The sequence below is a fragment of the Pseudophryne corroboree genome, chromosome 5 (assembly GCF_028390025.1).
Source record: "Pseudophryne corroboree isolate aPseCor3 chromosome 5, aPseCor3.hap2, whole genome shotgun sequence".
NCBI classification, from domain to species: Eukaryota; Metazoa; Chordata; class Amphibia; order Anura; family Myobatrachidae; genus Pseudophryne; species Pseudophryne corroboree.
The window spans coordinates 284911807-284983895 of NC_086448.1; the positions used below are offsets into that span (position 1 = coordinate 284911807).

Here is a 72089-nt window from a genome sequence, read left to right on the forward strand (position 1 = left end):
TGAATATAAGCTATGCACATGTGAATGAGTGTTTTTCTTACCTACAGATGGAGCCATGCTAATCGTGGCTCCATCTGCGACTAGGTGCGCCCCGCCGGGAACAAATGGAACGTACATGTATCGTAGAAGCCTGTGTACGCTCGGCGGCATCTGTGTATGCTCAGCGGCAGGCCAAGGCGCAGGTGCAACTAGGCACACCACTCGCCCCCGCCTGTGATGCAGCCACGCTCAATGAGTGGCTGCATCTGTAGTAACAGAAGTTTTGGGACAGGGCAAAATGTGAGTTTTCCTGATCAAATTATTTTAAATTCAGTTCCAGCAAATTCAAGTATCTTTGGATTCAATCTGGTCTTACCCATTCATCCGAAGACTCCTCAGGTTCCAGCTGATTTAAGCTTGTCCGGACTCAATCTGGTCCCATCTGTTTGTCTGGGTCAGTCTCCTTCAGTTCCAGCTGATCCAAAATCTCTGGACGCAATCCAGTTCCGTCGATAGGTCCAAAACCTTCTCCAGTTCCAGCCGGTTCAAGCTCTTCCGGACTCAATCTTGATCCGTCCAGTTGTCCGGATCAGTCTCCTTCAGTTCCAGCCGATTCAAGTGACTCCGACTCCGCCTCAGAATTGTCCTTTTTGGTCTTAACCGATTCAAGTGTTACTAAACCTGGTCTGGTTTTAACAGCTGACCCAAATGAGGAACTTCAGTCTGCCAACTCTAAAAGGGAATCTGAGTCTGCTTCTCAGTCCATGTGCCCTAAGTCCTCACAGAGGTGGTAACCTCCCAACAGAGGATTCTCAAATTCATTATTTTCCAGTATGTAGCCTGCAAGCTTCAATTAACTTATCTGTTACTTCAATTACTCCGGTTTCAGCTTGTCCCAAGATTCCTTCTCCAGAAGGAATTCCTGATTCTGCTGTGTTACCTGAGGTAAAAAAGAGTTTGTAAATTTGCAATTCAAGACTGGCTCAAGTGCATCAATCTGCAATCACATCAGTTGCATCAGTTCCATCGTGTCCTGCACTGTCTTCAGTTGCATCGCATGACATTTAGCCCTAGATGGTGATCTAGCTTAATATCAAGCACTAGTTAATATCTCCTTATTATGGAGTCTGATCCATCATCTGGATTTACCCCTGCCAATATTGTCAAATATCTTTTCCTAGCCTTCAGAGGTGAAGCTTTCGATTGGGCAATCCACTCTATGGGGTATATTCAATTACAGTCGAAACTGCCGTCTTGTCGGAAAGATGGCAGTTTTCGACTTTTTAAGGTCAGAAGGGGTTACGACCTATTCAATCCCCCCTCAGCTTTCCGACAAGTCGAGAAATTCGACTTGTCAGAAAACACATGGATCGGCGTGCTTCTGTCGGAAACGGGGCCAAATCCGACAGGTTTTGGCCCCCTTTCCGACAATCTCAATCCGACTTTAGAAAAAAGTTGGATTGGGGAAGGGGGACGGCTGAGAGGAGGAGACGGGTCATCGCAGCGGGGGGAGAGCAGAGAACCCTGCGGCTGAGAGTAGGAGATGGGTCATCGCAGCAGGGGAGAGCAGGGAACCCTGCGGCTGAGAGTAGGAGTCGGGTCATCACACAGGGGTAGAGCAGGGAACCCTGCAGCTGCAGCAGCGTAGCAGGAGGATGGGGCGCTGCCGCTCATGGCAGCGTCCACCCGGCTCCAGCAAGCGAGGTCCCGCTTGCTGGAGCAAGGTGGACGCTGCCATGAGGTCTGGCGGCGGTGCCTCATCCTCCTACTATGCTGCTGCAGCCGCAGGGTTCCTGCACTCCCCGCTGCGATGACCTACTCCGGGAGGGTGCCTGTCTGTCCTTTCCGACAATAATGTCAATCCGACTTTAAAAAAAAGTCGGATTGGCATTGTTGAATAGTACATTGTTGGATCCGACTTGAATTGAATATACCCCTATGAGTATAACAAGATTCCACTCTCTACAGTTGATAAACGTTGCGTAAAAGAGGAAGAATCGTCGAAGATCTTGACTTCAGTTAAAGTTTTGTGCTACTAAATTCCGTGCTACTAAATGTTGCAGCATGATTGACAAAATTTCACACCGTCACTGCGTATAATAACACAGCTGCTGTACTATAGCGTCCACCTCTGAATCAGCTCCTCTGTGCACTGTTATGTATGATTAAACCAGGAATTCCACTATCCCAAATAACCTTACCTGTTTAGATTGTGATAAATACAAAATGGATTTGGGCTGACATCCTTTTAAAATACAGATGTGTCCTCATACATCTTTGCTGCAGTCATGCCAAATAGCCCCTCTTGGCTATTCCAGGTCCCGTGAGACTCTGCTAGCATCAGTAGTCTTTCTTGTGTATTTTTTTCTGAAAATGTGTCTTAGTCGAAACATGACTAAGACACACGAGGAGACTGCTGATTAATTTGATATGTGACATTTATATATCTGTGTGCGACTGAGTCTCCGAATCTGTATGTGAATCTGCTACATTGCAGCTGACACATTTTTTTTCCATGCCAAGTTCCTTTGTGCTTCATATACAGACTCAGTTGCACACAGATATACAAGTGTCACATCAAAGTAATCAGCACAGTGTCCTGGTGCATCCTTGTCGTATTGCATTGTCTAAGACTAAGGGGGTCATTCCGACCCGATCGCTCACTGCAGTTTATCGCAGCACAGCGATCGGGTGGGAACAACGCATGTGCCAGTGCCGCAGTGCGCCGGCGCATGCTGGACGGTCGAAGGCCGTCGTTCCCTAGCGATCGCCTCTGCCTGATTGACAGGCAGAGGCAGTCGCTGGACGGGAGGGGGTGGCATTTGGCCGCCATTTTGGGGGTGCGGTCCGGGCAACGCAGGCGTGGCCGGACCATGCGGTGGGCGGGCCGCTGCGGCTGCGTGACATCACACGCAGCCGCTGTGACCAGGGGCAGCGACAAGCAACTCCCGGCCAGCCGCATGAGCTGTGCTGGCCGGGAGTTACTCGACAAGTACAAAAGCATCGCCGCTGTGCGATGCTTTTGTACTTGTGCAGGGGGGCGAACAGACATGCGGGGTGGGCTAGCCCTGTGCTGGGCGTCCCCCCACATGTCTGGGAACATGATCGTAGCTGTGCTAAATTTAGCTCGGAATGACCCCCTAAGGGCCTAATTCAGAACTGATTGCAGCAGCAAATTTGTTAGCAGTTGGCCAAAACAAAGTGCACTGCAGGGGTGGGGGGGCAGATATAATATGTGCAGAGAGAGTTGAATAAGGGTGGGGTGTGTTCAATCTGAAATCTAAATTGCAGTGTAAAAATAAAGCAGGCAGTATTTACCCTGCCCAGAAACAAAATAACCCACCCACATCTAACTCTCTCTGCAAATGTTATATCTGCACCAGGGACGTGCAGTCAGGGGAGGCAGTGCCTCCCCTGTCATTAATGATTAAGATTATACAAAGAAGATGCATATGACACATATTCTGTGTCATATGTATCTTCTTAATATTATTCTTAGCATTGCTCCCCTCTGTATGTGTTTGGGAGGCACCGATCGTGGTGCCTCCCGTTGTCTCTGGAGAAAGGTATGGGAGCGGGGGGCGGGCACGGGCGGGGACAAGCCATGGGCAGTAAATGCCCATTGAAAATATATGGGAAAGCGGCACCATTAGAGGTGCCGCTTTCATACAGAGACGTGCTTTCAACCTATGAAAGCACGTCCCTGTCAGTGAGGCCACAGTGATTGGCCAGCGGATCCGTCACTGGATCCGCTGTCAATCACTGTGTGTGCGACGCTGGCGGAGGAGGTGCGGGCGGCTGGATGCGGCGTTGTTGCAGGCGGCGGGATGCGGCGGTGGTGCGGGCGGCGGCGGGTTGCGGCGGCGGTGCGGGCGGCGGAGATTTACCTTTATCTTGCAGAGTTTGGCAGCGGAGCGGTACCAGTTTAAAAAATGGCGCCTCAGCGTCATTTTTGGAACTCAAGATGGCCGCCGCGAGCCAATCACGGCTCGCCGCGTCATCGCCCTGCCCCCTCCGGCTGACTTATATAAGTCAGCGCGAGGAGGAGGAGCGTCAGTCCGACGGCGGAGGAGGAGCTGTGAAGAGCTCCTGAAGAAAGAAGACGCCGGAAGTCCTGGCTGGGCGGCGGCTATGCAAAAGAGCTTAGCAGCCGCCGCCCATCAGGTGAAGACGCTGGAAGCCCTGGGGAGGTGGCGCCTCCCCCAAGTGAAGACGCCGGAAGCCCTGGGAAGGCGGCGGCCACGCAAAAGAACTTAAAGGCCGCCGCCCCCAGGTGAAGATCCAGTTTAATAAAGCTTCTTTTTAAGACGTGTGGTGTTTTATTTTAATATTTTCTTTACAGGTGGACTACAGGTGCCAGCGGGCCCTTTATGTCCGGGCATGCTGGCACTTGTGGTTCTCCAAGTGCCAGCATGCTGGGGCAGGCTTGCTGGGACCTGTAGGCCACCTGTAAAGAACAATATTAACACACAATGAACCCCGCACCCACCGCCACCAGGGGTGCGGGGCATAGCATTGGGCTATCAGCCCAGTGCTGGTTATTGCTCGGGAGGGGGGACCCCATTTCTATTTTTTGGGGTTCCCACTTTCCGAGGAATTCCAACCCTGGGCTGACTGGCTGGGGGGATGATTAATGGTATGGCAGGGGGACCCCACACTGAGTGTCTCCCCTGCTATGGCATTACTCCTCCCGGCTAGTTCTGCCTAGTGCTGGTTTTACTGATGTGTCGGGGGACCACATTTTTTCGGGGGGGGGAGAGCTTGTTATCTGCCAGTGCCTCCCCAACCAGTGACCTCACCGCACGACACTGATCTGCACCCCCCCCCCCCCCCCTGCAGCGCACATGGGGCCTAATTCTGAGTTGATCGCAGCATCAAATTTGTTAGCGGTTGGGCAAAACCATGTGCACTGCAGGTGGGGCAGATGTAACATGTGCAGAGAGAGTTAGATTTGGGTGTGGCGTGTTCAAAATTAAATCTAAATTGCAGTGTAAAAATAAAGCAGACAGTATTTACCCTGCACAGAAACAAAATAGCCCACCCAAATCTAACTCTCTCTGCAAATGTTATATCCCCCCCCCCCCCCCCCCTGCAATGCACACGGTTCTGCCCAGGGGCGGATTGGGAACAAAAAGCGGCCCTGGAAAAATTTGTACTAGTGGCCCCACATGGGCAGCACCAGAGGTGTAAGGTCTAGCCATGGGCCAAGGCAGCAGCACACTCCCCCCAAGACTTTCCAGATAGTGGGCATGTCCAGCATCAAGGGGGAAGTTAAAAGGAATAAAATTAAATGTTATGAGCACATTATATGATACACCTTCAGAATTTAGGAAACTATATCATTCTTTAGAAAGATATATTTTCTTGCTTATTACACCAACCGTATCCCAATCACTATTCACTCGATCTAAAGGTGTGTACACACGGTGAGATTCGGACTTAACCGATTCTCACTGTGCGATGGGGGGCCGGGTCGGCACTTAGCCAGTATCGCAAGCACATAATGAGTGTGCTTGCGATCCTGGTACTGTGCGATTTTGGCTAAGTGTCAATCTTGACTATCTCTTCTATAGAGATAGTGAAGATTGACTTGCCTGCAGGGGCGTCAGAACGTTTTTAGGTTGGGGGGGGCAAGATATAATCTCATTTTGGCGCCCCTAAATTGCTGAATCGCTAAAGGCCAGATCCACATAAAATACATTGAGAAGGCCAGATCCACACTAAATTCCCACACCCAGAAAAGCATACAATTTTTTGGCTGCCTCATGTACAGATGTAACCACGCTCATCATCACGACATGGATGGCGTGGCTAGTATTCCCGCATCTATGGCATGCACGCCATAGACTTCAATGGTGCAATCACCAGCTGTGACTAGTGGCAGCACGGCGTACGCTGCAGCTTGCCGCGATGCATATGCCCATGCATATGTATCGTGGCAACATCTGTAATTAGAGACCAGAATCTCTGATTGTATGATGTCACTTCAGCTCTCCCATGTCCCTCTAGTTTCCCACCATGTGCCCCATGTAGCAGGGATAGTAGATCAAACATTAGCAGTGACCAGTGCAGTGCTGGTCCCGAGGTGACCGATAGTAGTGGCCGTGGGAGTTAGAGGGAGGACGAGGGCAGGGATGCTGAGGGGGAGTTACAGGGAGGGTGAGGGCAGGGATGTTGAGGTGGAGTTACAGGGAGGGTGAGGGCAGGGATGCTGAGGGGGGGACTTACAGGGAGGGTGAGGGCAGGGATGCTGACAGGGAGCTAGATGGAGTGTGAGGAGCACTGAGGGGGGAATTACAGGGAGGGTGAGGGAAGGGGCACTGGGGGGGGGGGATGGGGAGGAGTTACAGGTAGGGTGAGGGTGAGGCCAGGAACGCTGACAGGGGAGTTAGAGGGAGGGAAAAATTGGTGGTTGCTCCCAGCGCACTACCCAACAGGAATAAAATATAGTACTCAGTTTTGGTAAATTCAAAGAGGTTTATTACTTGACAAATATTACTTAAAAACAGCTGTGATGATATAGCATGTGCCCGTTCTACTGGAATGGCCATGGGGGGCTATGGAAGTGATATATGAATGGGTGGATCCTATATAAGTATATAGGGAATAGGAATTATAGTGTACAATCCTAGTACCGGTACACTTGACAAACAAACATATATTGTCAGAGACAAAGACAGAACACAAACATATACAAACAACCTACGTGAATGGCAGTGTGAAGCGCTATGCTGCGTCTTACTCTCATCTGCCGTAGTAATAGGTAAAGCTTTACTGAACCGCTTAGGTGATGTCCCTAGATTACCCAATGTGTGGGATTAGCCCATGTATAAACTGCGTCCTTAATTAGGCAAAAGTCCCGTGTGGCAATTGGTATGATGTGTGGGTATATTACTCGTATAGCTGCTCCATATACAGTGAGGTGGGGATGAATTCCTTACCTCCTCCGTGGTGCGTGGTGCGTTCCGAATGCCCGGATGTCCCTTGATGGTGATCGTCCTTCTCTGGGGGAAATGGTGATGTCTGCCGGCAGACTTCCTCACAGCGGAACGTCTGACCTGATCGCACGCTGCAACTTTTTGCTGCCCGTGCGATCAAGTAGACACCGCCTATGAGGGAGTGGATTTTTGCATACAAGGCTGCGATCGCTTGAGCAGCCCTGCTATGCAAGAAAAGTTTTGTGCAGAACTAAACTAGGGTAAGACTTACTTACCCTGTGCGATCACTTCAGCGTTGCAGGTTCCGGAATTGACGTCAGACATCCGCCTTCCAAACGCCTCGACACACCTGCGTTCAGATCTCCACGTCCCGAAAACGGTGAGTTGATGGATCCGCCTTCCTCCTGTCAATCTTCTTGTGGTCACCGCTGCAACAGCTTTCTTTGTTGGAGGCGTCGCTGCGCAGTTCCGACCCGATCGCACGGCTGCGAAGAAGCTCAGCGTGCGATTGGGACGGAATGACCCCCATCGTCTGTAAGTTCATAGGATATTGCTAATATAAAGAGATCCTTAAATGTCCATAAAATGAGTTTCGCAATTCATAAGGTGAATTCCCGTTTCCACAAGTTTCCACAACAGGAAAAGAAAGACCAGCAGTGCAGATAACTAAAAGGTAATTGGACAAATTTAATGTACATAGCACTCACATTTCATCTATTATACACAAGCATGTAAAAAACACCCGACTGGCGATGGTTCATCTCAGAACCCAACTGGACCTAATGGTAATCGGTAGGAAAAGAAAGTGCCCGGACACTCCAGCAACCCAAACGTGGTATCCAAGCTCAGGTATCCCCTATAACTCAGTTAGTCAGTGTTAGAAGCCACTCACGAAAAAGTTTTAACCAAGGTTAAAATCAGGCGCAAATTGGGATAATGTGCTAATTTAGCTGCTGCTATAACAACAGGATTAGTCAGTCCTGTAAATATGGGAACAAAAAAAGAAGTAGAGGATAGCAGCGCTTCAATGAAGAATTTGATACAAATATGTATGGGAAATTTTCTAACAGAGCTAACGAAGATGAATGGATTGAGGGTAAAAAAGCTACTCACGCTTAATGCGTTTCAAACCTTGCGGTTCTTCCTCAGAAGCGTCTGGTGGCTAGTGACATTGATCAAGGTTTTATACCTTTTCTAATGAGGAGCAGGTGCTCATGCTTAAAACATTGGCCCTCATTCCGAGTTGATCGCTAAGAGTCATCGCATCGCAAATGTCCGAAATGTAAGTATCTGCGCATGCGCAAATGCGTGATTACGCATGCGCGACGACATACGTACGACAACTGTGCAAAATTACTTTGGAAAAAAAAACCGTAACTGCCAAACGAAAACGAGGAGTGGCGTGGGCGTGGCGGAGGCGAGACTTCGCAATGCTCCGACATGGGCGTGAAAGTGGGCGTACTGTGTGGGAGTATGCAACTAGCATTGGGCGTTGTTTTCGCAAATAAACATTGTCGCTGTTAAAACTAACATAGGAAACCGTAGCACCATTCACGCAGCAGCAGAGTAGGTCTGCAGTTACTCTACATTTGCGAAGTACTGGTACAAGTGTGTATGCAGTAATTAGCAGTTAATTGGAGAGCACATTCATCTGATGTCCAATTACTTGTTAATTACTGAGCACATGAAAGTTACCAACCACCAATTGACTGAACACACATTACATGTTTATTCTACTCACATATTAATCTCACACACTGTCAAATAAGGTTGTTATTTGTGTTTACCTTGGTGTGTAAGCATTTTGTTGAAATGTTTTAATGTGTGTTAGACTACTAAATACAAACAAGTTACATTTTTAGATAAAGTTATAGAATTCTGCTACATTCTTATCAATTAACCAACACCCACATAATGCAGCATACACTATGATTTAGTTTTAAAAGTCACACTAATATATGTTTATAATATCTGACAATGTTTTCAATGATGTCATGTTGACCAAAGATATTTAATCAAGTTGTCGTGTCTGTTTTATTAATATGGACATTAAAGTGTGGTGCAAAGCATACCTTTTTTTTTAAATTATTTTGAATTTTAAGGAGAATTAGCAGATTGGTCACCAAGTGTCTATATGTTGACCTAATCTTTTGTTAACTAAGATTTTGCTAATGCATTACCTTCAAGAAATTGCACACATTTGTAATATGTTTTTTTTATTACGGGAAGAATATTACACAACATTTAAACATGGCTCCACATGAGTCTCACAGGCAGAGATAGACCAAGCACCAAGCAGATGGCACTGACAATAATTAGATAGCAGAACTCAGTACTCTGCAAATTTCTGCTTCTGACAAAAGTATCTTTTAAATGCATAAATTAAACATATTACACACCCTGCCACACACAAATTTGATACCAAATGAAAAAGAATTAGTATCCACCACACAAACACAACAATACACAGCACACTAGTGAGAGGAAGATGGCTCTGTTGTTTGTTAAAAGAAACTCACAGGCTACAATTCCTCCAAACAGAAAAAAGACATTTCACTAAGAGGGAGTGATCCATTCTGGCCACACAAGCCAACTCCAAAATAACATAGAGGCAACTACAAAAACATGGGTGCTGCCCATCTGGAGAGACATCACTTTCTTCTTTTTCTCCCCGCCTGAGGCTGATCTTCTTTGCTTGGTCTGCGGAGTGACCTTCGTTGGGCCTGCCCAGTGGCCTGTTCTTCCTGGGCAGGGGCAGGGGAGGGAGCCGATGTGGTTGGCTCTCTGCCACTGTGGGCAAGGGAGACAGCGATGGCCTGGAGCCCTTGCAAGATGTTATTTGCAAGGGTTTGGTTTGAGGAGGCCAGTTGTTCTTGGGCCTGCCTGATCTCTGCCAGACCTTGGCAGAGTTGAGCAACACCTTGCTCAACACAGGTTCGGATCTCAGTGAGCCGGACAGCTATCTGGCTTACCTCCCGGATGACCCCGTCTTGAAATGTGTTTAGGCTCTCACCATACCTAGCAATTTCAAGCAGGATCTCCGGGATAGCAGAGGGTTGGGTGGGGGGGCCAGTAGGAACCTGCATAGGTGGGTTTTGTTGGCCCACACTGCCAGACCCACTAGGTCCCTCCACCTCAGCCTCAACCACATAACCGGCCTGTGACTCAAACTGTTCACCCCCCTGTGCTGTGTTTTGTGCCAAGCAAATAGAAGAATGTGTGGGGAAAAAGTTGGAGTATAAATTAGTAAAAGATTCTAAATACAGTTCAAATTACAGACAAATAAATGTGTAAACTTACCTTCCAAGTCATGTCCCGTCAGAATCTCAGGCAGGTCCGTGTCCATATGAGACACCCCTTGGCCCTCCTCATAACTGACACAGTCCATCGCCATCTCCTCCAAGTCAGTATACTCCACAGCGACAGGTGGTCCACCCCCTGTAGCCCTTGAGGCATTCCACTCCGCAGCCCTCTTTGCCTTCAGGCGGGATTTGAAGTCAGCCCACCTACATATGTATTGTGAAAGAGGGACAAAGTTGAGTATTATTATTGGTTGTAGAAAATATATAGCACACATGTTCTGCTTGTGTTTGCTAGACAGAACATGATATGTAACTATATTTTTTGAACAACTTAGCACAGAAAATGGATTGTCAAGATGCACTTACCGTCGTCTCACTTCCTGTGATGTTCTGACGACAGAGCCAACTTCATTCACAGATTTTGTGATGTCTCTCCATATGCGTTCTTTTGAAGCAGCACCCATGTTTTTTGGCCCTCTATGTATTTTGGCCATGGCCTGCGTGACCAAGACACGCAACTCCCTCTTAGTGAATGCAGGCTGTCTTTTTTTCCGTCTGGAGGTAGCCTGTGAGGTTTCTTCTTGTTGTTCATCTCCATCTTCCTCCTCACTAGCAGCTTCTGTCTGCTGTGTTTGTGTGGCTAAAGTCAATTCTCCCTCAGTTGGCTCACTATGTGTGTGTGGCAGGGTATCCACACTCAATTGTTGAGGTTCAGAAGCAGAAATTTGCAGAGTACTAGGTCCTGCCTCCACATCCGCAGAGGCGGATTCTAACAAGCGCCTTTGCCACTCTAAGCGTTGTTTCTGCAATGCCATCTGCTGCTCTGCAATGCGGTCTAGCTCTGCTGCGATTTGCTCACGAGAAGCCATGTTTGTGATGACGTGTACGCCGAGGTGTGTGCGCTTATATACCTACGTGCGAATAGTTAATTCACACAGGTGTACACTATTAATCTGGTGAATGATTGCACTGCTTATTTAAGGGCCGAGTTTGCACGCTGTGAGTGTAGGTAGTTTGGAGTTTCATTTGTTTGTTGGCTTGTGCGTGAAGGTGCTAGTGGAATTTGCAGAGTGAGTAATTGTCAAGCATACCTTTGTCCTTTCGTTTGCGTTTGGAATATAGACAGTGTTGCATTGTTTATGCAATTTTTGGTTTGTGAGTATTGTGGAAATGTTATTGTTAATTTTTGGAAGTCAAAGTGTTTTATTAATGTTTTTTTGTTTAATTATTTAATCCTATATATATTTGGCAAGTCCATTTGTGAAAATAAACATGTGCTTATTATTTGTGACTATCATTTGTGTTCTCTTGTAGGTGCTTGTTTTTGGGTCATATAACCCTTTGCTATTTATTTGGATTGGTGTGCTAGGGAACACCAAGTTTTCATTTCTTTTGGAGCAGGTAAGTGTCCTTGGCCTGTATTGGTGGCTGTTTGTTTTAATGTTCTGTATGTTATTTGTGACTATCATTTGTGTTCTCTTGTAGGTGCTTGTTTTTGGGTCATATAACCCTTTGCTATTTATTTGGATTGGTGTGCTAGGGAACACCAAGTTTTCCTTTCTTTTGGAGCAGGTAAGTGTCCTTGGCCTGTATTGGTGGCTGTTTGTTTTAATGTTCTGTATGTTATTTGTGACTATCATTTGTGTTCTCTTGTAGGTGCTTGTTTTTGGGTCATATAACCCTTTGCTATTTATTTGGATTGGTGTGCTAGGGAACACCAAGTTTTCCTTTCTTTTGGAGCAGGTAAGTGTCCTTGGCCTGTGTTGGTGCCTGTTTGTGTTTTGTAAAATATTTTTTGTTTTGTTTTTTTGGCCTTTTGGCTAAACCAATTTTTTTTTTACCAGGATTGATCTGCAAAGTAGTGTTTGTCTTTCCTGGTCTAGCTACTAAATGCCTATTTTTTTTTGTTTGTGGTTTTTTATTGGTGTTAGTGAAGTTTTTTATGCAGAGAAATGTACCCATATTTTTTTTTTGGAAATTGTAAAAATAACATATGTATTTTTAATTAAATTTGTTCTTTATTTGTTATTTGCCAATTTTTTTTACATTTTGGACATGAATTCAACACAGAAAAAATGTACGCTCCTGCAGTAAGTTGACACCACATTTGTCAAACCATTTTATTGTAGTATATTTGTCAAACTTTAGTTTTGTATTCTTCATCTTTGTTTTTTTTTTGTTTTTTTAAAAGTGTGTGATGTCAATATATATTGCAGCAGAAGCCCTACCTCCCCAACCCACGCCAGCACTCCCACCCCAACCGCAAGCCCCACAACCACAGCCGGCTCCTCATCAACCAAGGCAACGGAGGCGTGCTAGGCCACCAATTTTCCGAACCCGTGTCCTACTTTTTGGGATGCCAGATGATGTGGTGGTGCGTAGATACCGGCTGCCACCACATCTAATCCTAGACACTCTCTCCATAATAGAGAGTGATCTGGAGTCTGAAATTCGGTATCCTACAGCAATACCACCATTGACACAATTCCTTGCAGTGTTACATTTTTTGGCTACAGCCTCATATCAGCATGTTGTGGGAGACCTGGTTGGCATGTCGCAGGGCCAGTTCAGTAAGGTCCTGCGGCGTGTCTGCCAGGCTTTCCTAAAGCGGGTGAAGCAGTTCATTGATATGCCTTTGGATGTTGGTGCCCTAGATGTGGTGAAGCGGCAATTTGCGGAAGGTGGTAGTCGCTTCCCACATGTTATTGGGGTTGTGGATGGCACACATGTTGCTATTCAGCCACCAAGACATAATGAAGAAATTTTTAGAAACAGGAAACTGTTTCATTCTCTGAATGTAATGGTTGTTTGTGGGCCATCCCTCCAGATCCTTTCCCTGAATGCAAAGTTTACTGGAAGTTCCCATGATGCATATGTCATTAGACAATCAGGGATATGGCAGAGATTAAGATCAAGTCAACGAGCAGACATGTGGTTATTGGGTGAGTTTTTGCTTTAATTTTTGAAACAAACAAAAATAACTTGACAAATATACTATTTTGAAATATTGGATTATCTACCAACAGGAGACCGTGGATATCCTTGCACCCCCTGGCTCATGACTCCTTACCGTAATCCCAGGCCAGGACCACAGATGGCATTTAACTCCGCGCTTACTGCCACTAGGCAGCTGGTGGAGCGCACAATTGGTGTCCTTAAAGGGCGGTTTCGTGTGCTCCACCGCACTGGTGGCGACATCATGTATTCGCCGGAGATGGCAAGTAAAATAGTGGTCCTGTGCGCAATACTACATAATATCGCGGTAAGGAGTAGTGTAGAGCTTCCTCAGGCAGAGGAATTGCCTGATGAGGAGCCAGGGGTTGGTCCACGCTTCGGTGGGGGGAGTGTGACACGGAGGGGGAGCCAAGTGAGGGCAAGAATTGTTGCAGAATATTTCAGGTATAGTGTTTTTATATTTTATATTTGCAGAAATAATACAACACAGTATGCTTATGTTTTTTAAACCATGATTGCATTTTGTATGATCTTGTAAAGTGATTGGGTAAGGCTTTTGTTGTGTTGGAATGGGTAATTGTTTTTTTTATCAAAAACCAAAAACACGTAAAGCTTACAATGTTTTTTTAGTAATTTAAATACTGTAATGTTAATAAATAGTGTACTTATTTATTTTATATCCTCAAATCCTGATTCTGGAACCAAACACACAAACAAATGATACTCAATGTTTCACACTTTGTGACTGTCCAGCTGAATGATCACACGAACTGTGGTGAGTACACAGATATGTATAGTAATTTTATCTAAAGTCTGTGTCTCTGTGTGTGTTTTGTTTTCTTAAATTTGTGTTCAAAACATTTTCGCTTCTGCTAATGCGAATTTCCGCTCGTGCCAAATAACACTCTGCTCTTCACAGCATTGCTTAGAGCAATAAAGTTATTAGAAATGACAACATAGATTTTTGACCAATCACATGCTAACAGACACTATAAATATATGCCCAAATAAGGAAAACGCCATTGCCATGATGCGTGCAGCACCGTTCACCAGGCGGGAGCTCCGCGTGCTGGTTGCGGTGATGGACCGCCGCGTAGGCCGCGTTGGGCGCTTCATCCCCAATCGGGTGAAGCGCGAGGCCTACGCGGAGGTCCGCCGCCTGCTGCGGACTCGCGTCCGCAGCAGGCGGACAATCATCCAGCTAGAAAGGAGGTGGAGTGATCTCCGTAGGAGGACTCCAGATTTGTTGGCGGAGATCCGCCAGCAAATTCGGGCTCTGCATACACGAAGTAAGTTACCTTACATAATGTTTTGGTTCAAAATTGTGCTACTGTGTTTTTTTCCAAGTTTAGGGCTTCCGGAATTTATGGTTCCATTGTTCAATACAATGTGCACTGCAGGGGAAGCATATGTAACATGTGCAGAGAGAGTAATTTTTGGGTGGGGTATGTTAAATCTGCATATAAATTTGCATTGTTAAAATAAAGCAGCATGTATTTACCCTGCCCATAATTACTCAAACCAACAAAATCTAACTCTCTCTGCACATGTTATATCTGCCACCCCTGCAGTGCACATGCTTTTGGCCAATTGCAAACGAAATTCCTGCTGTAATCCCCTTGGAATTTCAATCATTTTACAGTAAATGGTAGGCTAATTGCAACCTGCTGTGTCCTTTTTTGGAAATTATGACACTGTGTGTGGTTAGGGAAAACAGTACTGACTGTAGCAAAGTAACACCAAACAAGTGCATGTTTCAAAAAAATAAGAAGCAGGCAGGAAAAAGAACCAAAAAACTTGATCAGTGCTGGCTATATAATAAGGTTCCTGGAATAGTAATCTGGTGATGTTGCCTAGACCAATCACTATGACTCAATTGACTAGATGAAGGAATGAGCTTCAAAGTAAAAATTTGGACTCATTTTGTTTGCTGTGGCCAACATGAAGAGGATCTTAACATGTTTGCTTTGCTATTACAAAAAAAAACACATTTAACATTGAACAGAACATTGAGAAAAGAAATTGATTACTAAGTAATTTCTCATGTTTACAAAATTTGTACACAATTATCATTCTAGGACAACAACGGCAAAACTCACCACCCCCTTCCCCTTCCCACTCCCCCTCACCTTCACACTCCCCCTCCCCTTCTCACTCCCCCTCCCCTTCTCACTCCCCCTCCCCTTCACAGTCCCCCTCAGCTTCCCAGTCCACCTCATCTTCCCAGTCCACCTCAGCTTCCCAGGCCCCATCAGCTTCCCTGGCCCACTCCACTTTCCATTCCCCTTCTCACCACACCTCTCCATCTCTTTCTGGGACCCCTTCTCCTCCTTCCCATACCCCTTCTCCTTCTAATTCTACATCCCAATCTGAACCCCCCACACCCTCTATTGCCTTAACTTTCTCTCTGCCCCCCTCGCCCTCTCAATCAGACCCCCCCTCTGAAATTGGCAACCAAATCCAGCCTCCTTCCCCCATCCAGCCTCCTGCCCCAATCCCTCCTCCTTCCCCAATCCCTCCTCCTTCCCCAATCCCTCCTCCTTCCCCCATCCAGCCACCTTCCCCCATCCAGCCAACATCCCCACCCAGTGAATGGGCAGAGGAAGCCCCTGCAGACCGGTCCGGGAGTCTTGAGGTTGCCGTGGAAAGTAAGTTTTGTTTTATAATGAAAAAAATGATTACCCACTTACACTTACAATGTCAAAACATGCAGTGTTGTACTGTTAGAATTCTTGGACCCTGGTCAAATATTTGAAAATTTCATCATGGTGTACATGTTGCCTTGACATATTTGTGAGTGTCATTATATGTACAGTGTGTATGTGTGCAATGTTTTGTGTGTCCACTCTAGGTTGACACTCATTAGGTAGCCAGGGTTGCCAGGAGAACAGGGTTTATATGTGTTAGTTTTTCTGGTAAACAGTTAGACCTGAGTGGAGTTTAGTATGTTGTTTGCCTTTTACACTTGGGCCTGTGTAGTCTGAATATTTACACTTACAAATCACATGCTTCACTTTGTTATGCAGCCTAATGACACACTGTTTTTTTGTGTGAAAGTTACATTCTCAAAATTACTAATTGTTCTACTCAAACCTGTTTGCACTTATTTAGTAAGGGCAGCTTTCAGGGAGTGTGGGAATGCTATGATATGTTGGCCTTCTGAAGATGTGGATATGCAGTGTGATGATGCAGGACCAACCCCCTAAAAATAAAATACAAATAAAACAACAAATGGGAATGAATGCCAACATGGTGTAACATTGACGAAGATGGTAGTTATCTTTAACATGGGATGTCGGACATAGCAACCAATAAGATTATACTTTAAAAATTGGGATCCACTTCTACAATATAATAATCATATTTTTGCTTGATTGCTATGGGCAACGTTCCATCTTAAATATAACTCACATAGTAGTAAATTTAACACATGGTCTGGAACACTTTAAAATCTGATAAAAAGGCTGAGCAGGCTTGTGTGTTCTGCTAATGATTGTACCATAAAACAGGCAGGATGTAGTAACTTTGCCATTAAAGCAGGCCTGTCCAAACTGCGGCACTCCAACTGTTGAGAAACTACACATCCCAGCATGCCCTGACACAGCTTTGCCATTCCCTGACCACAAAACTGTGTAAAGGCATGCTGGTATATGTAGTTTCACAACAGCTGGAGTCCAGCAGTTTGGACATGCCAGCATTTAAGTGTGCTTTGCGCCTTGCTTGGATAATAATTAATGTAATTAAGTTATTAATGTTTGTGTTGCATCTTAATTTCAGATGTTGCAGTTGGAGATCCTACAAGTTTATCCGGGATTCTTTACACCATGCGCCTACACCTGCAAGGAATAATGACTTGTGTTGACCAATTGCAAAAATTTGCTTGATTTTGATTATTTGTTTTAAAAATAAAAAAAATATTAACCAAAAAAAAATAAAAAAGTTGATTAAAGTTAACCGGGTGTTGTGTTTATTAATGCAAAAAAGGATCAGCAGATTGGCAGGCAGAATTTGTTTGCCAAAAAAATTACACACATCTAACGTTACATTTTTAACAAAAAATACAGGAGATTATTGTGTTAAGAAACATGTAAAAACCTTCATTCACAAACAACACCTTTTAAAAAAAAAAAAAAGTGAAAAAAAAAAAAAAACTATTTTACACTTTTACATGTTGATGGGCAATTATGGCAACAAAGTGTTAATCTGGTTTTTTTTACAGACTTAATTGTTTAGGAACATTATCAATCATTACACTAATTGGGTTCGTAATTGAAAAGGGCTTGTGGACTTTAAAAGGAAAGGTGTAATTTCACTTAATAGCCAAAAAAAACTTTTTGGTGCGTTTTACCTTAAAAGTGTGCAATTTTACGGTAAAATGTGTAAATCTACTCAAACTTAGTATTTTTACGATTAAATATGTGTTATTGCGATGGTTTCGCAATGCTGCGATGGTTTCGCATTACTGCGATGTCATTTGGCGTACGCCCACTTTGTGTAATGCTGCGTGCGAATTTGCTAAAATACGTTGAGGGCGGAGGTTCGCAAATTTACTACATTAACGCAACTTTGCGAATATGTTGTGCGACCGAAAAACTTAGCGATCAACTCGGAATGAGGGCCATTATAAAGTGTTAAGCAATGCAGAATGTCCGATCGCCTCTGGTGTCTGAATGCGCTTTGCGTTCCAGCATGCGTTCCACCTATGTGCGTATAACCGGAAGTCAAGTCTTTACATTGGTATGATAAGGAACCTGGAAAGACTTAACTTCCGGTTATGCGCACATAGGTGGAACGCACGCTGGAACACAAAGCACATTCAGACACTGGAGCCAATTACCTTGAGATATCTGCAATGCTGGTCTTTCTTTCTCTTTTATGAGAATCACTATATGTTGTGGAAATGTGAATTCACCTTATGAATTGCAGAACATAAGAGATTGAAGGATCTCTCTATGGGGGTCATTCCGAGTTGATCGCTCGCTAGCTGTTTTTAGCAGCCGTGCAAACGCATACTCGCTGCCCACGGGGGAGTGTATTTTCGCTATGCAAGTGTGCGATCGCATGTGCAGCCGAGCGCAGCAAAAACATTTTATGCAGTTTCTGAGTAGGTCTGAACTTACTCAGCTGCTGCGATCACTTCAACCTGTCTGGTGCCGGAATTGACGTCAGACACCCGCCCGGCAAACGCCTGTACACGGCTGCTTTTAACAACCACTCCCAGAAAACGGTCATTTGCCACCCACAAACGCCCTCTTCCTGTCAATCTCCTTGCAATCGGCTGTGCGAATGGATTCTTCGTTAAATCCATCGCTCAGCAACGATCCGCTTTGTACCCGTACAAAGCACCTATTCATTGCGGTGCATACGCATGTGCAGTAGTGACCTGAACGCTGCGCTGCGATCAGGTCGGAATGACCCCCTATATTGGCAACATCCTATGAACTTACAGACAATATGAGGAAATGACAACATATTTACAAGGGTGATTACATGTTTTTTAGATGCATTTTAATAAGTGAGAACGTGTGGTAAGAGATGATTGCGCTATTTTCTATTACTCCTTTTTTTCTATTGGTTAATTGTTGTTGGAACCAAGGTGAAGGTTCCGTGGAATAGAAAGATGCTGCATTAGATTTCTGTTACATATGCGCAGTGACCCAGTTTCTTTTGTTCATTAGCAATCCGTAATATGACCCCCCTCCCTCCCCAGCACGCATTAATATGATACTACCCCCCTCCCCAGCACACATTAATATAACACTACCACCCTCCCCAGCACACATTAATATGACACTACCCCTTCCCCAACACGCATTAATATGACACTACCCCCTCCCAAACACAAATTTATATGACACTACACCCCCTCCCTTGCACACATTAATATGACACTACCCCCCTCCCCAGCATGCATTAATATCACACTACCCCGCTTCCCAGCACACATTATTATGACACCCCCTCCCCTCCCCAGCACACATTATTATGACACCCCCTCCCCAGCACACATTATTATGATACCCCCCCTTCCCAGCACACATCAATATGACACCTCCTTTCCCAGCATGCATTAATATGACACTACCCCCCAGCACGCATTATTAAAACACCCCCCCCACTCCCCAGCACACATTATTATGACACTCCCCCCTCCCCAGCACACATTATTATGACACCCCCTTTCCCCAGCACACATTATTATGACACCCCCCTCCCCAGCACATATTATTATGACACCCCTTTCCCCAGCATACATTACTATGACACCCCCTTTCCCCAGCACACATTATTATGACACCCCTTTCCCCAGCATACATTATTATGACACCCCCTTTCCCCAGCACACATTATTATGACACCCCCTTTCCCCAGCACACATTATTATGACACCCCCCTCCCCAGCACACATTATTATGACACCCCCCTTCCCAGCACACATTATTATGACACCCCCTTTCCCCAGCACACATTATTATGACACCCCCTTTCCCCAGCACACATTATTATGACACCCCCTTTCCCCAGCACACATTATTATGACCCCCCTCCCCAGCACACATTATTATGACACCCCCTTTCCCCAGCACACATTATTATGACACCCCCCTCCCCAGCACACATTATTATGACACCCCCTTTCCCAGCACACATTATTATGACACCCCCTTTCCCCAGCACACATTATTATGACACCCCCTTTCCCCAGCACACATTATTATGACACCCCCCTCCCCAGCACACATTATTATGACACCCCCTTTCCCCAGCACACATTATGACCCCCCTCCCCAGCACACATTATTATGACACCCCCTTTCCCCAGCACACATTATTATGACACCCCCCTCCCCAGCACACATTATTATGACACCCCCTTTCCCCAGCACACATTATTATGACATCCCCCTCCCCAGCACACATTATTATGACACCACCTTTCCCCAGCACACATTATTATGACCCCCCCCTTTCCCCAGCACACATTATTATGACCCCCCTCCCCAGCACACATTATTATGACACCCCCTTTCCCCAGCACACATTATTATGACACCCCCCTCCCCAGCACACATTATTATGACACCCCCCTCCCCAGCACACATTATTATGACACCCCCTTTCCCCAGCACACATTATTATGACCCCCCTCCCCAGCACACATTATTATGACCCCCCTCCCCTCAGCACACAATATGACACCCCTCCCCCAGCACACATTATAACACCCCTCCCCCCAGCACACATTATTATGACACCCCCCTCCCCCCAACACACATTAATGTGATAGTTTCTCTCCTCCCCCCTCTCCCCTTAATTAGGCAGCACTACAGTACCTGAGCCTCTGCAGAGTCTTCGTCCCTCTGTGTGGCTGGCTGCTCCTCTTCCTGTCGCTGCTGGCTCCTCCAGTCAGTGCACAGTCAGGTGTACATCACATGACTTCCTGTCTGTGCATTGCTGTCCCATACGTGAAGGAGGGGTGAGTGATGCTGAAGATGCTGTGTCTTCAGTGGGGAGGGAGGACTGGAGGGGCGACACTGCTGCCTGTTTTGACTAGTGCAGCGGGGAGGAGCGTGGGGGGAGACCATAGTGTGAAGAGCTTCTGCTCATGCTGCCTGTCAGTGTGACAGGCGGAGCTCCGGCAGCAACACTGCACAGTGCATATCAGCAAGGTAGCAGAGCAGGGAGAGCGCCTCCCTGCTTTGCAGACCTTGCGGGGCGGGTAGCGCTGGGACTGATGAGACGTTCACTGCACGGAGCGGAGGATGTAATGTGCGGTCTTTCACCTGACCGCACATCGCTCCTCCTGTAAATGATCGGCGCCTCTCTATGTTTGGGGGGGGGCGAGCTGCCCCCTTGCCCCCCCCAGTTCCGACGCCTCTGCTTGCCTGCACAGTCTATTTTTTCTGCCGATGCCGACCGCGCGGGGCCGCGCATCGGCATCGGATCGGGATCGCAAGGTGACTGTCACCTTGCGATCTGCACTATCTTTTCTTCCGATTCTGACTATATAGTCAGAATCGGAAGAAAAGATCTGACCGTGTGTACACACCTTTATATGTCAGCCAAGCAGGCAGACAGAGCATACACTAGATCAGTGGTTCTCAAACTCGGTCCTCAGGACCCCACACGGTGCATGTTTTGCAGGTCTCCTCGCAGAATTGCAAGAGGAATAATTAGCTCCACCTGTGGACCTTTTAAAATGTGTCAGTGAGTAATTAATACACCTGTGCACCTGCTGGGTTACCTGCAAAACATGCACTGTGTGGGGTCCTGAGGACCGAGTTTGAGAACCCCTGCACTAGATCATAGGTTCTCAAACTCGGTCCTCAGGACCCCACACAGGGCATGTTTTGCAGGTCTCCTCACAGAATCGCAAGTGAAATAATTAGCTCCACCTGTGGACCTTTTAAAATGTGTCTGTGAGTAATTAATACACCTGTGCACTTGCTAGGTTACCTGCAAAACATGCACTGTGTGGGGTCCTGAGGACCGAGTTTGAGAACCCCTGCACTAGATCATCTGCAATCACAGGCTAAGTGGCAAAGTCATTTTCATATACGCAAATTATTTTGCATCTTATTCATTATGTCTATAAAAAGGACCACATGTCCTCAAACAAAACAGGCCCCACGGGTGCGTCGGCCCACCGGGACTCTTCCCTGTGAACCCTATGGCCAATCCGTCTATGGTTTTGCCCAATTGCTAACAAACTTGCTGCTGCGATCAACTCAGAATTACCCCCATGGTTTTGCCCAACTGCTAACAAATTGGCTGCTGTGATCAGATCTGAATTACCCCCTAAAACTAATTTCTGGCAAAAAAAGACGCCCTATGCTTGCAGAGTTGCATGGGACATGTCAGCTCACTAACGCCAGGCACCTTGCACTGCATGGTGTATTCAGGCTAGATGTATGAGGGGGATCCGGTCTGAAGATCGACAGTATCTAGGTCGACAATGTTTAGGTCGACCACTATAGATCGATAGTCACTAGGTTGACATGTTTTCAAGGTCGACAGGGTTTCTAGGTCGACATGTTCTAGGTCGACAGGTCAAAAGGTCGACATGCGTTTTTCCCTTTTTTATTTCTTTTTTTTAACTTCTTCATACTTAACGATCCACGCGGACTATGATTGGGAACAGTAACCTGTGCCGAGCGCAACGGTAGCACCTTACTCGAAGCATGGCAAGCGAAGCGAGCCATGCGAGGGGACACGGTGCACTAATTGGGCTTCCCGGTCACTGTACGGAGAAAACGACACAAAACATGAAAAACTCATGTTGACCTTTTGACCTGTCAACCTAGAACATGTCGACTTAGAAACCCTGTCGACCTTCAAACCCTGTCGACCTAGTGACTGTCGACCTATAGCGGTCGCCCTAAACATTGTCGATCTAGACACTGTCGATCTAATGATCCACACCCCTGCGAGGACACATCTGTAAATAATGTGTCTGTTGCCGAAGCTGCGGATGTTATAATATGCAAATGCTAGTTTCAGCCTCGCCCTATTATAGATGCCTGTGTATGAGTGTGCATGCCTGAGATGGATTAGGGTTGGGCTGTGCAGTGAAAGGGGAGGGAGGGAGTTAGGGTTAAGCTGAGGGGACGGGCGGGCAGGGTTAGGCTTCACAGGGAGGAAGTTAGAGTTAGGCACTAAAGGGGGAGGTTAGGGTTAGGAGGTAGGGGAGAGGGGTTAACATACTCACCTCGCCCCTGTTGGAATTTTACAGGTTGGGATGCCGGCGGCTGCCGGTCAAACATACTGAGCCCTACATGTCACAGCAGAAATTAAAATTCAGTGTCTTGTCTTTTAGATACCAGAACCTGGTGTGGTCTTCTGCTACTGTAGCCCATCCATTGCAGGGTGTGGCTTCTCCCACTAATTAGTAGTGATCAGCGGGTTTGGTTCCTCGGAAACCGAACCCCCCCGAACTTCACTCATTTTACACGGGTCCGAGGCATACTCGGATTCTCCCATATGGCTCGGTTAACCCGAGCGCGCCCGAACGTCATCATCCCGCTGTCGGATTCTCGCGAGATTCGGATTCTATATAAGGAGCCGTGCGTCGCCGCCATTTTCACTCGTGCATTGGAAATGTTAGGGAGAGGATGTGGCTGGCGTCCTCTCCGTTTATTAATGTTGCTGCAAATATTTGTGCTTATTGCTTAATTGTGGGGACTGGGGAGCAGCTGTATTATATAGGAGGAGTACAGTGCAGAGTTTTGCTGATCAGTGACTACCAGTTTTATCCGTTCTCTGCCTGAAAAACGCTCCATATCTGTGCTCAGTGTGCTGCATACTGTATATGTGTGCTCACATTGCTTTATTGTGGGGACTGGGGACCAGCAGTATTATAAAGGAGGAGTACAGTGCAGAGTTTTGCTGACCAGTGACCACCAGTATACGTTGTCTGCCTGAAAAACGCTCCATATCTTTGCTCAGTGTGCTGCATATATCTGTGCTCACACTGCTTTATTGTGGGTACTGGGGACCACCAGTATATTATATAGGAGGAGTACAGTGCAGAGTATTGCTGACCAGTGACCACCAGTATACGTTGTCTGCCTGAAAAACGCTCCATATCTGTGCTCAGTGTGCTGCATATATCTGTGCTCACACTGCTTTATTGTGGGTACTGGGGACCACCAGTATATTATATAGGAGGAGTACAGTGTAGAGTTTTGCTAACCAGTGACCACCAGTATACGTTGTCTGCCTGAAAAGCGCTCCATATCTGTGCTCAGTGTGCTGCATATATCTGTGCTCACACTGCTTTATTGTGGGGACTGGGGACCACCAGTATATTATATAGGAGGAGTACAGTGCAGAGTTTTGCTGACCAGTGACCACCAGTATACGTTGTCTGCCTGAAAAACGCTCCATATCTGTGCTCAGTGTGCTGCATATATCTGTGCTCACACTGCTTTATTGTGGGTACTGGGGACCACCAGTATATTATATAGGAGGAGTACAGTGCAGACTTTTGCTGACCAGTGACCACCAGTATATATAGCAGTACGGTACGGAAGGCCACTGCTCTACCTACGTCTGTGTCGTCAAGTATACTATCCATCTAGATTCTATACCTGTGGTGCATTTTAGTTTTGCAGTTTGCTGACAGTGACCACCAGTATATATAGCAGTACGGTACGGAAGGCCACTGCTCTACCTACCTCTGTGTCGTCAAGTATACTATCCATCTAGATTCTATACCTGTGGTGCATTTTAGTTTTGCAGTTTGCTGACAGTGACCACCAGTATATATATCAGTACGGTACGAAAGGCCACTGCTCTACCTACCTCTGTGTCGTCAAGTATACTATCCATCTCGATTCTATACCTGTGGTGCATTTTAGTTTTGCAGTTTGCTGACAGTGACCACCAATATATATAGCAGTACGGTATGGAAGACCACTGCTCTACCTACTTCTGTGTCGTCAAGTATACTATCCATCTAGATTCTATACCTGTGGTGCATTTTAGTTTTGCAGTTTGCTGACAGTGACCACCAGTATATATAGCAGTACGGTACGGAAGGCCACTGCTCTACCTACCTCTGTGTCGTCAAGTATACTATCCATCTAGATTCTATACCTGTGGTGCATTTTAGTTTTGCAGTTTGCTGACAGTGACCACCAGTATATATATCAGTACGGTACGGAAGGCCACTGCTCTACCTACCTCTGTGTCGTCAAGTATACTATCCATCTCGATTCTATACCTGTGGTGCATTTTAGTTTTGCAGTTTGCTGACAGTGACCACCAATATATATGGCAGTACGGTACGGAAGACCACTGCTCTACCTACCTCTGTGTCGTCAAGTATACTATCCATCTAGATTCTATACCTGTGGTGCATTTTAGTTTTGCAGTTTGCTGACAGTGACCACCAGTATATATAGCAGTACGGTACGGAAGGCCACTGCTCTACCTACCTCTGTGTCGTCAAGTATACTATCCATCTAGATTCTATACCTGTGGTGCATTTTAGTTTTGCAGTTTGCTGACAGTGACCACCAGTATATATAGCAGTACGGTACGGAAGGCCACTGCTCTACCTACCTCTGTGTCGTCAAGTATACTATCCATCTAGATTCTATACCTGTGGTGCATTTTAGTTTTGCAGTTTGCTGACAGTGACCACCAGTATATATAGCAGTACGGTACGGAAGGCCACTGCTCTACCTACCTCTGTGTCGTCAAGTATACTATCCATCTAGATTCTATACCTGTGGAGCATTTTAGTTTTGCAGTTTGCTGACAGTGACCACCAGTATATATAGCAGTACGGTACGGAAGGCCACTGCTCTACCTACCTCTGTGTCGTCAAGTATACTATCCATCTAGATTCTATACCTGTGGAGCATTTTAGTTTTGCAGTTTGCTGACAGTGACCACCAGTATATATAGCAGTACGGTATGGAAGGCCACCCTCTACCTACCTCTGTGTCGTCAAGTATACTATCCATCCATACCTGTGGTGCATTTCAGTTGTGCGCAGTATATATAGTAGTAGGCCATTGCTATTGATACTGGCATATAATTCTACACATTTAAAAATGGAGAACAAAAATGTGGAGGTTAAAATAGGGAAAGATCAAGATCCACTTCCACCTCGTGCTGAAGCTGCTGCCACTAGTCATGGCCGAGACGATGAAATGCCATCAACGTCGTCTGCCAAGGCCGATGCCCAATGTCATAGTAGAGAGCATGTAAAATCCAAACAACAAAAGTTCAGTAAAATGACCCAAAAATCAAAATTGAAAGCGTCTGATGAGAAGCGTAAACTTGCCAATATGCCATTTACGACACGGAGTGGCAAGGAACGGCTGAGGCCCTGGCCTATGTTCATGGCTAGTGGTTCAGATTCACATGAGGATGGAAGCACTCATCCTCTCGCTAGAAAAATGAAAAGACTTAAGCTGGCAAAAGCACAGCAAAGAACTGTGCGTTCTTTTAAATCACAAAACCCCAAGGAGAGTCAAATTTTGTCGGTTGCGATGCCTGACCTTCCCAACACTGGACGGGAAGAGCTTGCGCCTTCCACCATTTGCACGCCTCCTGCAAGTGCTGGAAGGAGCACCCGCAGTCCAATTCCTGATAGTCAAATTGAAGATGTCACTGTTGAAGTACACCAGGATGAGGATATGGGTGTTGCTGGCTCTGGGGAGGAAATTGACAAGGAGGATTCTGATGGTGAGGTGGTTTGTTTAAGTCAGGCACCCGGGGAGACACCTGTTGTCCGTGGGACGAATATGGCCATTGACATGCCTGGTCAAAATACAAAACAAATCACCTCTTCGGTGTGGAATTATTTCAACACAAATGCAGACAACAGGTGTCAAGCCGTGTGTTGCCTTTGTCAAGCTGTAATAAGTAGGGGTAAGGACGTTAACCACCTAGGAACATCCTCCCTTATACGTCACCTGGACCGCATTCATCAGAAGTCAGTGACAAGTTCAAAAACTTTGGATGACAGCGGAAGCAGTCCACTGACCACTAAATCCCTTCCTCTTGTAACCAAGCTCCTGCAAACCACACCACCAACTCCCTCAGTGTCAATTTCCACCTTACACAGGAAAGCCAATAGTCCTGCAGGCCATGTCACTGGCAAGTATGACGAGTCCTCTCCTGCCTGGGATTCCTCCGATGCATCCTTGAGTGTAACGCCTACTGCTGCTGGCGCTGCTGTTGTTGCTGCTGGGAGTCGATCGTCATCCCAGAGGGGAAGTCGGAAGACCACTTGTACTACTTCCAGTAAGCAATTGACTGACCAACAGTCCTTTGCGAGGAAGATGAAATATCACAGCAGTCATCCTGCTGCAAAGCAGATAACTCAGGTCTTGTCAGCCTGGGTGGTGAGAAAGGTGTGTCCGGTATCCACCGTTAATTCACATGCAACTAGAGACTTGACTGAGGTACTGTGTCCCCGGCACCAAATACCATCTAGGTTCCATTTCTCTAGGCAGGCGATACCGAAAATGTACACAGACCTCAGAAAAAGAGTCACCGGTGTCCTAAAAAATGCAGTTGTACCCAATGTCCACTTAACCACGGACATGTGGACAAGTGGAGCAGGGCAGACTCAGGACTATATGACTGTGACAGCCCACTGGGTAGATGTATTGCCTCCCGCAGAAAGAACAGCAGCGGCGGCACCAGTAGCAGCATCTTGCAAATGCCAACTCATTCCTAGGCAGGCTACGCTTTGTATCACCACTTTCCATAAGAGGCACACAGCTGACAACCTCTTACGGAAACTGAGGAACATCATCGCAGAATGGCTTACCCCAATTGGACTCTCCTGGGGATTTGTGACATCGGACAACGCCAGCAATATTGTGTGTGCATTACATCTGGGCAAATTTCAGCACGTCCCATGTTTTGCACATACAATTAATTTGGTGGTGCAGAATTATTTAAAAAACGACAGGGGCGTGCAAGAGATGCTGTCGGTGGCCCGAAGAATTGCGGGCCACTTTCGGCATTCAGCCACCGCGTGCCGAAGACTGGAGCACCAGCAAACACTCCTGAACCTGCCCTGCCATCATCTGAAACAAGAGGTGGTAACGAGGTGGAATTCAACCCTCTATATGCTTCAGAGGATGGAGGAGCAGCAAAAGGCCATTCAAGCCTATACATATAGGCAAAGGAGGGGGAATGCACCTGACTCAAGCGCAGTGGAGAATGATTTCATCGTTGTGCAAGGTTCTGCAACCCTTTGAACTTGCCACACGTGAAGTCAGTTCAGACACTGCCAGCCTGAGTCAGGTCATTCCCCTCATCAGGCTTTTGCAGAAGAAGCTGGAGACATTGAAGGAGGAGCTAAAACAGAGCGATTCCGCTAGGCATGTGGGACTTGTGGATGGAGCCCTTAATTTGCTTAACCAGGATTCACGGGTGGTCAATCTGTTGAAATCAGAGCACTACATTTTGGCCACTGCGCTCGATCCTAGATTTAAAACCTACATTGTATCTCTCTTTCCAGCAGACACAAGTCTGCAGAGGTTCAAAGACCTGCTGGCGAAAAAATTGTCAAGTCAAGCGAAACGTGACCCGTCAACAGCTCCTCCTTCACATTCTCCCGCAACTGGGGGTGCGAGGAAAAGGCTAAGAATTCCGATCCCACCCGCTGGCGGTGATGCAGAGCAGTCTGGAGCGAGTGCTGACATCTGGTCCGGACTGAAGGACCTGCCAACGATTACTTACATGTCGTCAACTGTCACTGCATATGATTCTCTCACCATTGAAAGAATGGTGGAGGATTATATGAGTGACCGCATCCAAGTAGGCACGTCAGACAGTCCGTACGTATACTAGCAGGAAAAAGAGGCAATTTGGAGGCCCTTGCACAAACTGGCTTTATTCTACCTAAGTTGCCCTCCCTCCAGTGTGTACTCCGAAAGAGTGTTTAGTGCAGCCGCTCACCTTGTCAGCAATCGGCGTACGAAGTTACTTCCAGAAAATGTGGAGAAGATGATGTTCATCAAAATGAATTATAATCAATTCCTCCGTGGAGACATTCACCAGCAGCAATTGCCTCCAGAAAGTACACAGGGATCTGAGATGGTGGATTCCAGTGGGGACGAATTAATAATCTGTGAGGAGGGGGATGTACACAGTGAAAGGGGTGAGGAATCGGAGGATGATGATGAGGTGGACATCTTGCCTCTGTAGAGCCAGTTTGTGCAAGGAGAGATTGATTGCTTCTTTTTTGGTGGGGGCACAAACCAACCAGTCATTTCAGTCACAGTCGTGTGGCAGACCCTGTCGCTGAAATGATGGGTTCGTTAAAGTGTGCATGTCCTGTTTATACAACATAAGGGTGGGTGGGAGGGCCCAAGGACAATTCCATCTTGCACCTCTTTTTTCTTTCATTTTTCTTTGCAACATGTGCTGTTTGGGGACTATTTTTTTAAGTGCCATCCTGTCTGACACTGCAGTGCCACTCCTAGATGGGCCAGGTGTTTGTGTCGGCCACTTGTGTCGCTTAGCTTAGTCACACAGCGACCTTTGGTGCGCCTCTTTTTTTCTTTGCATCATGTGCTGTTTGGGGACTATTTTTTTGAAGTGCCATCCTGCCTGACACTGCAGTGCCACTCCTAGATGGGCCAGCTGTTTGTGTCGGCCACTTGTGTCGCTTAGCTTAGTCACACAGCGACCTTGGTGCGCCTCTTTTTTTCTTTGCATCATGTGCTGTTTGGGGACTATTTTTTTGAAGTGACATCCTGCCTGACACTGCAGTGCCACTCCTAGATGGGCCAAGTGTTTGTGTCGGCCACTTGTGTCGCTTAGCTTAGCCATCCAGCGACCTCGGTGCAAATTTTAGGACTAAAAATAATATTGTGAGGTGTTCAGAATAGACTGAAAATGAGTGGAAATTATGGTTATTGAGGTTAATAATACCATGGGATCAAAATGACCCCCAAATTCTATGATTTAAGCTGTTTTTGAGGGTTTTTTGTAAAAAAACACCCGAATCCAAAACACACCCGAATCCGACAAAAAAATTTCAGGGAGGTTTTGGCAAAACGCGTCCGAATACAAAACACAGCCGCGGAACCGAATCCAAAACAAAATCAAAAAACCCGAAAAATTTCCGGTGCACATCTCTACTAATTAGGCATTTCCTGCATCACAGTTGTCGGATAAGCTACTTTCTGTTTTACTTTTTTTTTTATTGTTTAACACAATTAGAAAATAAATTTTTATTGAACATATACAGTACAATAGGGATCTTGTGGCCATGATTCCTAGACATCAGAAGTAATACAACAACATTTTGAAGGTTTATGTGAACACTTGGAAGCCACCATATTGCTCCAAGTGGAATATCCATTTGGCCAAGGGTTGATACATTAATGATTTGTCACCGAACAAAAATTCAGGCTTATCTGAAACTCAGCATGGAAGGCTTCTGCACTTTTTTCAACGGAATATACTAGAGATGAGCGGGTTCGGTTCGCCGAGAACCGGACCCTACCGAACTCCACGCGTCAAACACGGTTCCGAGCCCGGCTCGGCTATTCCCGCCTGACTCGGAAAACCCGAACGAGGCAAAACGTCATCATCCCGCTGTCAGATTCTCACGGGATTCGGATTCCATATAAAGAGCGGCGTCGCCACCATTTTCACTCGGGCATTGTAGAGAGTACAGAGAGGATGTGCTATGTTCTCTCAGTGTCAGTTCTCCGTATCAGTGCCCAGTATCAGTGCTCACTGTCTTGTGCTGCATCGTGCTGCTCAGTAATACTAATACTAGTACAGTGTCTTGTGCTGCATCCTGCTGCTGTAGGGTGCTGTGCAGAGGCAGAACTCTGGGAGGCAACGGAGTCATCTGCCGCCGGGCTCCTGCTCTGAATGGGGGCACCTCTCCTCCCATTCTGTGACACCAGTGAATTAAGTTAATTGATAGCTGCCGCTATCTTTTCAGTGGCCGACTTCCTCACTGGTCCCTGCACCTTACAAATCACACCCTCTTTATTATACACATTTTACAAGTGTCACACCCAGTATTAGAAACCACAACCTTTTACACTGGAAGCAGACACCTTACTGATGAAGCTGTTTGAGCCTGTATAGGAAATATGAGAATTTTAACTCTATGGGGTAAATTTACTAAGGTGGGAGATTTTTAGAACTGGTGATGTTGCCCATGGCAACCAATCAGATTCTACTTACCATTTATCTAGCTGCTTCTAGCAGATAATAGATATAATCTGATTGGTTGCCATGGGCAACATCACCAATTCTAAAAATCTCCCACCTTAGTAAATTTACCCCTATGAAGATACTTCTCTGACAATTACACGTAACTTCATCTAGTTAGCATTATCATGCTTCCTCTACAGGAGCAAATAGCTCCATCAGTAAAGTGTCTGCTGTTACACACACACACACACACACACACACACACACACACACACACACACTTATCTCGATATAAGAAATAGGGGGGCACCAATATTTATCTTGCCTCCGGGCAACTGGGATGATCTTACGCCACTGGTGCTGTGGTAGTAGCAGAGGCGTAACTAGGGGTTTTGGAGCCCAGGGCAAGATCAAAAATGGTGCCCCCCCCCCAAATAAATAAATAAAATACAAAAGGAAAGTATGTGCGCACGATAATGGCGATGTGCCAAAATGACATGCCAGCTGTTTCAGGTCATACTGGGAACATTCTTTTCAATTCCACATGCACCTTACCATCATCATCTCCTACACAAATAGATGTCACTGTATATAAAGATGTCAGGGTGTGTATGTATAGATGTAGGTGCAGTGGTCGAAGTGTAATTTTTGAAGGGGGGTATGAAAAAGTGTAGGTTTGAATTATGCGCACGCCGAAGGCACACACACACAGACTGGCCACCCCCCAAACCCCACACACACCCACTCAGACTATACACACATTCTCATACTTTCCCCTCCCCCCCCACCCACAGGACTACAAATATTCACTTACACTCACACTGTCCCACACACACACTTAACACACACTGTACTGCACCCCCCCTCCCTCTCCCTCCCCCTCCCCACAGTAAATTACTGCAGCCGCCGCCTGCCTGCTCACCTTCCACCTCCGAGGCCGCGCGCGCACCTCCGAGGCCACGCACGTGCGCACCTCTGCAATTAGACACTGCTTGGGGGCGGAGGAGTAGGGGGAGGCTCCGTCCTAGCTGCTGCTGCCTGTACAGTGTGACAGGCACAGCAGCCGGGGCTGGGGAGCCAGGGAGAGCCCGCCGGCGGAAACCCTGTAGCATGGGGCGAGCGGCCCGTGCAGGTGGCGGTGGCGCCCCCCTCTGCTGGGGCTGCCACAGGGTATCCGTTCACATGGTCGACCATGTTATGGTCGACAGTCATTAGGTCGACCACTATTGGTCAACATTGACATGGTCGACATGGACACATGATCGACACATGAAAATGGTCGACACATGAAAAGGTCGACATGAGTTTTTTAACTTTTTTTTCTTTTGGGGAACTTTTCCATACTTTACGATTCACATGGACTACGATTGGAACGGTAAAGTGTGCCGAGCGAAGCGGTAGCGGAGCGAAGGCACCATGCCCGAAGCATGGCGAGCGAAGCGAGCCATGCGAGGGGACGCGGTGCACTAATTGGGGTGCTCAGTCACTTTACGCAAAGAACGACACCAAAAAAAGTAAAAAAACTCATGTCGACCTTTCCATATGTCGACCTTTCGTGTGTCGACCATTTTCATGTGTCGACCATGTGTCCATGTCGACCATGTCAATGTCGACCAATAGTGGTCGACCTAATGACTGTCGACCATAACATGGTCGACCATTCATACCGGAACCCTGCCACAGCGCCCAGGGCACGTGCCCTGCTCGCCCCATGCTAGTTACGCCTCTGGATAGTAGTGTCCTGTGACTGTGCATTGGTCATCATCGTTCCAGTCACAGTGGTATCAGGGGGGTGACAATTCCAGAGTGCTTTTGTGCTGCTCACTAATACTAATACTAGTACAGTGTCTTGTGCTGCATCATGCTGCTCAGTGTCAGTTCTCAGTAGTATCATCAGTGCTCAGTATCACTGCTCATTGTCTTGTGCTGCATTGTACTGCTCAGTAATACATTACTAATACTAGTACAGTGTCTTGTGCTGCATTTTGCTGCTGCAGGGTGCTGTGGTAGTAGTGTCCTGTGACTGTGCATCGGTCATCATCATTCCAGTCACAGTGGTATCTAGGGGGTGACAATTCCAGAGTGCTTTTGTGCTGCTCACTAATACTAATAATAGTACAGTGTCTTGTGCTGCATCATGCTGCTCAGTGTCAGTTCTCAGTAGTATCATCAGTGCTCAGTATCACTGCTCAGTAGTATCATCAGTGCTCAGTATCACTGGTCAGTGCTCAGTGTCTTGTGCAGCATCGTGCTGCTCAGTGTCAGTTCTCAGTAGTATCATTACTCAGCATCACTGCTCAGTAGTATCATCAGTGCTCAGTATCACTGGTCAGTGCTCAGTGTCTTGTGCTGCATCATGCTGCTCAGTGTCAGTTCTCAGTATCACTGCTCAGTAGTATCATCAGTGCTCCGTATTACTGCTCAGTAGTATCATCAGTGCTCAGTATCACTGCTCAGTAGTATCATCAGTGCTCAGTATCACTGCTCAGTGCTCAGTGTCTTGTGCTGCATCGTCTGCTCAGTGTCAGTTCTCAGTAGTATCAGTGCTCAGTATCACTGCTCAGTAGTATCATCAGTGCTCAGTATCACTGCTCAGTAGTATCATCAGTGCTCAGTATCACTGGTCAGTGCTCAGTGTCTTGTGCTGCATCGTGTTGCTCAGTGTCAGTTCTCAGTAGTATCATCAGTGCTCAGTATCACTGCTCAGGAGTTTCATCAGTGCTCAGTATCACTGGTCAGTGCTCAGTGTCTTGTGCTGCATTGTGCTGCTCAGTGTCAGTTCTCAGTAGTATCAGTGCTCAGTATCACTGCTCAGTAGTATCATCAGTGCTCAGTATCACTGGCCAGTGCTCAGTGTCTTGTGCTGCACCGTGCTGCTCAGTGTCAGTTCTCAGTAGTATCAGTGCTCAGTATCACTGCTCAGTAGTATCATCAGTGCTCAGTATCACTGGTCAGTGCTCAGTGTCTTGTGCTGCATCGTGCTGCTCAGTGTCAGTTCTCAGTAGTATCAGTGCTCAGTATCACTGCTCAGTAGTATCATAAGTGCTCAGTATCACTGCTCAGTAGTATCATCGGTGCTCAGTATCACTGTTCAGTAGTATCATCAGTGCTCAGTATCACTGCTCAGTGCTCAGTGTCTTGTGCTGCATTGTGTTGCTCAGTGTCAGTTCTCAGTAGTATCAGTGCTCAGTATCACTGCTCAGTAGTATCATCAGTGCTCAGTATCACTGGCCAGTGCTCAGTGTCTTGTGCTGCACCGTGCTGCTCAGTGTCAGTTCTCAGTAGTATCAGTGCTCAGTATCACTGCTCAGTAGTATCATCAGTGCTCAGTATCACTGGTCAGTGCTCAGTGTCTTGTGCTGCATCGTGCTGCTCAGTGTCAGTTCTCAGTAGTATCAGTGCTCAGTATCACCGCTCAGTAGTATCATCAGTGCTCAGTATCACTGCTCAGTAGTATCATCGGTGCTCAGTATCACTGGTCAGTAGTATCATCAGTGCTCAGTATCACTGGTCAGTGCTCAGTGTCTTGTGCTGCACCGTGCTGCTCAGTGTCAGTTCTCAGTAGTATCAGTGCTCAGTATCACTGCTCAGTAGTATCATCAGTGCTCAGTATCACTGGTCAGTGCTCAGTGTCTTGTTCTGCACCGTGCTGCTCAGTGTCAGTTCCCAGTAGTATCAGTGCTCAGTATCACTGCTCAGTAGTATCGTCAGTGCTCAGTGTCTTGTGTTGCATCATGCTGCTCAGTGTCAGTTCTCAGTAGAATCAGTGCTCAGTATCACTGGTCAGTGCTCAGTGTCTTGTGCTGCATCTTGCTGCTGTAGGGTGCTGTGGTAGTGTCCTGTCACTGTGCATAGGTCATCATCATTCCAGTCAGAGTGGTATCTGGTACCTATCTAGTGGTATCTAATTCCAGACATTACTGCCGTCTAATTCCAGATATATTACTGGCATATAATTCCACACATTAAAAAATGGAGAACAAAAATTTGGAGGGTAAAATAGGGAAAGATAATGATCCACTTCCACCTAGTTCTGAAGCTGCTGCCATTAGTCATGGCAGAGACGATAAAATGCCATCAACGTCGTCTGCCAAGGCCGATGCCCAATGTGATAGTAGAGAGCATAGCAAATCCAAAAAGCAAAAGTTCAGTAAAATGACCCAAAAATATAGATTAAAATCATTTGAGGAGAAGCAGAAATTTGCCAATATGCCAGTTACGACACGGAGTGGTAAGGAACGGCTATGGCCCCCTCCTATTTTCCTCATGACTAGTGGTTCAGCTTCACATGACGATGGAAGCACTAATCCTCCCGCTAGAAAAATGAAAAGAGTTAAGCTGGCAAAAGCACAGCAAAGAACTGTGCATTCTAAATCACAAATCCCCAAGGAGAGTCCAAATGTGTCGGCGGATGCGATGCCTGACCTTCCCAACACTGGCACGCCCCCTGCAAGTGCTGGAAGGAGCACCCACAGTCCAGTTCCTGATATTCAAATTGAAGATATCACTGTTGAAGTACACCAGGATGAGGATATGGGTGTTACTGGCGCTGAGGTGGAAGTTGACGAGGAGGATTCTGATGGTGATGTGGTTTGTTTAAATCAGGCACCCGGGGAGACACCTGTTGTCTGTGGGATGAATAAGGCCATTGACATGCCTGGTCAAAATACCAATAAAATCACCTCTTCGGTGTGGAATTATTTCAACAGAAATGCGGACAACAGGTGTCAAGCCATGTGTTGCCTTTGTCAAGCTGTAATAAGTAGGGGTAAGGACATTAACCAGCTAGGAACATTCTCCCTTATACGTCACCTGGAGCGCATTCATCAGAAGTCATTGACAGGTTCAAAAACTTTGGGTAACAGCGGAAGCAGTCCACTGACAACTAAATCCCTTCTTCCTCCTGTACCCAAGCTCCTGCAAACCACACCACCAACTCCCTCAATGTCAATTTCCTCCTTAGACAGGAACGCCAATAGTCCTGCAGGCCATGTCACTGGCAAGACTGACGAGTCCTCTCCTAACTGGGATTCCATCCCTGAGTGGAACGCCTACTGCTGCTTTTGCTGCTGGCGCTGCTGTTGTTGCTGCTGGGAGTCGATCGTCATCCCAGAGGGGTAGTCGGAAGACCACTTGTACTACTTCCATTAAGCAATTGACTGTCCAACAGTCCTTTGCGAGGAAGATGAAATATCACAGCAGTCATCCTGTTGCAAAGCGGATAACTCAGGCCTTGACAGCTATGTTGGTGTTAGACGTGCGTCCGGTATCCACCGTTAGTTCACAGGGACTTAGAGAATTGATGGACGTAGTGTGTCCCTGGTACCAAATCCCATCTAGGTTCCACTTCAGTAGGCAGGCGATACCGAGAATGTACAGGGACGTCAGAAAAAGTGTCCTCAGTGTCCTAAAAAATGCAGTTGTACCCACTGTCCACTTAACCACGGACATGTGGACAAGTGGAGCAGGGCAGACTAAGGACTATATGACTGTGACAGCCCTCTGGATAGATGTATTGCCTCCCGCAGCAACAATAGCGGCGGCACCAGTAGCAGCATCTCGCAAACGCCAACTTGTTCCTAGGCAGGTACGCTTTGTATCACCGCTTTCCGTAAGAGGCACACCGCTGACAACCTGTAACGGAAACTGAGGGACATCATCAAACATTGGCTTACCCCACTTAGACTCTCCTGGGGATTTGTGATATCGGACAACGCCAGCAATATTGTGCGTGCATTACATGTGGGCAAATTCCAACACGTCCCATGTTTTGCACATACAATTAATTTGGTGGTGCAGAATTTTTTGAAAAACGACAGGGGTGTGCAGGAGATGCTGCCGGTGGCCCAAAAAATTGCGGGCCACTTTCGGCATTCAGCCACCGTGTGCCGAAGACTGGAGCACCAGCAAACACTCCTTAACCTGCTCTGCCATCACCTGAAGCAAGAGATGGTAACAAGGTGGAATTCAACCCCCTATATGCTTCAGAGGATGGAGGAGCAGCAAAAGGCCATTCAAGCCTATACATCCGCCTATGATATAGGCAAAGGAGGGGGAATGCACCTGACACAAGCGCAGTGGAGAATGATTTCTGTCTTGTGCAAGGTTCTCCAACCCTGTGAACTTGCCACAAGTCAGGTCATTCCCCTCATCAGGCTTTTGCAGAAGCAGCTGGAGAGATTGAAGGAGGAGCTAAGACGGAGCGATTCCGTTGGGCATGTGGGACTTGTGGATGGAGCCCTTAATTCGCTTAACCAGGATTCACGGGTGGTCAATCTGTTGAAATCAGAGCACTACATTTTGGCCACCGTGCTCAATCCTAGGTTTAAAGCCTACGTTGTATCTCTCTTTCCGGCAGACACAAGTCTGCAGAGGTTCAAAGACCTGCTGGTGAGACAATTGTCAAGTCAAGCGGAACGTGACCCGTCAACAGCTCCATTTTCTACCGCAACTGGAGCTGCCAGGAAAAGGATAAAATTTCCAAACCCACCCTCTGGCGGTGATGCAGGGCAGTCAGGAACAAGTGCTGACATCTGTTCCGGACTGAAGGACCTGCCAACGATTACTAACATGTCGTCAACTGTCACTGCATATGATTCTGTCGCCATTGAACGAATGGTGGAGGATTATATGGGTGACAGCATCACTGTAGGCATGTCAGACAGTCCATATGTATACTGGCAGGAAAAAGAGGCAATTTGGAGGCCCTTGCACAAACTAGAGATGAGCGGGTTCGGTTCCTCGGAACCCGAACCCGCCCAAACTTCATGTTTTTTTACACGGGTCCGAGCGACTCGGATCTTCCCGCCTTGCTCGGTTAACCCGAGCGCGCCCGAACGTCATCATCCCGCTGTCGGATTCTCGCGAGGCTCGGATTCTATCGCGAGACTCGGATTCTATATAAGGAGCCGCGCGTCGCCGCCATTTTCACACGTGCATTGAGATTGATAGGGAGAGGACGTGGCTGGCGTCCTCTCCGTTTATAGAGAAGAGAGTGAGACTAGAGTAGAGAGAGACACAGTATTTACTTTAGTAATTTTGGGGAGCATTAGGAGGAGTACTACTACTTGCTGAAGTGATAGTGTGACTGTATATCTGACTTGTGGGGGAGACAGTGGGGAGCAGTTAGAGTCTGAGAGCAGGAGTACATATTTTAACGTACAGTGCACACTTTTGCTGCCAGAGTGCCACACTGCCATTGTGACCACACTGACCACCAGTATATATATTGTGATTGTCTGCTTAGGAGTACTACTTGCAAGTTGCTGATAGTGTGACCAGTGACCTGACCACCAGTTTAATTAATCACCACCAGTTTAATATATATATATATATATATATATATAATTGTATATAATATATATATAATTGTATAGCACCTACCCGTGTTTTTTTTTTTCTTTCTTCTTGATACATACTACTATAGTAGCTTACTGTAGCAGTCTGCGGTGCTGCTGAGCTGACAGTGTCCAGCAGGTCCGTCATCAGTCATTACATAATAAATATATATACCTGTCCGGCTGCAGTACTAGTGATATTATATATATATATATATATTAATTTCATCTCATTATCATCCAGTCTATATTAGCAGCAGACACAGTACGGTAGTCCACGGCTGTAGCTACCTCTGTGTCGGCAGTCGCTGGTCCATCCATAATTGTATACCACCTACCCGTGTTTTTTTTCTTTTTCTTTCTTCTTGATACATACTACTATAGTAGCTTACTGTAGCAGTCTGCGGTGCTGCTGAGCTGACAGTGTCCAGCAGGTCCGTCATCAGTCATTACATAATAAATATATATACCTGTCCGGCTGCAGTACTAGTGATATTATATATATATATATATATATTAATTTCATCTCATTATCATCCAGTCTATATTAGCAGCAGACACAGTACGGTAGTCCACGGCTGTAGCTACCTCTGTGTCGGCAGTCGCTGGTCCATCCATAATTGTATACCACCTACCCGTGTTTTTTTTTTTTCTTTCTTCTTGATACATACTACTATAGTAGCTTACTGTAGCAGTCTGCGGTGCTGCTGAGCTGACAGTGTCCAGCAGGTCCGTCATCAGTCATTACATAATAAATATATATACCTGTCCGGCTGCAGTACTAGTGATATTATATATATATATATATATATTAATTTCATCTCATTATCATCCAGTCTATATTAGCAGCAGACACAGTACGGTAGTCCACGGCTGTAGCTACCTCTGTGTCGGCAGTCGCTGGTCCATCCATAATTGTATACCACCTACCCGTGTTTTTTTTTTCTTTCTTTCTTCTTGATACATACTACTATAGTAGCTTACTGTAGCAGTCTGCGGTGCTGCTGAGCTGACAGTGTCCAGCAGGTCCGTCATCAGTCATTACATAATAAATATATATACCTGTCCGGCTGCAGTACTAGTGATATTATATATATATATATTAATTTCATCTCATTATCATCCAGTCTATATTAGCAGCAGACACAGTACGGTAGTCCACGGCTGTAGCTACCTCTGTGTCGGCAGTCGCTGGTCCATCCATAATTGTATACCACCTACCCGTGGTTTTTTTTTTTCTTTCTTCTTGATACATACTACTATAGTAGCTTACTGTAGCAGTCTGCGGTGCTGCTGAGCTGACATTGTCCAGCAGGTCCGTCATCAGTCATTACATAATAAATATATATACCTGTCCGGCTGCAGTACTAGTGATATTATATATATATATATATATTAATTTCATCTCATTATCATCCAGTCTATATTAGCAGCAGACACAGTACGGTAGTCCACGGCTGTAGCTACCTCTGTGTCGGCAGTCGCTGGTCCATCCATAATTGTATACCACCTACCCGTGTTTTTTTTTTTCTTTCTTCTTGATACATACTACTATAGTAGCTTACTGTAGCAGTCTGCGGTGCTGCTGAGCTGACAGTGTCCAGCAGGTCCGTCATCAGTCATTACATAATAAATATATATACCTGTCCGGCTGCAGTACTAGTGATATTATATATATATATATATATATTAATTTCATCTCATTATCATCCAGTCTATATTAGCAGCAGACACAGTACGGTAGTCCACGGCTGTAGCTACCTCTGTGTCGGCAGTCGCTGGTCCATCCATAATTGTATACCACCTACCCGTGTTTTTTTTTTTTCTTTCTTCTTGATACATACTACTATAGTAGCTTACTGTAGCAGTCTGCGGTGCTGCTGAGCTGACAGTGTCCAGCAGGTCCGTCATCAGTCATTACATAATAAATATATATACCTGTCCGGCTGCAGTACTAGTGATATTATATATATATATATTAATTTCATCTCATTATCATCCAGTCTATATTAGCAGCAGACACAGTACGGTAGTCCACGGCTGTAGCTACCTCTGTGTCGGCAGTCGCTGATCCATCCATAATTGTATACCACCTACCCGTGTTTTTTTTTTTTCTTTCTTCTTGAAACATACTACTATAGTAGCTTACTGTAGCAGTCTGCGGTGCTTCTGATCTGACAGTGTCCAGCAGGTCCGTCATCAGTCATTACATAATAAATATATATACCTGTCCGGCTGCAGTACTAGTGATATTATATATATATATATTAATTTCATCTCATTATCATCCAGTCTATATTAGCAGCAGACACAGTACGGTAGTCCACGGCTGTAGCTACCTCTGTGTCGGCAGTCGCTGGTCCATCCATAAGTATACTAGTATCCATCCATCTCCATTGTTTACCTGAGGTGCCTTTTAGTTGTGCCTATTAAAATATGGAGAACAAAAATGTTGAGGTTCCAAAATTAGGGAAAGATCAAGATCCACTTCCACCTCGTGCTGAAGCTGCTGTCACTAGTCATGGCCGAGACGATGAAATGCCAGCAACGTCGTCTGCCAAGGCCGATGCCCAATGTCATAGTACAGAGCATGTAAAATCCAAAACACCAAATATCAGTAAAAAAAGGACTCCAAAATCTAAAATAAAATTGTCGGAGGAGAAGCGTAAACTTGCCAATATGCCATTTACCACACGGAGTGGCAAGGAACGGCTGAGGCCCTGGCCTATGTTCATGGCTAGTGGTTCAGCTTCACATGAGGATGGAAGCACTCAGCCTCTCGCTAGAAAAATGAAAAGACTCAAGCTGGCAAAAGCACCGCAAAGAACTGTGCGTTCTTCGAAATCCCAAATCCACAAGGAGAGTCCAATTGTGTCGGTTGCGATGCCTGACCTTCCCAACACTGGACGTGAAGAGCATGCGCCTTCCACCATTTGCACGCCCCCTGCAAGTTCTGGAAGGAGCACCCGCAGTCCAGTTCCTGATAGTCAGATTGAAGATGTCAGTGTTGAAGTACACCAGGATGAGGAGGATATGGGTGTTGCTGGCGCTGGGGAGGAAATTGACAAGGAGGATTCTGATGGTGAGGTGGTTTGTTTAAGTCAGGCACCCGGGGAGACACCTGTTGTCCGTGGGAGGAATAGGGCCGTTGACATGCCTGGTGAAAATACCAAAAAAATCAGCTCTTCGGTGTGGAAGTATTTCACCAGAAATGCGGACAACATTTGTCAAGCCGTGTGTTGCCTTTGTCAAGCTGTAATAAGTAGGGGTAAGGACGTTAACCACCTTGGAACATCCTCCCTTATACGTCACCTGCAGCGCATTCATAATAAGTCAGTGACAAGTTCAAAAACTTTGGGCGACAGCGGAAGCAGTCCACTGACCAGTAAATCCCTTCCTCTTGTAACCAAGCTCACGCAAACCACCCCACCAACTCCCTCAGTGTCAATTTCCTCCTTCCCCAGGAATGCCAATAGTCCTGCAGGCCATGTCACTGGCAATTCTGACGAGTCCTCTCCTGCCTGGGATTCCTCCGATGCATCCTTGCGTGTAACGCCTACTGCTGCAGGCGCTGCTGTTGTTGCTGCTGGGAGTCGATGGTCATCCCAGAGGGGAAGTCGTAAGCCCACTTTTACTACTTCCACCAAGCAATTGACTGTCCAACAGTCCTTTGCGAGGAAGATGAAATATCACAGCAGTCATCCTGTTGCAAAGCGGATTACTGAGGCCTTGACAACTATGTTGGTGTTAGACGTGCGTCCGGTATCCGCCGTTAGTTCACAGGGAACTAGACAATTTCTTGAGGTAGTGTGCCCCCGTTACCAAATACCATCTAGGTTCCACTTCTCTAGGCAGGCGATACCGAAAATGTACACGGACGTCAGAAAAAGACTCACCAGTGTCCTAAAAAATGCAGTTGTACCCAATGTCCACTTAACCACGGACATGTGGACAAGTGGAGCAGGGCAGGGTCAGGACTATATGACTGTGACAGCCCACTGGGTAGATGTATGGACTCCCGCCGCAAGAACAGCAGCGGCGGCACCAGTAGCAGCATCTCGCAAACGCCAACTCTTTCCTAGGCAGGCTACGCTTTGTATCACCGGTTTCCAGAATACGCACACAGCTGAAAACCTCTTACGGCAACTGAGGAAGATCATCGCGGAATGGCTTACCCCAATTGGACTCTCCTGTGGATTTGTGGCATCGGACAACGCCAGCAATATTGTGTGTGCATTAAATATGGGCAAATTCCAGCACGTCCCATGTTTTGCACATACCTTGAATTTGGTGGTGCAGAATTTTTTTAAAAACGACAGGGGCGTGCAAGAGATGCTGTCGGTGGCCAGAAGAATTGCGGGACACTTTCGGCGTACAGGCACCACGTACAGAAGACTGGAGCACCACCAAAAACGCCTGAACCTGCCCTGCCATCATCTGAAGCAAGAAGTGGTAACGAGGTGGAATTCAACCCTATATATGCTTCAGAGGTTGGAGGAGCAGCAAAAGGCCATTCAAGCCTATACAATTGAGCACGATATAGGAGGTGGAATGTACCTGTCTCAAGCGCAGTGGAGAATGATTTCAACGTTGTGCAAGGTTCTGCTGCCCTTTGAACTTGCCACACGTGAAGTCAGTTCAGACACTGCCAGCCTGAGTCAGGTCATTCCCCTCATCAGGCTTTTGCAGAAGAAGCTGGAGGCATTGAAGGAGGAGCTAAAAGGGAGCGATTCCGCTAGGCATGTGGGACTTGTGGATGGAGCCCTTAATTCGCTTAACAAGGATTCACGGGTGGTCAATCTGTTGAAATCAGAGCACTACATTTTGGCCACCGTGCTCGATCCTAGATTTAAAACCTACCTTGGATCTCTCTTTCCGGCAGACACAAGTCTGCTGGGGTTCAAAGACCTGCTGGTGACAAAATTGTCAAGTCAAGCGGAACGCGACCTGTCAACATCTCCTCCTTCACATTCTCCCGCAACTGGGGGTGCGAGGAAAAGGCTCAGAATTCCGAGCCCACCCGCTGGCGGTGATGCAGGGCAGTCTGGAGCGACTGCTGATGCTGACATCTGGTCCGGACTGAAGGACCTGACAACGATTACGGACATGTCGTCTACTGTCACTGCATATGATTCTCTCCCCATTGAAAGAATGGTGGAGGATTATATGAGTGACCGCATCCAAGTAGGCACGTCAGACAGTCCGTACTTATACTGGCAGGAAAAAGAGGCAATTTGGAGGCCCTTGCACAAACTGGCTTTATTCTACCTAAGTTGCCCTCCCACAAGTGTGTACTCCGAAAGAGTGTTTAGTGCCGCCGCTCACCTTGTCAGCAATCGGTGTACGAGGTTACTTCCAGAAAATGTGGAGAAGATGATGTTCATTAAAATGAATTATAATCAATTCCTCCGTGGAGACATTGACCAGCAGCAATTGCCTCCACAAAGTACACAGGGAGCTGAGATGGTGGATTCCAGTGGGGACGAATTGATAATCTGTGAGGAGCGGGATGTACACGGTGATATATCGGAGGATGATGATGAGGTGGACATCTTGCCTCTGTAGAGCCAGTTTGTGCAAGGAGAGATTAATTGCTTCTTTTTCGGTGGGGGTCCAAACCAACCCGTCATTTCAGTCACAGTCGTGTGGCAGACCCTGTCACTGAAATGATGGGTTGGTTAAAGTGTGCATGTCCTGTTTATACAACATAAGGGTGGGTGGGAGGGCCCAAGGACAATTCCATCTTGCACCTCTTTTTTCTTTCATTTTTATTTGCGTCATGTGCTGTTTGGGGAGTGTTTTTTGGAAGGGCCATCCTGCGTGACACTGCAGTGCCACTCCTAGATGGGCCAGGTGTTTGTGTCGGCCACTAGGGTCGCTTATCTTACTCACACAGCTACCTCATTGCGCCTCTTTTTTTCTTTGCGTCATGTGCTGTTTGGGGAGTGTTTTTTGGAAGGGCCATCCTGCGTGACACTGCAGTGCCACTCCTAGATGGGCCAGGTGTTTGTGTCTTCCACTAGGGTCGCTTAGCTTACTCACACAGCTACCTCATTGCGCCTCTTTTTTTCTTCTTTGCGTCATGTGCTGTTTGGGGAGTGTTTTTTGGAAGGGCCATCCTGCGTGACACTGCAGTGCCACTCCTAGATGGGCCAGGTGTTTGTGTCGGCCACTAGGGTCGCTTATCTTACTCACACAGCTACCTCATTGCGCCTCTTTTTTTCTTTGCGTCATGTGCTGTTTGGGGAGTGTTTTTTGGAAGGGCCATCCTGCGTGACACTGCAGTGCCACTCCTAGATGGGCCAGGTGTTTGTGTCGGCCACTAGGGTCGCTTATCTTACTCACACAGCTACCTCATTGCGCCTCTTTTTTTCTTTGCGTCATGTGCTGTTTGGGGAGTCTTTTTTGGAAGGGCCATCCTGCGTGACACTGCAGTGCCACTCCTAGATGGGCCAGGTGTTTGTGTCGGCCACTAGGGTCGCTTAGCTTAGTCATCCAGCGACCTCGTGTCACGATCCGGGTATCTGGACGCCATTTCTTACCTATCAGATGCCTCCTAAGGCTGGCTCAGCGCTCCAGGACCGGATCCCATCTGTTATCCTGATGTGCACATTCCCGCATCCTCTCCTGTCTCTCTGGACGCAGTCACAGTAACGCCTTATACATCTGGCATGGCGTCTCCCGCGGCCTCCGCCGCCGTCCCTGAGCTTCTGCATTCAGAGTGGCGATTACGTCAGCCGCGGCCTCCGCTGTGTCCGCGTGGTCGGATGTGCATCTGTCAGCCTGGCGTCTCCTGTCTCCGGTGGCCGGCGCCGCCATTACTGTTTTCCAGACCACATGGATTACAATCCAAACTTCCCTCCAAGTGTCTGCATGGGCGCAGCCATCTTGGATTCTGTCAGCTGATCATTCCTACCAATCCGTTGTCAGTATTATTAATTTGCATAATTGCCTAGCCAACGCCTTCCTTGCTGCAGGTATAAATAGGTTGTGCCTGAGCAAGGAAGGCGTCAGTGCTTTGGTTGTCAAACCTAGTTCCAGTTTGTCTCTCTTCTGTGAATGTCTTCCAGGTTCCAGCTCCTGTCTCCAGACTTCTGCTATAGAGACCCGCACCAGCATTCCATCTGCGGTGTAGCCTGACTCTCCGATCCATACTGGACTCACCTGTTTCCAGCTACAACATCACCTGCTTCCAGCTCAGCTTCCAGCAGTGTACAGCTTCTCTTAAAGGGCCGGTGTCCTTTCTGCAGTTTACCACTCTCCACCGGTATTATTATTTCTCCGCTCTCAAATTCTACATTTCATCTACATTGCATCGCTCTCAAGCTTTATTTATTATTTAACTGGTTCCAGCCAGTATCCACTCCGTGCTAACACCTGTCTGGTTCTAACCAGTACCCACAGCAGCATTTTATCTACAGCAGTCCAGCTTTCCCTGGAACACCAGCTGGTACGACCCTGGGCTTTCCTCATTGCTACAGTTGAGCCTGGTAAGGACTTTCCAACTTGCAGATAATAAGAACTGTCTCATACCACCAGAGCTCTGTGGCCCCTGCCACCCTGTAGTACCCAGGAACTGTATTATTTTCTCTGACGTCCTAGTGGATGCTGGGACTCCGTAAGGACCATGGGGAATAGCGGCTCCGCAGGAGACAGGGCACAAAATAAAAGCTTAAGGATCAGGTGGTGTGCACTGGCTCCTCCCCCTATGACCCTCCTCCAAGCCCCAGTTAGATTTTTGTGCCCGGCCGAGAAGGGTGCAATCTAGGTGGCTCTCCTGAGCTGCTTAGAATAAAAGTTTAGTTTAGGTTTTTTTATTTTCAGTGAGTCCTGCTGGCAACAGGCTCACAGCATCGTGGGACTAAGGGGAGAAGAAACGGACTCACCTGAGTGCAGAGTGGATCGGGTTTCTTAGGCTACTGGACATTAGCTCCAGAGGGACGATCACAGGTTCAGCCTGGATGGGTCACCGGAGCCGCGCCGCCGTCCCCCTTACAGAGCCAGAAGAGACGAAGAGGTCCGGTGAAATCGGCGGCAGAAGACATCCTGTCTTCAGACTAAGGTAGCGCACAGCACCGCAGCTGTGCGCCATTGCTCTCAGCACACTTCACACTCCGGTCACTGAGGGTGCAGGGCGCTGGGGGGGAGCGCCCTGAGACGCAATATAACAGTATATACCTTAGGTGGCAAAAAGAATACATCACATATAGCTCCTGGGCTATATGGATGTATTTTAACCCCTGCCATTTTTACACAAAAAAGCGGGAGATAAGGACGTCGTGAAGGGGCGGAGCCTATCTCCTCAGCACACAAGCGCCATTTTCCCTCACAGCTCCGCTGGAAGGACGGCTCCCTGACTCTCCCCTGCAGTCCTGCTTCAGAATCAGGGTAAAAAAGAGAAGGGGGGGCATTTTTGGCAGCAAATAACGATAATAACAGCAGCTATAAGGGAGTAACACTTATATAAGGTTATCCCTGTATATATATATATATATATATATATAGCGCTGGGTGTGTGCTGGCAGACTCTCCCTCTGTCTCTCCAAAGGGCTAAGTGGGGTCCTGTCCTCTATCAGAGCATTCCCGGTGTGTGTGCTGTGTGTCGGTACGCGTGTGTCGACATGTATGAGGAGGAAAATGATGTGGAGGCGGAGCAGTTGCCTGTGTTGGTGATGTCACCCCGTAGGGAGTCGACACCTGACTGGATGATTGTATTTAAACAATTAAGTGATAATGTCAGCAATTTGCAAAAAACTGTTGACGACATGAGACAGCCGGCAAATCAATTAGTGCCTGTCCAGGCGTCTCAGACACCGTCAGGGGCGCTAAAACGCCCGTTACCTCAGTGGGTCGACACAGACCCTGACACAGATACTGAGTCTAGTGTCGACGGTGACGAGACAAACGTAATGTCCAGTAGGGCCACACGTTACATGATCACGGCAATGAAAGAGGCATTGAACCTTTCTGACACTACAAGTACCACAAAGAAGGGTATTATGTGGGGTGTGAAAAAACTACCAATAGTTTTTCCTGAGTCAGAGGAAATAAATGAGGTGTGTGATAAAGCGTGGGTTTCCCCCGATAAAAAACAGCTAATTTCTAAAAAATTATTAGCATTATATCCCTTCCCGCCAGAGGTTAGGGCGCGTTGGGAAACACCTCCTAGGGTAGATAAGGCGCTCACGCGTTTATCTAAACAAGTAGCGTTACCGTCTCCTGATACGGCCACCCTCAAAGAACCAGCTGATAGAAGGCTGGAAAATATCCTAAAAAGTATATACACACATACTGGTGTTATACTGCGACCAGCAATCGCCTCAGCCTGGATGTGCAGTGCTGGAGTCGCATGGTCGGATTCCCTGACTGAGAATATTGATACCCTGGATAGGGACAATATTTTGTTAACTATAGAACATTTAAAGGATGCATTACTATATATGCGTGATGCACAGAGGGATATTTGCACCCTGGCATCAAGAGTAAGTGCTATGTCCATCTCTGCCAGAAGAGCGTTATGGACGCGACAGTGGTCAGGGGATGCGGATTCCAAACGGCACATGGAAGTATTGCCGTATAAAGGGGAGGAGTTATTTGGGGCTGGTCTATCGGACCTGGTGGCCACGGCAACGGCTGGAAAATCCACCTTTTTACCCCAGGTCACTTCACATCAGCAGAAAAAGACACCGTCTTTTCAAACTCAGTCCTTTCGTTCCCATAAGTACAAGCGAGCAAAAGGCCACTCCTTTCTGCCCCGGGGCAGAGGAAGAGGAAAAAGACTGCACCATACAGCCGCTTCCCAGGAGCAGAAGCCCTCCCCTGCTTCTGCCAAGTCTTCAGCATGACGCTGGGGCTTTACAAGCAGACTCAGATATGGTGGGGGCCCGTCTCAAGAATTTCAACGCGCAGTGGGCTCACTCGCAAGTGGATCCCTGGATTCTACAGGTAGTATCGCAGGGGTACAAACTGGAGTTCGAGGCGTTTCCCCCTCGTCGGTTCCTGAAGTCTGCTTTACCAAAGTCTCCCTCCGACAGGGAGGCAGTTTTGGAAGCCATTCACAAGCTGTATTCCCAGCAGGTGATAATCAAGGTACCCCTCCTGCAACAAGGAAAGGGTTATTATTCCACGCTGTTTGTGGTACCGAAGCCGGACGGCTCGGTGAGACCAATTTTAAATCTGAAATCCTTGAACACTTACATAAAAAGGTTCAAATTCAAGATGGAGTCACTCAGAGCAGTGATAGCGAACCTGGAAGAAGGGGACTATATGGTGTCTCTGGACATCAAAGATGCTTATCTCCACGTCCCAATATACCCTTCTCACCAAGGGTACCTCAGGTTTGTAGTACAAAACTGTCATTATCAGTTTCAGACGCTGCCGTTTGGATTGTCCACGGCACCTCGGGTCTTTACCAAGGTAATGGCCGAAATGATGATTCTTCTACGAAGAAAAGGCATTTTAATTATCCCTTACTTGGACGATCTCCTGATAAGGGCAAGATCCAGGGAACAGTTAGAAGTCGGAGTAGCACTATCTCAGGTAGTGTTACGTCAGCACGGGTGGATTCTAAATATTCCAAAATCGCAGCTGATTCCAACGACATGTCTACTGTTCCTAGGAATGATTCTGGACACAGTCCTGAAGAAGGTGTTTCTCCAGGAGGAGAAGGCCAGGGAGTTATCCGAGCTAGTCAGGAACCTCCTAAAACCAGGCCAGGTCTCAGTGCATCAGTGCACGAGGGTCCTGGGAAAAATGGTGGCTTCTTACGAAGCGATTCCATTCGGAAGATTCCATGCAAGAACGTTTCAGTGGGATCTACTGGACAAATGGTCCGGATCGCATCTACAGATGCATCAGCGGATAACCCTGTCGCCAAGGACAAGGGTGTCTCTCCTGTGGTGGCTGCAGAGTGCTCATCTACTAGAGGGCCGCAGATTTGGCATTCAGGATTGGATCCTGGTAACCACGGATGCCAGCCTGAGAGGCTGGGGAGCAGTCACACAGGGAAGGAATTTCCAGGGCTTGTGGTCAAGCAGGGAAACATCTCTTCATATAAACATTCTGGAACTAAGGGCCATTTACAATGCCCTAAGTCAAGCAAAACCTCTGCTTCAGGGTCAGGCGGTGTTGATCCAATCGGACAACATCACGTCAGTCGCCCACGTAAACAGACAGGGCGGCACGAGAAGCAGGAGGACAATGGCAGAAGCTGCAAGGATTCTTCGCTGGGCGGAAAATCATGTGATAGCACTGTCAGCAGTGTTCATTCCGGGAGTGGACAACTGGGAAGCAGACTTCCTCAGCAGACACGACCTTCACCCGGGAGAGTGGGGACTTCACCCAGAAGTCTTCCACCTGATTGTAAACCGTTGGGAAAAACCAAAGGTGGACATGATGGCGTCACGTCTAAACAAAAAACTGGACAGATATTGCGCCAGGTCAAGGGACCCTCAGGCAATAGCAGTGGACGCTCTGGTAACGCCGTGGGTGTACCAGTCAGTGTATGTGTTCCCTCCTCTGCCTTTCATACCAAAAGTACTGAGAATCATAAGAAGGAGAGGAGTAAGAACTATACTCGTGGTTCCGGATTGGCCAAGAAGGACTTGGTACCCGGAACTTCAAGAGATGCTCACGGACGAACCGTGGCCTCTACCTCTAAGAAAGGACCTGCTACTGCAGGGGCCTTGTCTGTTCCAAGACTTACCGCGGCTGCGTTTGACGGCATGGCGGTTGAACGCCGGATCCTGAGGGAAAAAGGCATTCCAGAAGAAGTCATCCCTACTCTGGTCAAAGCCAGGAAGGACGTAACCGCAAAACACTATCACCGCATTTGGCGTAAATATGTGGCGTGGTGTGAGGCCAAGAAGGCCCCTACAGAGGAATTTCAACTGGGTCGTTTCCTTCATTTCCTGCAAACAGGACTGTCTATGGGCCTAAAATTAGGGTCCATTAAGGTTCAAATTTCGGCCCTGTCGATTTTCTTCCAGAAAGAACTGGCTTCAGTACCTGAAGTTCAGACATTTGTAAAAGGGGTGCTGCACATACAGCCTCCTTTTGTGCCTCCAGTGGCACCTTGGGATCTCAATGTGGTGTTGAGTTTTCTAAAGTCACATTGGTTTGAACCACTTTCCACTGTGGACTTAAAATATCTCACATGGAAGGTGTCGATGCTGTTAGCCTTGGCTTCAGCCAGGCGTGTGTCAGAATTGGCGGCTTTATCATATAAAAGCCCTTACTTAATTTTTCATTCTGACAGGGCGGAATTGAGGACTCGTCCTCAATTTCTACCTAAGGTGGTTTCTGCATTTCACATGAACCAACCTATTGTGGTACCTGCGGCTACCAGGGACTTAGAGGACTCTAAGTTGCTTGACGTTGTCAGGGCCTTGAAAATATATGTTTCCAGGACGGCTGGAGTCAGAAAATCTGACTCGCTGTTTATCCTGTATGCACCCAACAAGCTGGGTGCTCCTGCTTCTAAGCAGACGATTGCTCGTTGGATTTGTAGTACAATTCAGCTTGCACATTCTGTGGCAGGATTGCCACAGCCAAAATCAGTAAAAGCCCATTCCACAAGGAAAGTGGGCTCATCTTGGGCGGCTGCCCGAGGGGTCTCGGCTTTACAACTTTGCCGAGCAGCTACTTGGTCAGGGGCAAACACGTTTGCTAAATTCTACAAATTTGATACCCTGGCTGAGGAGGACCTGGAGTTCTCTCATTCGGTGCTGCAGAGTCATCCGCACTCTCCCGCCCGTTTGGGAGCTTTGGTATAATCCCCATGGTCCTTACGGAGTCCCAGCATCCACTAGGACGTCAGAGAAAATAAGATTTTACTTACCGATAAATCTATTTCTCGTAGTCCGTAGTGGATGCTGGGCGCCCATCCCTAGTGCGGATTGTCTGCAATACTTGTATATAGTTATTGTTACAAAAATTCGGGTTCTTATTGTTGTGAGCCATCTTTTCAGAGGCTCCTTTGCGTTTATCATACTGTTAACTGGGTTCAGATCACAAGTTGTACGGTGTGATTGGTGTGGCTGGTATGAGTCTTACCCGGGATTCAATATCCTTCCTTATTATGTACGCTCGTCCGGGCACAGTATCCTAACTGAGGCTTGGAGGAGGGTCATAGGGGGAGGAGCCAGTGCACACCACCTGATCCTTAAGCTTTTATTTTGTGCCCTGTCTCCTGCGGAGCCGCTATTCCCCATGGTCCTTACGGAGTCCCAGCATCCACTACGGACTACGAGAAATAGATTTATCGGTAAGTAAAATCTTATTATTTCTCTGCTGATTTTTATGTTACCTTTTACTGCTACTGTGATGCATGGAGTTTGTCATAAATAAATATCATTGACTTTTACTCAAGTTGTCGTGGTCACGCCTTCGGGCGGTTTCTCTTCATGTTACTTACATGTCCAGGGGTCTGATACAACCTCCCAGGTTCCGGTACATCTCAGCCCCTACAACTGAGGCTGCCTTCCGTCAGCTCAGGCCCTCAGTTGTGACAGTAAGCACTGACCAAATGAATCCAGCCGGAGACCAGGATCAAGCGGCCAGGCCAATACAAGAACTGGCAGCCCGACTTGAACATCAGGAGGCTGCACAGGGCCACATCATCCGCTGTCTCCAGGATCTCTCTACTCGGCTGGATGGGATTCAGACAACTCTCCGTGGATCAGGCGCATCTGGGGCGTCAACCACAGTGACTCCAACTATAACCCCACCCACCTTACCCGTTTCTGCTCCACGTCTTCATCTTCCAACGCTAGCAAAATTTGACGGATCTCCAAGATTCTGCAGGGGATTTCTCAACCAGTGTGAGATTCAGTTTGAGCTACAACCTGGCAATTTTCCCAGTGACCGAACAAAAATTGCCTACATCATCTCTCTTCTCAGTGGCTCAGCCCTTGACTGGGCATCACCGTTATGGGAGAGGTCCGACACCCTGCTATCTTCTTACACTGCATTCGTGTCAACATTCAGGCGCATCTTCGACGAGCCAGGCCGGGTAACTTCAGCTTCGTCTGAGATTCTCCGTTTACGCCAGGGATCACATACTGTAGGACAATATCTTATACAGTTCCAGATCCTGGCATCTGAACTGGCATGGAACGACGAGGCCCTGTATGCTGCATTCTGGCATGGTTTATCCGAGCGTATTAAAGATGAGTTAGCTACCAGAGACTTACCCTCCAAGTTAGATGAGCTAATCTCACTTTGTACAAAAGTTGACTTACGTTTCAGAGAGAGAGCAATTGAGCGTGGAAGATCATCTGCTCCAAAATCTTCTGCTCCTCCTCCTCGCCAACTGTCACCAACTAAAGATGAACCCATGCAAATTGGCCGTTCCCGTTTAACTCCTGCTGAGCGCCGAAGACGTCTCTCTGAGTCTCTCTGTCTGTATTGTGCAGCTCCGTCTCACACTATTAATGCCTGTCCCAAACGTCCGGGAAAACTCCAAATCCTAGCTCGCCAAGGAGAGGGCCGGCTAGGAGTAATGATCTCCTCTCCATCTCCTCAAGATTGTAATCTCCCAGTCTCGCTTCAAGTTGCTCAACGTTATCAGAACGTCATTGCCCTCCTGGATTCCGGAGCAGCTGAGAACTTTATTACCGAAGCCTATGTTAAACGGTGGTCCCTACCCACCGAGAGACTTCCTTCCTCCTTTTCCTTAACTGCCGTGGATGGCAGTAAAATTTTTGATACAGTTATTGCTCTAAGGACTCTACCAGTTCGTCTGAGAGTGGGAGTTCTTCATTCCGAACTTATTTCACTTTTAGTGATTCCAAGAGCCACACATCCTGTGGTCCTGGGCCTTCCATGGCTCCGTCTTCACAATCCTACAATTGATTGGACGACTACGCAAATCCTGGCATGGGGTTCCTCCTGTGCTGAGACATGTTTGTTTAAAGTGTTGCCTGTGTTAAACGGTGGTCCCTACCCACCGAGAGACTTCCTTCCTCCTTTTCCTTAACTGCCGTGGATGGCAGTAAAATTTTTGATACAGTTATTGCTCTAAGGACTCTACCAGTTCGTCTGAGAGTGGGAGTTCTTCATTCCGAACTTATTTCACTTTTAGTGATTCCAAGAGCCACACATCCTGTGGTCCTGGGCCTTCCATGGCTCCGTCTTCACAATCCTACAATTGATTGGACGACTACGCAAATCCTGGCATGGGGTTCCTCCTGTGCTGAGACATGTTTGTTTAAAGTGTTGCCTGTCTGTTCTTCCTCCCCCAGGTCGTCTGATGTTCCACCTCCTCCATATCAAGATTTCACGTATGTGTTCAGTAAAGCTTCTGCTGATATCCTTCCTCCTCATAGAGAATGGGACTGCCCGATTGATCTCGTTCCAGGGAAGGTTCCACCTCGAGGCCGAACTTATCCGTTGTCTCTGCCCGAGACGCATTCTATGGAGGAATACATTAAAGAGAACCTAGCAAAGGGGTTCATTCGACCTTCTTCTTCTCCAGCCGGCGCAGGCTTCTTTTTTGTAAAAAAGAAGGATGGTGGTCTGCGGCCGTGCATCGACTACAGAGGTTTGAACGACATTACCATCAAGAACCGCTATCCTTTACCCCTGATTACTGAGCTCTTTGACAGAGTTAGCGGTGCTACCATCTTTACAAAGCTGGACTTGAGAGGTGCATACAATCTCATCCGGATCCGTGAGGGTGACGAGTGGAAGACCGCATTTAACACCCGTGACGGACATTATGAGTACCTCGTCATGCCCTTCGGATTGAGCAATGCTCCAGCTGTCTTCCAGCATTTCGTCAATGAGATCTTTAGAGACATTCTATACCGTCATGTCGTGGTTTATCTAGATGATATCCTCATTTTTGCCAACAATTTAGAGGAACATCGTTTTTGGGTAAAGGAGGTTCTGTCCCGTCTCCGTGTCAATCATCTCTATTGCAAATTAGAGAAATGCGTCTTTGAAGTCAAGTCCATTCCGTTTCTAGGGTACATTGTGTCCGGTTCCGGACTAGAGATGGATCCTGAGAAACTACAAGCAATCCAGAATTGGCCGGTACCCTTAACCCTCAAAGGGGTCCAGAGGTTCTTAGGGTTCGCCAATTATTACCGAAAGTTTATACGAGACTTTTCCACCATTGTGGCGCCTATTACTGCTTTCACCAAGAAGGGTGCTAACCCGTCCAAGTGGTCTGAAGAAGCCATGCAAGCTTTTCATCTTTTAAAACAGAGGTTCATCTCTGCGCCTGTCCTGAAACAGCCTGACATCGACTCTCCTTTCATCTTAGAGGTGGATGCCTCCTCCGTTGGAGTAGGAGCGGTGTTATCTCAGAGGGCTAAAGATGGCCATTTACATCCTTGCAGTTTCTTCTCACGGAAGTTCTCCCCAGCGGAGCGCAACTATGCCATTGGCGACCAGGAGTTGCTAGCCATCAAGCTCGCTCTAGAGGAGTGGAGATATCTGTTGGAGGGAGCTTCTCATTCAATCACCATCCTTACAGACCACAAGAACCTTCTATATCTGAAAGGCGCACAATGTCTCAACCCTCGTCAGGCCAGATGGGCACTTTTCTTTTCCAGGTTCGACTTTAAACGCCAGTTCTGTCCGGGCTCTCAGAATCGCAAGGCCGATGCCCTTTCCCGCTCATGGGAGCAAGAAAATGAGTCAGAGTCTTCAGACAAGCATCCTATTATAAATCCGTTGGCATTCTCCACGGTAGGGATGGACTCTACGCCCCCATCAGGGAAAAGTTTTGTGAAGCCGACACTAAGGAAGAAGCTCATGCATTGGGCCCATGCTTCCCGCTTTGCCGGACATACAGGTATCCAAAAAACCCTGGAGTTTATCTCTAGGTCCTATTGGTGGCCAACTCTGAAAAAGGACGTTTTGGAGTTTATTGCATCTTGCCCAAAGTGTGCTCAACATAAAGTATCCCGCCAGTCGCCTGCGGGGCAACTGGTTCCACTATCTGTTCCCCGTCGACCATGGACCCATTTGTCGATGGATTTTATTACAGATTTGCCCATGTGCAACAAGTTTAATACCATCTGGGTGGTAGTTGACCGGTTCACCAAGATGGCACACTTCATTCCTCTCACCGGTCTTCCGTCAGCTTCCAAGTTGGCTCAAGTATTCATACAAGAGATCTTTCGACTCCACGGTCTTCCAGAAGAAATTATCTCAGATCGAGGAGTTCAATTCACAGCCAAATTCTGGCGAAGTTTATGTCAAGTCCTCCAAGTCAAGCTAAAGTTTTCCACGGCTTACCATCCTCAGACCAATGGTCAAACTGAGAGGGTGAATCAGGACTTGGAGTCCTTCCTCCGCATCTATGTGTCCTCCTCTCAAGATGACTGGGTTCAATTACTTCCCTGGGCCGAGTTCTGTCATAACAACCAGTATCATTCTTCATCTTCTTCAACACCATTCTTCACCAACTTTGGATTCCACCCTAAAGTCCCTGAGTTCCAACCGCTTCCAGCAACTTCTGTTCCCGCAGTGGATATCACCTTGCATCAGTTTGCCAATATCTGGAAGAGCGTACGATCAGCTCTGCTCAAGGCATCGTTCAGGTACAAGAAGTTTGCGGATAAGAAGCGTCGAGCAGTTCCTGCTCTCAAGGTGGGTGATCGGGTATGGTTATCCACGAAGAATTTGAGGTTAAGAGTTCCCAGTATGAAGTTTGCACCTCGCTACATCGGTCCTTTTAAAATTGATCAAGTCATCAATCCTGTTGCTTACAGACTCCAGTTGCCTCCCTTCTTAAAGATACCCAGGACATTCCATGTTTCCCTGTTGAAACCGTTAATCTTGAATCGGTTTCATTCCTCACTTCCTCCAACTCCGAAAGTCCAAACTCAACGAGGCGTTGAGTATGAAGTAGCCAAGATCCTGGACTCACGTCACCGTTACGGTCAACTTCAGTATCTTATTGACTGGAAGGGTTATGGCCCTGAGGAACGTTCATGGACCAATGCTTCTGATGTCCATGCTCCTGCCTTGGTCCGGAGATTCCATTCCAAGTTTCCTCAAAAGCCAAAGAAGTGTCCTGGGGCCACTCCTAAAGGGGGGGGTGCTGTCACGATCCGGGTATCTGGACGCCATTTCTTACCTATCAGATGCCTCCTAAGGCTGGCTCAGCGCTCCAGGACCGGATCCCATCTGTTATCCTGATGTGCACATTCCCGCATCCTCTCCTGTCTCTCTGGACGCAGTCACAGTAACGCCTTATACATCTGGCATGGCGTCTCCCGCGGCCTCCGCCGCCGTCCCTGAGCTTCTGCATTCAGAGTGGCGATTACGTCAGCCGCGGCCTCCGCTGTGTCCGCGTGGTCGGATGTGCATCTGTCAGCCTGGCGTCTCCTGTCTCCGGTGGCCGGCGCCGCCATTACTGTTTTCCAGACCACATGGATTACAATCCAAACTTCCCTCCAAGTGTCTGCATGGGCGCAGCCATCTTGGATTCTGTCAGCTGATCATTCCTACCAATCCGTTGTCAGTATTATTAATTTGCATAATTGCCTAGCCAACGCCTTCCTTGCTGCAGGAATAAATAGGTTGTGCCTGAGCAAGGAAGGCGTCAGTGCTTTGGTTGTCAAACCTAGTTCCAGTTTGTCTCTCTTCTGTGAATGTCTTCCAGGTTCCAGCTCCTGTCTCCAGACTTCTGCTATAGAGACCCGCACCAGCATTCCATCTGCGGTGTAGCCTGACTCTCCGATCCATACTGGACTCACCTGTTTCCAGCTACAACATCACCTGCTTCCAGCTCAGCTTCCAGCAGTGTACAGCTTCTCTTAAAGGGCCGGTGTCCTTTCTGCAGTTTACCACTCTCCACCGGTATTATTATTTCTCCGCTCTCAAATTCTACATTTCATCTACATTGCATCGCTCTCAAGCTTTATTTATTATTTAACTGGTTCCAGCCAGTATCCACTCCGTGCTAACACCTGTCTGGTTCTAACCAGTACCCACAGCAGCATTTTATCTACAGCAGTCCAGCTTTCCCTGGAACACCAGCTGGTACGACCCTGGGCTTTCCTCATTGCTACAGTTGAGCCTGGTAAGGACTTTCCAACTTGCAGATAATAAGAACTGTCTCATACCACCAGAGCTCTGTGGCCCCTGCCACCCTGTAGTACCCAGGAACTGTATTATTATTTCTCTGCTGATTTTTATGTTACCTTTTACTGCTACTGTGATGCATGGAGTTTGTCATAAATAAATATCATTGACTTTTACTCAAGTTGTCGTGGTCACGCCTTCGGGCGGTTTCTCTTCATGTTACTTACATGTCCAGGGGTCTGATACAACCTCCCAGGTTCCGGTACATCTCAGCCCCTACAACTGAGGCTGCCTTCCGTCAGCTCAGGCCCTCAGTTGTGACACCTCGGTGCAAATTTTAGGACTAAAAATAATATTGTGAGGTGTGAGGTATTCAGAATAGACTGAAAATGAGTGGAAATTATGGTTTTTGAGGTTAATAATACTTTGGGATCAAAATGACCCCCAAATTCTATGATTTAAGCTGTTTTTTAGTGTTTTTTGAAAAAAACACCCGAATCCAAAACACACCCGAATCCGACAAAAAAAATTCGGTGAGGTTTTGCCAAAACGCGGTCGAACCCAAAACACGGCCGCGGAACCGAACCCAAAACCCGAAAAATTTCAAGTGCACATCTCTAGCACAAACTGGCTTTATTTTACCTAAGTTGCCCCCCCTCCAGTGTGTACTCCGAAAGAGTGTTTAGTGCAGACGGTCACTTTGTCAGCGATCGGCGTAGGAGGTTATTTCCAGAAAATGTGGAGAAGATGATGTTCATCAAAGTGAATTATAAATTCTTCCGTGGAGACATTTACCAGCAATTGCCTCCAGAAAGTACACAGGGACCTGCGATGGTGGATTCCAGTGGGGACGAATTAATAATCTGTAATGAGGAGGAGGAGGGTCTACACTCTTAAGGGGGTGAGGAATCTGAGGGTGAGGGTGAGGATGAGGACAACATCCTGCCTCTGTAGAGCTAGTTTGTGCAAGGAGAGATGAATTGGTTCTTTTTTGGTGGGGTGATTAATTTCTTCTTTTTTTGTTGGGGCCCAGACAAAACAATCATTTCAGCTACAGTCGTGTGGCAGACCCTGTCGCTGAAATGATTGGTTTGTTAAAGTGTGCATGTCCTGTTTATACAACATAAGGGTGGGTGGGAGGGCCCAAGGACAATTCCATCTTGCACCTCTCTTTTTATTTATTATTTGCATTATGTGCTGTTTGGGGACTATTTTTTTTAAGTGCCATCCTGTCTGACACTGCAGTGCCACTCCTAGATGGTCCAGGTGTTTGTGCCGCCCACTTGGGTCGCTTAGCTTAGTCATCCAGCGACCTTGCTGCAAATTTTAGGACTAAAAATAATATTGTGAGGTGTGAGGTGTTCAGAATAGAATGGAAATGTGTGGAAATTATTGTTATTGAGGTTAATAATACTATAGGATCAAAATTACCCCCAAATTCTATGATCCAAAACACATCCGAATCCAAAACCCGAAAGGGTGGTTTTGCCAAAATGCATCCGAATCCAAAACATGACCGCGGACCCGAATCCAAACACAAAACACGAAAAATGCCCGCTGCACATCTCTAGAATATACCACTTCTGAAGTGAATGTCCTCGGGTATATGTTCATGGATTGAGAAATAGGATGGATGGATCATAGTTTATGTTTGTTTAACACACTTTAATAATTAAAAGATAAAGTAATGCATGTATTAATTTAAAAGAAAGCTTATCTAATAGTAAAATTGTTCACAGAGTCCATATGTTGTTATATTTGTATACGTTTAATTTGCCGGCTGCCGGGATCCCAGCAGCCAGGATACCAACGCCAGAATCCAAACAGCTGGCAATACCGACAACTGGAGTACCGGCGCAACAGAACTATTCCCACTCATGGGTGTCCACTAGACCCATAGAGTGGGAATAGAACCTGTGGCAAGCGCAGCACGCCACAGAGCCTGCAGCATGGCGAGCGCAGCGAGACCACAAGGGGACTCTTCGCGATCACCCTGCTGCCGGCATACTGGTGGCTGGGATGCCGTTGTCGGTATATTGACCGCCGGCATCCTGGCCGCCAGTAAATTCTACCGATTCATTCAGCCTGAAGAGTTTTTAGGAAAGATGTTAGGAGAATGACATAAGCTTTATTTTCTATAGTGGCCTTAGAGTTGCTTAAAGCAAAATAATGGAAACACATTAGGGGTTTACAACAATATAATAAAAAAAATTATATATTTGTACCCTGCACTTAGGTTTGTCTTGTCCTTTCCCTATAATCTAAACAACAGTGCAATTGTCGTGACTTAAAAGTATTGATTCATGCCTTGTATTTGGCCGATTCATACCTTGTATTTGGCCTATTCAATGTGGAGGCTTAAAAGAGATGCACTTAGGAAATACTCTACTACTGCTATTGACAGAAAGAAAAGGAAAAACTCCCCTACTGTTCAGCAGAAAAAACCTAAAAGAATGGCTACTTCTGATTCACTCGCTAAAAGGACAAATTTGTGGGAAGAAGCCAGATATATATATATATATATATATATATATATATGGTACTGTATATCCCTAGCATGCAAAAACTGCACAGCGGTAAATCTTCATTGTGCTTTTATGTCAGGATTTGCTGGGTAGCAGTAATACGGCACAATTTATAAAATGACTGACTACAGAAACACGCACTATACTGCTCTCATTCAGCAGAGTAATTACTGCATTCTCTCACACCTAGTTATGGAGATTGGAAAATAACATAGAATTCCATCAAGCTCTCACAGTTCCTGTTTATATTACTGTGTCAATTTCAAATAAGTCTTTTTTTTTTTCCATTGAGGAAGAAAACATTCTCTGTTTATTCTACCTCAGGTGAAAGAAATACATGCGATAACACTTGTTTTCTTTCATAGCAACAGTCCATTTCTATATCTTTTCTGGGTTAATATTACTCAAGATTATTGGTTGTATTCGAAGAGTGTCCTTTTCACAGGAAAAGAAAGTAAATATATCACCGGGATGTAGTTATGTGACCAGTGGTCATGAGACCGCCGGTCACAATACCGACGCCTGCATCCCACACCATCACAATCGCGACAGTTGGCATGCCGACTAACAGGGACTATTCCCACTAGTAGGTGTCCACGACACCCATAGAGTTGGAATAGAACCTGTGGCAAGCGTTGCTCACCACCGAGCCCGCAAGGTGCTTCGTTGCGCTCGCAATCCCTATCTCACCAACTGATGCAGCCAAGGCACCGCTCCAGCTGTAAGTAAACATAAGTGTCTCTCCCTACAGCCCCTCACAGCTGTCGTCCACTGCTTCCCCAGTCACCCATTGCCTCTCCCCATCACCCACCCTCTCCCTGTCACCCTCTGTCTCTCCCTGCCACCCTCTGCCTCTCCCCACCATCCACTATCTCCAAGTCAACCTCTGCTTTTTGCCCGTCACCCTCTGCTTCTCCATGTCACCCACTGCCTCCTGAGTCACCCACTGCCTTTCCCCATCATACACCTTCTTCCTGTCACCCTCGGTCTCTCAATGTCACCCACAGCTTCTCCCAGTGACATAAGTTTAATAAATAAAAATCTATATAAAGTGGTATGACAATGTCAATATCACAAAACAGATGCAACAATATGCGTAGATAAATACAATCAATGCTGATGAGTAGATAAAATTAGTTGTTCTGAAATAAAGTGACAGGCAAATAATGGGCACTTCTCAAATACAGTATGTTGAAATAAATATGATGTCAATCTCAAACAGTCTCAAACAGATACAAGGTTTTTGGTCGTTTTTCCATCAGTTTGATCTCTGATTGCAAAACCAACGGGAAATTGCCCCAAAACACAACATGTAACAAAATCAACATTTAGTTAATATACCCCTTAGTGTTCTTTTTGTGCGCTCATTAACTTCTTTTAAAGGTGACACATCTAGACTCAGAGCGAAAATGTGGTGCATGCGAGGTTACAGAATATATGGAGTCAGGGGGCCTGGACTGCACACCATAATTCTAAACATAATAAGAGGTGCTTCCATGCAGACACTTGTAGTGCCACACAGAAAAAAAGAGAGAGAATGCAGGGGTACACTTAGGGGGATATTCAATTGTTTGAAAAGTCGGTTGGGTGTCTGTTTTTTCTTGTCTATTAGATAGGAAAAAACAGACACCCAACTGACTTCTCAAACAATTGAATACCCCCCTTAGAGTCTTCTATTTTTTGTGTCAGGTTACAGAAGATGCATGTGTTAGGCTGTGGCTTTCGCAATAGGCCTTTTAGGGGTTATTCAGTGTTGTTAGCAAATCAAAAAAGCACACTAATGGGCAAAACCATGCTGCACTGCAGGTGGTGCAGATGTACCATGTGCAAAGAGACAACTCTGCTAACAACTCTGAATTACCCACTTAGGGACCGATTCAGACCTGACCACTGCTGTGTGTTTTCACACAGAGGGCGATCAGCTATTAACTGCGCATGCATATGCCATACCTCCCAACTGTCCCGATTTTCGCGGGACAGTCCCGTTTTTTGGGGACTGTCCCGCTGTCCCACCCGCGGGCCGCAGTGTCCCGCGGTGGGGGGGGGGGGGGCAGTTGGGAGGCTCTGTCACCCGCTGCCCTGCTTAGCAGAGCAGCGGTGAATAGACGCTGTGCGCATGCGCACAGCGTCTATTCAGTGCAGACGGAGGGATAGGGAGCATGCCAGCGGCTCACAGAGCGCTGGGCATGCCCCCTCAGTGACGAAAACGGGGGCGTGACTCGCGATCGCGGGTCCTCCCGTGAAACCACGCCCCCGTTTCGTAGGCCACGCCCCTTTTTCGGGAGCGCGCGCGGCTTCGCCGCGCGAGTGTCCCGCTTCCCAGAAGAAGAAAGTTGGGAGGTATGATATGCACTGCAATGCAAACAACAACAGACATTGCCGGTCATCGACAGGCTGGTGTGAAAATTCTAATCACACAGGCCCTCATTCCGAGTTGTTCGCTCGCAAGGCGATTTTAGCAGAGTTACACACGCTAAGCCGCCGCCTACTGGGAGTGAATCTTAGCTTCTTATAATTGCGAACGATGTATTCGCAATATTGCGATTACAAACTACTTAGCAGTTTCAGAGTAGCTTCAGACTTACTCGGCATTTGCGATCAGTTCACTGCTTGTCGTTCCTGGTTTGACGTCATAAACACACCCAGCGTTCGCCCAGACACTCCTCCGTTTCTCCAGCCACTCCCGCGTTTTTTCCGGAAACGGTAGCGTTTTTATCCACACGCCCATAAAACGCCGTGTTTCCGCCCAGTAACACCCATTTCCTGTCAATCACATTACGATCGCCGGAGCGAAGAAAAAGCCGTGAGTAAAAAAACTATCTTCATAGCAAAATTACTTGGCGCAGTCGCAGTGCGAACATTGCGCATGCGTACTAAGCAGAAAAACGCTGCGATGCGAAGAAAATTACCGAGCGAACGACTCGGAATGAGGGCCACAGCCTGTTAGATATTGGAATCTGGCTTTGTCAGATTCACATTGCTGTGCATTTCTGTTTTACACTTGCAGTTCCATGTTTCACCAGTGTCTGTTGTTCAGTGCTATTGTGCAGCTTGCTGCAAAAATAGGATTTTAATTACCTACCGGTAAATCCTTTTCTCGTAGTCCGCAGGGCCGTCTTTTCGTATGGACTCAATGGGCACTTGCCCTAGGGCCCCAGGAGTATAAGGGCCCTAGGCTGATAGCTGAGGGTCCCCTCTTTCCAGGGGTACCAGATTTCTGAAAATCGGCCCTAGGGAACCGGAGATATCTGACTTCAAAGCAGTGGTCCCCATCCGAGCCTATTAATTGCTCTTCCCAGCCAGATCTCTCTGGTTCTGTCTGACTTACAGTTTTTCTGAGGGTATACGCCAAAAGGTGGGAGTCTCCACTTTCGGTGGACATTGGCAGCTTGTCTCTACTATGCCCAGAACCAGAGATATCAGCCTTCCAGCAGCCGGTCCCTGCTCCAGCTCCACACGCCTAATATGCAGTTTTATATATTCATTGGTAGATTGCTCTGGCTCCTGAACTCTGATCCCCAAGTCCCCAGTACCTCCTGAAAGGTGAGACTCTCTAATTTTTTTATCCCATTCAAAGCTAAGAAATCTTTTTCCAGGAACTTGAGATACTGTATCTGCAGTCAAACAACCAGCCCTCTCACCAGAAAATGAAGAATATTAAGCCCACTCCACTAAAGACCCCTCCCCTACCTATATTAAACACCCCATACCACCCTGGAAGTCATGTACCGAGGCCCCTTCATCCAGCCCAATGCTCCCTTTTACAGTTTAGTGTTCTCCCTCCCTCCCCATCTCCCACCATCTGTGCATTAAAGGAGTAATTAGCAGAAATTACTGCTCCAGGTCCTACATGCAGAGTGGAAGATAGAACACACCCTACGGCGCGCTGAACATCAAAGCTGCTGCTGATAGCACCCACCACCCCTACCGCTAGAGGATGGGTAAGGGCCCCAAGTGCATTGCTGTGCCCAGGGGCCCACACTGCTGTTAAGACGGCCCTGGTAGTCCGTAGAGGATACTGGAGTCCACATTAGTACCATGGGGTATAGACGGGTCCACTAGAAGCCTCGGGCACTTTAAGAAATCAATAGTGTGCACTGGCTCCTCCCTCTATGCCCCTCCTACCAGACTCAGTCTAGAAACTGTGTCCGAGGAGACGAACATATCCTGAGGAAGGATGTAACAGAACAGGGGTGAGATTTGAACCAGCACACACAAACAAGAAGAAAGCCATGCTAACCAAACTGAACAGGAACAGCAACAGCTGAACCAACAACATTACTTAACTAAGTAACAGGACAGGAAACACAAAGCACTGGGCGGGCACCCAGTATCCTCTACGGACTACGAGAAAAGGATTTACCGGTAGGTCATTAAAACCCTATTTTCTCTTACGTCCTAGAGGATATTGGGGTCCACATTAGTACCATGGGGATGTACCAAAGCGCCCAAATCGGGTGGGAGAGTGCTGAGGTTCCTGCAGAACTGATTGACCAAACTGAAGGTCCTCAGAGGCCAAAGTATCGAACTTGTAGAACTTAGCAAACGTGTTCGATCCAGACCAAGTAGCTGCTTGGCAGAGCTGTAAAGCTGAGACACCCCAGGCAGCCGCTCCTAGGAAGAACCCACTGACCTAGTAGAGTGGCCTGTACTTTAGGAACCGGCAATCCTGCTGATGAATAAGCATGCTGGATAGTAAGCCTGATCCAGCGGGCAATAGACAGGGCCGGTTCTACGACTTGTGGCGCCCCGGGCAAAATATGGGGGCGTGGCTTCAATTGGGGGCGTGGTCACGACGCTGCAAGAAAATAAATAAATAAATAAAAAGAATACTTCCCATCCCCGTTCCTGATCCAGACCCCCTCCGCCGGCGGCACCGCTCTTCTCCCCTCTCTCTTCGATCTATGGGAGAGACGTTATTACGTCTCTCCCATAGAACAGCATAGACACTAGAGGTCAATTATGACCCCTAGTGTCTGTGCCACTATGCTGTGCGGTGCGCGATGACGTCATCGCGCATCGCACAGCAAAGGTCCTCTACACGAAGGGAAACTAGACCGTAGCGTCTAGTTTCCCTTCATGGAGAGGACCTTTGCTGTGCGGTGCGCGATGACGTCATCGCGCACCGCACAACTAAGGTCCTCTCAATGAAGGGAAACTAGACGCTATGCGTCTGGTTCCCTTCAAAGCGGGGGGGCACAGCAGGGCACTGCGGGGGGCACAGTGGCGGATCTTGCCCTGATGCGGCGCCCTCCGGATGGCGCCGGCGCCCTCCGGAAGGCGGCGCCCCGGGCAAAAGTACCGCTTGCCCGTGGCAAGAACCGCCACTGGCAATAGACTACTTTGAAGCAGGACACCCAATTTTCTTGGGATCATAGAGAACAAACAGCGAGTCAGATTTTCTGTGATGAGCTGTCCTCTTCACGTAGATCTTGGAAGCCCTCACAACATCCAAGGACTTTGAAGTAGCAGAAGTGTCAGTAAGCACCGGAACCACAATAGGTTGGTTGACATGAAACACAGACACCACCTTAGGAAGAAATTGCTGACGAGTTCTGAGTTCAGCTCCATCCTCATGAAAAATCAAATAGGGGCTTTTGTGAGACAACGCCCCTAGTTCGGACACACACCTTGCATAAGCCAAGGCCAACAGTGTAACAGTCTTCCACGTAAGAAACTTAACATCAACCTCCTGTAAAGGTTAAAACCAGTCCGATTGCAGACACTGCAACACCACGTTAAGATCCCAAGGTGCTTTGGGAGGCACAAAGGGTGGCTGGATGTGCATAACACCCTTCAAGAATGTCTGAACCTCAGGGAGGAAAGCCAATTGTTTCTGGAAGAAAATGGACAAGGACAAAATCTGGACTTTCAAGGAGCCCAAACGTAGGCCCACATCCACACCTGACTATAGAAAAAGGAGAAAACATCCCAGATGAAATTCCACTGCAGGAAATTTCCTGTTTTCACACCACGAGACATATTCTTTCCAAATACGGTGGTAATGTTTAGAAGTTACTCCCTTCCTAGCTTGGATCAGGGTTAGAATAACCTTGTTTGGAATGCCTTTGCGGGCTAAAATCTGATGCTCAACTTCCATGCCATCAAACGTAGCCTCAGTAAGTCTTGATAGACGAACAGCCCCTGTTATAGAGGATCCTCTCGCAGAGGCAGAGGCCATGGGTCCTCCAGGAGCAACTCCAGTAGATCCGCATACCGGGTCCTTCTCTGCCAATGTGGAGCAATGAGAATTGCTTGAACCTTTTCCCATTTTATTGTCTTGAGAATTCTTGGGATCAGTGGAAGAGGTGGGAACACATAAGCCATCTGGTAGACCCATGGAGTCACCAGAGCGTCCACTGCCACTGCTTGTGGGTCCCTCGAACTGGAACAATAACGCTTAAGCTTCAAGTTGAGACGAGAGGCCATCATGTCTATCTGTGGAATTCCCCACCGACTTGTTAAGGACTCGAACACCTGCGGGTGAAGGCCCCACTCTCCTGGGTGGAGGTCATTCTGCTGAGGAAGTCCGCTTCCCAGTTGTCTACTCCCAGAATGAAGATTGCCGACAGTGCCACCATGTGTCTTTCTGCCTAGAGGAGAATTTTTGTTACCTCTGACATTGCAGCTCTACTCTTTGTTCCGCCCTGTCGGTGTATGTACGTTACTGCCGTTACATTGTCCGACTGAACCTGAATGGCTTGATCTTGAAGATGCGATGCCTGTAGAAGGACATTGTATAAGGCCCTAAGTTCCAGAATGTTGATCGGAAGAATGCCTTCCTGACTTGACCATTTTCCTTGGAACTGTTCCCCTTGGGTGACTGCTCCCCAACCTCTGAGGCTTGTGTCCATGGTTAGCAGAATCCAATTTTGAATCCTGAACCATCGACCCTCGGTCAGGTGAGAAGTCTGGAGCCACCACAGAAGAAAAATCCTGGCTCTTGGCAACAGATGTATCCTCTGGTGCATGTGAAGATGCGATCTGGATCATTTATCCAATAGATCCAGCTGGAATGGCCTCGCATGAAACCTTCCGTACTGCAGAGCCTCGTAAGAGGCTACCATCTTCCCCAGAAGGCGAATGCACAGATGCACCAATATCCGGGTTGGTTTTAGGACATCCCGCACCATGGACTGGATTACCAACGCCTTTTCCAACTGAAGAAACACTTTTTGTTCCTCCGTATCCAGGATCATTCCTAGGAACAGAAACCTCCGTGTTGGTTCCAGGTGGGATTTTGGCAGGTTCAGAAACCACCTGTGATCCTGGAGAAGTCGGGTTGAGAGGGCAATGCTGTCCAACAACCTCTCCCTGGAAGGCGCTTTTATCAGCAGATCATCCAGGTATGGTATTATGTTCACTCCCTGTTTGCGGAGGAGAAACATCATCTCCGCCATTACCTTGGTGAATACCCTCGGTGCCGTGGCGAGGCCAAATGGCAGGGCCTGAAACTGATAGTGACAGTTCTGCAGTGCAAACCTTAGATACGCCTGATGAGGCAGCCAAATTGGAATGTGAAGGTACGCAACCTTGATGTCCAGAGACACCAGCAATTCCCCTTCCTCCAGACCTGAGATCACCGCCCTCAGAGACTCCATCTTGAATTTGAACACCCTTAAATACAGGTTCAGAGATTTGACGTTGATAATGGGTCTCAGCGAACCGACCGGTTTTTGTACCACAAACAGGTTGGAGTAATAACCCTTGTTTTGTAGTTGAAGTGGAACTGGGACAATGACCTGAGTCAGCACCAGTTTTTGAATTGCCGCCTGTAAAGTCACACTTGCTTCCGGAGAAGCTGGTAAGCCTTATTTGAAGAATCTGTGAGCTGGGAGTTCCTGAAACTCCAGTCTGTAAGCCAGGGGTCCTGGCAAGACGTTTCCCAAACGTGAATGAAATAATGTAACCATGCTCCCACCTGCCTGTCTTCCAGGCAGTTCAGTCCACCGTCATGTGAAGGCTTTGAGGAAGCAGACCCGGAGGTCTGTTCCTGAGATCCTGCAGCTGCTGGTTTCTTGGTTTTACCTCTATTACCATTGAAGGTAGAAGAGGAACCCTTGGACTTGCCTTTGAACTTTGCTGTCCGAAAGGACTGCTGAGTTGGAGCTGTGTAGGTTTTCCTAGCTGGGGGTGTAGCGGAAGGAAGGTACGTAGACTTACCCACCATAGCCTTGGATATTAGCTTAACCAGTTCAACCCCCGAACAGGACCTCTCCTGTGAAATGCAGATTTTCCACTCCTTTCCTGGAGTCTGCATCCGCAGTCCACTGGCGTAGCCACAATCCCTTGACACTGCCATGGCAGTGGTGCGTGCGTTGAGCAAACCAATTTCCTTTAAGGCCTCCACCATAAAATTGCAGACTCTTGGATATGCTGCAGGAGTGAAACAATGTCCCCCCTGTGTATGGTATCCAAACTGCCAGTTAGGTTACCTGACCATTTTGCGATGGCTCTAGTGATCCATGCGCAAGCAATAGTGGGTCTCTGGGCCACCCCCGCAGACATGTACAGTGATTTGAGAGTTCTCAGTTTTGCGGTCAGCTGTGTCCTTTAAGGATGCTGCCCCAGGCACCGGTAAAACAATCTTACGTGACAACCTAGATACCGATGCGTCGACAATCGGCGGGTTTTCCCATTTCTTTCTATCATCCAGGGGAAAGGGAAAGGATGTAATCAACCTTTTAGGGATCTGAAATTTCTTGTCAGGGTTAGCCCAAGTTTCTTCAAACAGGGCATTCAATTCCTTTGATGCAGGAAAAGTAGCTGAGGATTTCTTTTTTACATGAAAAAGGATTCCTACTCCACCTCTGCCGTCTTGTCAGGAATGTGCAGGACATTTCTGATAGCCTCTATCAGGGCCTGTATGCCCTGTGATAATACAGCATTCCCCCTCTCGAATCCACCTCACTCTCCTCTGGATCTGATGTATCATCATCAGTGTCATCCTGCATGAGTTGGGCCAGAAAACGCTTTTGTGGGCAAATGGCGGGGGTTTGAGACACTGGTATGGGAACTGAATCTCTATTTATCAGGTCATCCATAGACTGTCTTAAAATTTGTGTCTCTTTCTCATTATTGGATAATTTAGTTGAAATATTCGATATCATCACTTTAATGGAAGCTAACCATGGGGGTTCTGCCCCACTAGTCTGATAATGAGCACTATCCTGGGTACAGGGTAGTGAGTCTCCCAGGGAATAAAGGCACTCAGCCGTGCAGGAAACACAGTCCCTGGACATGGTAATGTGAAGGGACACACACAACACAGTTTAACCCACACAGAGCCCCCAGGGAGACACTTAAAGCGGAGCCAGTCACACACAGCACCCCTGTAGCCAAGAAATTATCAGCTGGGTCGCCACACTAAGTCCCTTAAGAGGGCTTAGTATTTAACACTGCTCCCCCCTTCTAAGACCCCCTGGTACCACTGAGGAGACTTGGAGTCTTTGTGGAGGAGCTGCGCTTCCCTGTGACTCCTGTCAGAGCATGCTGCAGAGAGAAAATGGCGCTGGTGAGCTGCTGGATCCGCTCTCAGTGAAGACCCGCCCCCTTAATGGCGCTAGGCTTCCTGCTTTAATTTAGACTGGCCTGAGGTAATTTTCAGACTAACAGAGGGTTAAACCATGGGTGCCAGTGTGGGTATCATTGCTGGCTCAGCGCACCCTTCACAGCGGGACACACGCAGCCGCAGGCTTTTCTGAGCCCCCTGGAGCGCAGCCTGTACCCAGTGGTGCGCTCCTACCATTGTGCCGCCATTCCCGCCGGCGACCCGCTAACTGGGACGCCGGTGCTGTACTCACCACTCCTCTCTCTTATGGCTCTTTTAGGGGTGGCGGCATGCTGCTGGAGGGTACGCTGCGCCATGGTGTGGCTTGCGAATAACTCCCTCAGGAGCTCAGTGTCCTGTCAGCAGAGAAACGGTACCATTAACTCTCCAGGAAGTTGGGCCATTCTCCCCCATAAGTCCCACGAAGCAGTCAGGCTGGTGCCAATCAGCCCTGCCTGAAAACATCAAAATAGAAAATAAATGCAGAAAACTCTTCAGGAGCTTCCCTAAGCGTGACCGGCTCCTACGGGCACATTTTCTAAACTGAGTCAGGTAGGAGGGGCATAGAGGGAGGAGCCAGTGCACACTATTAATTTCTTGAAAAGTGCCCAAGGCTCCCAGTGGACCCGTCTATACCCAGGGCGTAGGGAGGGTGGAGTAAGTGGAGTTCAAGTTCCAGGCGCCACTGGGGACGGAAGGCGACGACTCCCTGTAACACAGCTGAGAGCCGGGATCTCAGGGTAGGAGGAGATGACTAGAGGAGAGGAAAGGGGTGGCCACCACACTGCCTGCATGTTCCATGTTACTGATTGCAGTGCAGAGAGTCCAGTGCAGTGTAGTGTGGTGTGTTGTTAGGGAAGTGGGGAGGTTTGGAGGCTTGTCAGAAGAAGCTTCCTGGCTGTTAGGTATCTGCATTCAGTGATCTGGAACATGCAGGCAGTGTGGTGGCCACCCCTGCCCTTTCCTCAGTCCTTTCCTTCTACCCACGGAGGCCCAGCCTGTCAATCATATTGAAGCTCTGCCCCTCCAGGCTAGAAGGAGGAGCTTCTGCTCTGCTGCTGCCCACTTGGTGAGAATTAATGTGTGTGTGTGTGTGTGTGTGTGTGTGTGTGTGTGTGTGTGTGTGTGTGTGTGTGTGTTTGTCTGTGTATACTGTGTGTTTATGTGTATATGTCTGTGTTTGTGTGTGTAAATGTGTTTGCTTGTAAATGTGTGTATACAGTATGTCTGTGTGCATATGTGTATATGTGTGTTTATGTGTATATATCTTTGTATACAGTAAATGTGTGTATATTTCTGTTTGTGTGTATATATCTGTGTATATGTGTGTTTATGTATGTCTGTGTATATCTGTGTGTATATTTGTGTGTTTTTGTGTGTGTGTATATATGAGTGGGGTGTGGTATGGAAAGTAGATAGTAACTAGGTCGACAGTGTCTAGGTCGACCACTGTTGGGGCGACAGTAACTAGGTTGACAGAGTCTCCAGGTCGACATGTTCTAGGTCGACGTGTCAAAAGGTCGACATTAGTTTTTAATGGGTTTTTTTGTGTTGTTTTGTTCGTAGAGTGACCGGGAACCCCAATTAGTGCACCGTGTCCCCTTGCATTGCTTGCTTCGCTCGCCATGCTTCGGGCAAGGTGCCTCGCTCCGCTGCGCTCGGCACAGGTTACCGTTCTCAATTGTAGACCACGTGGATCATTAAGTATGAAAAGGTTCAAAAAATAAAAAAATCGTGAAAAACGCATGTCGACTTTTTGACCTGTCGACCTAGAACATGTCAACTTAGAGACCCTGTTGACCTAGAAACCCTGTCGACCTAGTTACTGTTGACCAATAGTTGTCGACCTAGATAGTGTCAACCTAGTTACTGTCGGCCTAGAGACCGGATCCCATATGAGTGTGTATATATCTGTGTATGTGTGTGTTTATGTATGTCTGTGTATATCTGTGTATATTTGTATGTGTATATATCTGTGTATATGTGTGTGTTTATGTAAATGTGTGTGTATATTTGTGTATTTATGTGTGTGTATACATCTGTGTATATGTGTACTATATATGTGTGTGTTTATGTATGTCTGCGACCAGGGCCGGTTCTAGACCTTGTGGCGCCCAGGGCGAAGGTTTCCTTTGGCGCCGTCCCCCCCCCCTCCCGAGACGGCAAAATAGGGTTAGTGCGCGCCGAAGCCGAGCGAAAAAAAAACCGGGGGCGTGGCTTAATGGGAAAGGGGCGTGGTCAGTTTTGCTTCCTGTAGTTTTGCCCCCTGCAGCTGTTGTGCGCCCTGCAGCTGTGCCCCCAGTAGCTGTTATGCCCCCTGCAGCTGTGCCCCCAGTAGCTGTTATGCCCCCTGCAGCTGTGTCCTCATTAGTTGTGGCCCCAGTAGTTGTGCCCCCTGCAGATGTGCCCCCATTAGCTGTGCCCCTGCAGATGTGCCCCCATTAGTTGTGCCCCTGCAGATGTGCCCCCATTAGTTGTGCCCCTGCAGCTGTGCCCCTGCAGATGTGCCCCCATTAGCTGTGCCCCTGCAGATGTGCCCCCATTAGCTGTGCCCCTGCAGATGTGCCCCCATTAGCTGTGCCCCTGCAGATGTGCCCCCCTTAGTGTGACCCCTGCAGCTGTGCCCCTACAGATGTGCCCTCATTAGCTGTGCCCCTGCAGAAGTGCCCCCATTAGCTGTGCCCCTGCAGATGTGCCCCCATTAGTTGTGGCCCCTGCAGATGTGCCCCCATTAGTTGTGGCCCCTGCAACTGTGCCCCCATTAGTTGTGCCCCCTGCAGCTGTGCCCCCATTAGTTGTATAAAAAA

General features: G+C 47.4%; 1 protein-coding gene across 1 annotated transcript; it reads left to right on the plus strand.

The window, feature by feature from the left end:
* Positions 1 to 687: 687 nt before the first annotated feature.
* On the plus strand, positions 688 to 15833 carry LOC134929593 (putative nuclease HARBI1). The gene is made up of 5 exons (XM_063925181.1): positions 688 to 924; positions 12411 to 13161; positions 13246 to 13618; positions 13928 to 13949; positions 15253 to 15833. The coding sequence occupies exons 1-4, from the start codon at positions 688 to 690 to the stop codon at positions 13929 to 13931; spliced, it is 1365 nt and encodes a 454-aa protein (XP_063781251.1). The 3' UTR covers positions 13932 to 13949; positions 15253 to 15833.
* The last annotated feature ends 56256 nt before the right edge of the window (positions 15834 to 72089 follow it).

What these genes read in the sequence shown, in the direction of transcription:
- LOC134929593 (XM_063925181.1), top strand. Translation starts at nt 688, where the DNA reads ATGAGGAACTTCAGTCTGCCAACTCTAAAAGGGAATCTGAGTCTGCTT. An exon ending in ATTCTGCTGTGTTACCTGAG is followed by an intron (nt 925 to 12,410) that starts GTAAAAAAGAGT and finishes TTTTTTTAAAAG; the next exon opens with TGTGTGATGTCAATATATAT. An exon ending in AGCAGACATGTGGTTATTGG is followed by an intron (nt 13,162 to 13,245) that starts GTGAGTTTTTGC and finishes ATCTACCAACAG; the next exon opens with GAGACCGTGGATATCCTTGC.